The sequence below is a fragment of the Zingiber officinale genome, chromosome 7B (genome assembly GCF_018446385.1).
Source record: "Zingiber officinale cultivar Zhangliang chromosome 7B, Zo_v1.1, whole genome shotgun sequence".
Taxonomy (NCBI): Eukaryota; Viridiplantae; Streptophyta; class Magnoliopsida; order Zingiberales; family Zingiberaceae; genus Zingiber; species Zingiber officinale.
This window is the reverse complement of record NC_055999.1, coordinates 8,724,310-8,796,398: the sequence shown is the minus strand read 5'-3', so window position 1 is coordinate 8,796,398 and position 72,089 is coordinate 8,724,310. Positions and strand designations below refer to the sequence as shown.

Genomic DNA, 72,089 nt, shown 5'->3' with positions numbered 1-72,089 from the left:
TAAGTAGAAGTTTAGGCTGAGGTTTGGTTTCATTATTGAATTTATGAACCTCAAAACTTCTAATTTTGGATTTCCTAAAGGTTTAGGGACTCCAAGTCATTGTTGGTGCAATGACAGAAGTTTCGTACGTGTCTTTAGGGGGAGTTACTCTTTAAGGACATGAAAAATATTTTTCATACACCTTGGAAGGTGGTTAACCTTCTTTCGCGAAAATGCTCAAGGTTGAGCATTTGAAAATAATGGAGAGTGGATATCTTCGTTATTCAAGGGGTGTCTGCTCAAGGATGAGCATTTAATGATAGTGAAGGGTATGGGACCTTCATTATCGAGTTATGAACAACGTGTAACGACCCGCCTCCTACTAACTAGGTTGCGAGGCCGGACCGTCACATTATGCTGTGCTAACTATAAGGTGCGGAAACTGTGCTAATTAAAATCTTACTCTGCTAATGACCATCATAGTCTGTAAGACTAGGTTCAAAGACCTTTCCATTGACATGCATACACTAGGGAAGGAACCTGAACTTTCGATTTGATCAAAAGACTGAAATGAGACCCTCCCAGCTGAAATCAGACACTCCAATCGATCGGCTGATCGATTGGAGTCATCTGATCGATCCGCTGATCGATTCAGCGTGCTATTGTGCACGGACGAAATTCTGGATTGATCGGCTGATCGATCCGGCCTGACTAATCGATCCATTGATCGATTCAGCGTGCTACTGTGCGCGGGGGTAATATTCTGGATCGATCCAGACTTGCCAATCGATCCAGCGATCGATTCCAGGGCTTTCTGTTCGCAACAGAACGCGTCCGGATCGATCGGCGGATCGATCCTGGAGCTTACTATTCGCGGTACAAACTCCTCAATCGATCAGCTAATCGATCGAGAAGCCTCCAATCGATCGGCTTGAGCATCCCATGGTCCACTGGTGCCTGAGAAATTCTCCGGCTTGATCTTCTGCCACTGGATCAGATAGGCTTCCCTCATTGCCCCTGCTGTTAGGGCTACTGGTGCTGCAGGTTGGACTGGTGGAACCTCTATCACTACTGGGGTTGCTAAATTAGGTTCTGGAGTGACAGTGGGAGTGTTTTGCTGGTTAGCCCTTAAAGTGGCTATCTCTTGTTGCTGTTCAGCTAGTTGCTTCTGTAACTGAGCCACTACCTCTGTAAGGTCTGGAGGAGGCACTGAGCTGTCTGCCTCAAGCTGGTGATCAGTAGTTGGTGTCTTTCTAGCTGGGCGTCCTCGTACCATTTTCTAAAGACACAGAGGACATACATAACTAGTAGGATCATATTGCATAACCATTGTTATCATGTTAGGTACTATCATGCATATACAAGCATGCTTTAGTTATCTAGGAACATGAAAACAAACAAAACATAAATGAAGTGAGAGATGTTCTTACTTGGAAGCTGCAGGTTCAATGCTGATGTGTGTGTAGGAAGTATGAAACTTTGATCTGATACCACTCTGTAACGACCCGCCTCCTACTAACTAGGCTGCGAGGTCGGACCGTCACATTATGCTGTGCTAATTATAAGGTGCGGAAACAGTGCTAATTAAAATCTTACTCTGCTAATGACCATCACAGTCTGTAAGACTAGGTTCAAAGACCTTTCCATTGACATGCATACACTAGGGAAGGAACCTGAACTTTCGATTTGATCAAAAGACTGAAATGAGACCCTCCCAGTTGAAATCAGACACTCCAATCGATCGGCTGATCGATTGGAGTCATCTGATCGATCCGCTGATCGATTCAGCGTGCTACTGTGCACGGATGAAATTCTGGATCGATCGGCTGATCGATCTGGCCTGACTAATCGATCCATTGATCGATTCAGTGTGCTACTGTGCGCGGGGGTAATATTCTGGATCGATCCAAACTTGCCAATCGATCCAGCGATCGATTCCAGGGCTTTCTGTTCGCGACAGAACGCGTCCAGATCGATCGACGGATCGATCCCGGAGCTTACTGTTCACGGTACAAACTCCTCAATCGATCAGCTGATTGATTGAGAAGCCTCCAATCGATCGGCTGATCGATTGGGGTTTCTGATTTCATACCAGGAATCTGATTTCAGCACTGTTTCGTGCCCAAATCACATGTATCAACTCTATAAGCATAAAACCAAACTACTAGGCATGACATTACTCACAAAGTACTATCTAATAACAAACTTAATGCATACTACACAATTCATGCTACTCAAACATTCTACAATGTAGGAAAGTAACTAGAATCAGAAATACTAAGTGCATGTTTGCTAGATCCCAAGCATCTTTATTCCATGTTCCCATCCACACACATCTTCACTGCATTGACCTTCAGCCTCCGCTAGTCCATCTTTCCTTTACCTTTATCTGCAGTATAAGGGAAAGAAGTATCTGTAAGCTTACGCTTAGTAAGAAACCATCTACCTCACAAAATCATGCATACGATGCAATTTATGTTCTGAAAACATGCTATTTGTAAAATGTGTTGAACATGCTAAAACATGGAATTCTGACATACAAAATATAGAAAGTAAAAGCTGAGCATAGCAATATCTTCTGGTATCAACAGGATAGAACTAAACTGATACAACAGCTATCTAAATAAATGCTAAGCTGATATAAATCCTGAACTGAAATCACATAACTAAATTGTGAAGCTTTGGAAAACTATATATCATATATAGATGAAAATACATAATCATGCTGCTGATGGGCCCGGCAACTGTACTTGCTGTGCGCGCATCCCTAACTAAACCCGGGGTTGCAAGTCCCGAATCTAGTAGGGTTTACTAGGTTATCTAAACCTAGGGACGACTATGGGAGCCCAACCCAATGGACATCTAGTCCAGTACAGTGCCACCGAAAAGTAAAATACTGATTTGTAGCTAATATACCTTATCTTGCTCTTACTAGGTTATCTGAACATAGAACTAGGTTATCTGAATCTAGAGGCGACTATGGGAGCCCACCCATTGGACCGTAGTCCCATATAAGCTGGAGCAAGACTAAATATGCTATTTTAAATGCTTCTACTGCATTTACTGAGCTATTAAAATGCCTACTGTGGCATTTTACTGAGCTAAACATTTTATCAAACACTTGGTGTGCACTAGAACACACCCTACGTACTGAAAATCTGTATACGACTAACTAATGCATAAAAACATACGAATAGCTACTATACTGCAGTTGAGGGGTTTCTTACATCCTGCGCTAGTTTTCCTTACGATCTGATCGCTAGGTTTTCCGGAAAGATGATCTTCTCGACGATCCTCCTACGTCTATGTGTTCTTCTCACCGGGGGAAGCGTCCTCGTACCGGAGTCGTCGCCGGAAAGTGCTCCTATAGCCCTTGGGACGGAACCCTAACTCCTTTGGCTTGGTGCGCCGAGAGAAGAAGAGAAAGGAGAGGGGGCGGCGTGTAAGGGTTTGAGGGAAAGAATTGTCGTTAAAACAATTCTCCACTTAATAATTTTCCTATTTATATTAAGTGGGTAATTCGGCCCAACTCTAACATAAATATAATTGATTCCCTTTTCTTTTAGCACGACCCTGCTGGGTTCACTTGGTCACTAGAGTCATCACTAAAGCATAAGGTCTAGTAGGTCTCGGGTTCAATACCCGCGTAGGCTACTTTACGCTTCTATTTATTTTTGCTACTCCACTATTCTAAAAATTCCATAAAAATATCCTAAAATTCCAGAAAAATACTAGGATATTTATAAAAGTATTTTGAGAATTTTTGGGCATTACAATCCCCTATACCTTATAAAAAGTTCATCCTCGAACTTAGAATAATTCTGGGTACTTTTTGTTGGATTTTTCGGGCCGCGAAAACCGTATTTTCGCATCGCGGAAACCCCGAATCACCCATGCCACTAGATCTCGTGCGAAGAAAACTTTTGAAAATACGAGTATGAGTTTGAAGCTTCAATCTCCAGTAGATCTACAATGGAAGAAAACATTTTTATACCTTTGAATCGTGCCTTTCGCGTACCCCGCTCGTCCAAAATGTCGGATCTCTAGACCGTCAAGCGTACGGTCCTCTAGAAGTATCCACACGGACAACTTAGGTGGAGAAGACCTAAACAAAGGTGTGCTAGCACCTTGATAGGTCACGGCAAGAAGAGGAGAGGGAGAGAGCAAGAAGAACTCAAGGAAGAAGAAGGAATCAATATGCCTTGAATGAAAAATCAATTTCATTCACAATGATAAGTGGTCGGCCACATCTCCAAGGTGTAACCCCCATTCTCATTAAATGTAGCCATTAAAGAGAATGAAGTTGTAACTCCCATGAGGTGGCACACTTTGATGATGTGGCACATCATCATTGGTCCACATCTTGCCATCTCACTAATGATGTGGCAATTAGTCAAGTCAAACTTGACTCTTCCTCTTCCTCTTCCTCTTCCTCTTCCTCTCAAGTCAAGTCAAACTTGACCAAATCTCTTCCATGGTTGATCGAATCTAACCATTTGATTCAAGCCAACTTAATATAATAAATCTAATTCATTTAACTAAATTGATTCAATGAGTCATAATCTAAATTAGACTCATTGAACACATGAATCAACTTGAGTCCAACTCAAGTTAGCCCAATTAGGATTACTCTTAATCTAATTTGATTCATCAAATGAATCTAATCCTCTTGGTTCATCATATGAACTTAATCTCCATCTAATTGTCCTTAGTGTGTGACCCTATAGGTTCTTGTAACGTTGGCAATGCCCTAAACTCATTTAGGAGCATAAGTAATGAGAGGTATCTAGCAACACATCATTACTACCCAAGTTACAAGAATGTTGAGATCCAACATCACCTTGTGACTACTAATTGTGACTCCTCACAATATATGACAAATGTCCTTCTATCCTAGACATCTAGATTGGTCAATGTGAGGCATAGACCGTGTCATCCTCTGACCAATCTAAATCTTGAACTCCAAGTAGACTCACTAAATCAAATGAGCTCAATATCCTATATTGACTCATTTGGGCATGACCATGCACTTCGTGGTCTCACTCTATCAAGAATACCGATGTCTCTCCCGTCATATAGGAGGGATAGATCCCATCTACATCACTCACATCCCTCTGCATAATTTGTTATATACCCAGTAATCGCCTTTATAGTTCACATAGTTACGGGTGACGTTTGACGAAACCAAAGTACATAACTCCTTATGTAGGGATCTATGGTGACTTCAGGTCTAAAGACTAGTAGTCATACTAATAGCCACATGAGAAAGTATATGCCACTCATATAACGATCCATGATACTTTCTCATGGCGGGTCATTCAGTATACATTCTCTAATGTATACTCATGTGTCAACTTGATATCTCTATATCCATGACTTGTGAGATCAAGTCATCGAGTTGACCTACATGCTAGTCTTATTGCATTAACATTGTCCCTGAATGTTAATACTCGACTAGGAATGATTAAGAGTAGTGTTCCCTATATCATCTCACTATCAGTTCAACTAACCGATTGATATAGGTGAGAACCATCTACTCAAGGACATTATTATACTTAGTTTATTTGGCACCAATACAAGTAAGTATAATAACCAAAAATCCAAATGCCTTTACTTATATAGATAGAATATGATACAACAAGTCTAAAATACAATAATCAAATGATTGGCTCTAGGGCTCTAGCTAACACTTTTGTCTCATACTGGCCTCTGTCTCCCAATTTGCCTCCTCTGCTGTGTGACTTTGCCAAATAACTTTAACTAATGGTACTTCCTTGTTCCGCAATTTCTTAACTGCTCGGTCTATTATCTGAATAGGCCGACTATCATAGCTGAGGTCTTCGCGGACTTGTACCGACTGGTGCTCAATCACCTGAGTGACATCTGGGATATGCTTCTTCAGCATAGAGACATGAAATACTTTGTGAATAGCTGACATTTCCTGGGGTAGCTCTAGCTCATATGCTACCTTGCCAACTCTTCTAGTGATAAGGTAGGGTCCCACATATCTGGGAATTAATTTGCCCTTCTTCCCAAAACGCATTACTCCCTTCATGGGAGCCACTCTGAGGAATATTGTATCCCCAACTGAAAACTCTAGGGGTCTGCGCCGTGTATCAGCATAGCTTTTCTGGCGGCTCTGAGTTGTCTCTATCCTCTAGCGGATCTGTTGTATAGCTGCTGTGGCATCTGCTACTAGATTTGTCTGAAGTTCTAGTTCCTTCTGTTCACCACTCTCATACCAACAGATTGGAGATCTACACCTCCGCCCATAGAGAGCCTCGTAAGGTACCATACCGATAGTGGCCTGATAGCTATTGTTGTATGCAAATTCTGCTAAACTCAGATATTTGCACCAACTTCCCTTGAAGTCTAGGGCACATGCTTGGAGCATATCTTCGAGTACCTGATTTACTCGCTCCGTCTGACCATCTGTCTGAGGATGGAAGACTGTGCTAAATTTTAACTTGGTGCCCAACGCTGACTGTACACACTCCCAGAAGTATGATGTAAATCTACTGTCTCTGTCTAAAATGATGGTCCGTGGGACTCCATGTAGTCTGACAATCTCCTTGAGATATAACTGAGCTAGCTGCTCCATGGAGTAGGATATCCTGATAGCTAAGAAGTGGGCTGATTTAGTCAATCTGTCGACTATTACCCATATGACATCAAAACCAATCGTGGTTCTGGGTAGTCCCACTATGAAATCCATAGAAATATCCTCCCACTTCCACTCTAGAATCTGGATAGGTTGCAGAACTCCTCCTGGTCTCTGGTGTTCTGCCTTGACCCGCTGACAGGTCAAACAAGTACTGACACATCTAGCGATGTCTCTTTTCATCCCAGGCCACCAAAAACGTTTCTTTAGGTCTTGGTACATCTTGGTGGAGCCAGGATGCATCGCATAAGGAGTCCTGTGAGCCTCATCTAAGATCTTCCTGATGGATCTAAAGCGCTAGAGGGGGGGTGAATAGCGCTCGTGGCTATTTCATTTTTCGAAATCGTAAAAGCTTGTTCAGAAATAACGCAGCGGAAAGTAAATAAAGTGGTCACGAAGGATTTACTTCGTTCGGAGCCTGTGACGACTCCTACTCGAAGGCCCGCGATCCTTGATCGCTTCCGGTGGGCAACAACTATAATTCGTAAAAGCTATTACAAGCTAAGTACAATTTAAGCAGAAAAGAATATTGTACCGACAATAAAAAGACTAAAACTGAAGCTCCGGGTTGTCGTTGCAGCACTTCTGAGTCGAGACGTTAGCAGCTTGTCGCACGGAGAATGCTTAGAAGATTGTCTATTTAAAGCTGCACCTCAACCCTCCTTTTATATGAGGTTCCAGACGCCTGGGACCTTTCCGGGCGCTTGGAGTGTCGCGAAGTGGCGAAGTCGTGCAGGGGATAAAACTTGGTCCTGGGCGCCCGGATCCATCCCGGGCGCCCGGACCTCCTTTTTCCAGGAGCCGCTTCTCCTGCAAAACAAGGTTAGTCCGAGCAATTGCATACCCTGCAAGACAATGTTAGAATCTGATAATTCATAAGTGAAAAAGAGCTGACAGTCTTCGGACTGTCCGAGTCTGACTTCGGATTTCCAACCGGAAACCCTAGGTCGACCCGACGCCTACTGTTCCCTCTACGGGGAACGCGTCCTCACCTACTCCACTCAGGAGATTTACCTGATGCCAGTCCGGTCCTCCAGACCGACTGGACTTTTCGCCTAGGGTTACCCCCCCTAGGACCTAGGGTTACCGCCCCCTAGGGTTTTTCTCCACCTAGGGTTACCGCCCCCTAGGACCTAAGGTTACCGCCCCTTAGGGTTTTCCTCCACCTAGGGTTACCGCCCCCTAGGACCTAAGGTTACCACCCCTTAGGATTTTTCACCTGCCTAACCGCAGCTAGGACTTTCCTGAAACACTCATTCAAACATGTTAGATCACACACTAACTTAACTTTGAATCCTTTGCCATTATCAAAACTAAGGTTCGATCGTCGGATGCTTCTTCCCGCACCAACAATCTCCCCCTTTTTGATAATGGCAACCGAAATTCAATGTTAAGTAAAAAATATGCAGTTATGTATAAGCACAAGAAACAAGATAAGCGTGATAGCAAGATAGCTCCCCCTTAATATAAGTTATTCTCTTTGAATTTTTTACTAAATAGCCATAGCTCCCCCTTAATACAAGCTCCCTTTAAAATATTTTCTTTGAATTTCTCTACTCTCCCCCTTTGCCATATATCAAAAATGAGCTAGTTTTGAAAAACTTAACTTTTCAAGACAGAATTTAGCAGAAAACATTTTAACTTAGGCAAGGAGCAAGTGAAAGGCAACACCTTAGAATTGATTTTGCTTAAAGAGATATTGCAAAAAGGAGCTCTTTTTAACTTAGTGTATTTTGAGGAGTTTCCAAAAATTTTCACAGAAAAATTTTCAAAACACAATTTTCAACTTCAGAAATTTTCCGGAAAAATATTCAGGTTTTTTAAAGAAAAATTCCAAGGAAAATTTTCAACTTAAAGAAGTTAATTGCAGCTTAACAAAAATTTTCAAACTTTAAAGAATTTTCTAACTTAAGAAAAAAAATTTAACTTAACGAATTTTTGAAAATGTTTCAGCTTAAATAATTTTCTAACAAAATTCCAAAAAAAAATTTCAAAATAGAGGACACTTGAAAGTTTTAAATTTGGAGAAGTTTTTGAAAAGTTGTTTAAGGCATGTTTTTGAAATGAATTTCAAGAATACTTAAGGCAAAGGAGAAGCGATAACCTTAATGTTTAATAGCTTGCCATTTTGTTTTAGTAAGGTATCAGAGCCCTAAAAACCAAGCATGAGTCAAGATTTGTTTTGATCAGGTATCAGATCCCTTAAGTACAAGCATGCTTAATCTTAATATTTCCATTTCCTTTAGTTTGAGAGATACTTTTAGCTAAGATATGTTATTTTTGTCTTTAACAAGTAACTAAGCAAATGTTTGTGATATCACAACACTTTAATTTCTTAGTTTTTAAAGAGGGAGTTTAGCAGAAAAAAAATTTGATCAAGACTCAGTTTAGCTAAGAAAAATACTTTTATCAAAGACTTAGCTAAACTTATGAAGATAATAGTTTTGTTAAGTATTTAACCTTAAAAAGACTTAGTTTTAAAAAGACTTATGAAGATAATTGTTTTGATGAAATTTTGAGAATGCTTTAGAAAATACTTAACATTTTCAGCAAAACTTAGCATGTGAAAACAATTGCTTTGAGAGACACTTAGCTATTTTTTTTTTTTTTTAACCTAAAAAAAACTTAGCTAAATTTGAAAATACTTAGCTATATATTCAGCTTAAAAATGATTGCCTTGAGAAAACTTCTTGCCAAATAGCTAAGTTTAGAGTATAGTCTAACTAAGCTTAGTTAAAGAAGACTTGATTAAGTACTTAGCTTAAAGAGGTTTTACATAAAGGCTTAGCTTTGAAAACATTCTAGAAGAGTTATAATTTAAAAGTCAGGTCATAAATAATTTCAATTTTAAAGTTAAGTTAAGAATAACCTTAATTTTTGAAGATAAGTAAAAATTAGTTTTAAATTTTGAGGTCAAGTTAAAATTTTATTTTAACGAAAAACTAATTTTAAAACTAATTTAAAATCACTTGCCCTTAATAAATGCCTTAATAAATTCTTTGAGTTCAGGAGTCCAAGCATGAGAGGTTAAAAAACAATTTTCCTATCTTTCCATCTCACTCATTCTAGATAAACAAGCATGTTTAGCATATGAGTGAACGTGAGATGGAGTTAACATTTGCAATCATAATTTTATAATATGATTTGAGAATTAAAGATTTTTAAACCCTTTTAAATTAATTGAATAACATTCTGAAATTAATTAAATAATATTTTGAAATGAAAAAAAAAATTTACTGATTTTGAAATGCATTTTCAAAAGATTTTTGAAATGAATTTTCAAAATATTTTTCAAATAATTTTAAATGATTTTTAAAAGAGTTTTTTTTTAAAATAATTTTTAAAGGATTTTTAAAATTCGGTTTTAAAAGATTTTTAAATGATTTAAAAAGATTTTTCAAGAAATTTTGAAATTAAATTTTAAAAGATTTTTAAATAATTTTGAAAAGATTTTTAATGGAATTTTTTAAATGATTTTCAAAAATAATTTTTAAAGGAATTTTTAAAATGATTTTCAAAATAATTTTTAAAAGATTTTTTAAATGAATTTTAAAATGATTTTCAAAATAATTTTTAAAAGATTTTTTAAATGAATTTTAAAATTAAGTTTTGAAGTAATTTTGAGATTAATTTGAATTTAAATTAATTATCAGTTTGTTTTTAATTACTTAGTCATCTCACCCGATCTGAATTTTCAATCAAGAAATCCTATAATTTTTGTGAAATGAATTGAGGTTCAATTTAAGGGTCTGGTTTAACTTTGTGTTAGATTCAGGTTTAGCTTTGGATTCAACAAGTAAGCATTCTTTGGATAAACTTCTGGGCTATGGTGAGTCACAAGGAACTCATTAAAGTAACCATGCCTTCGAGGTTTTCCAAATAGTCCTACCCATTGAACTTAATACTAAACCTTGGTCTAACTAGTTAGGATCCATTTAAGGGTAGCTTCGGTCAGTTCCACTCGGCCAAATGCACCAGGTCGAAGCCATATCTTCCTAGACATGCGATGCCCAAGCTTTCTTAACTTACTATCATCCAAAAACTTCACAAGTACCGTGGGTCAAGTTAAACTTAACCTTAATTACTCTGCCAGGTAGTCTACTCTTGTTTACCCATTTCGGGTAGATTAAGTTCAGTTACCCAGTCGGGTAGTTTAGTTAGGGGTGCCAGTTATTCTGGATCCTTCTTCTAAATTTTTATTTGATTTAAATTGAATTTTTGAATTTTGATTTAAGTTCGAATTTTTAATTTAATTTAATTTTTAATTTTGAATTTTGAATTTTAATTTACTTTCAAATTTTGAGATTTAAATTTAATTTAATTTCGAATTTTTAATTTAATTTTGAATTTAATTTAATTTCATTTAATTTTAATGGTTTTTCTGTTAACTCCCCCTGGATCATAGCCTCGATATGGCCTATCGAGGTAGTATATTTGATCCTTCGGGATCCAATATTGACCAAGTCCAACTTGATTAATCAATTTGGACTTGGGGACCCATGCTTGAATTATGTTTCTATTATTTCTATTAACTAGAGACAGATATGATTTATATTTTGTTTTGGTCTTAAATCCAAGTCCGGATTTGTTGTAAATGGCTCGTTGTTTTCCAAGAATTAGATCCAAATTCTTGGAACCCAAGGTGAACCGTTCCAACGTGTCTTTGAGTTCTTTAATTTGAGTTTTCAAATTAGAATTTTCTTCCTCAAGTTGTTGGACTTGAGTCGAATTTCCAATTTGAAATGGCTCAGTTAAAGCACTCAAGTTAGTCGCTTCCTTAAGGGTTGTTACCTCCTTTTGGAGCGACTTAACCTGGACGTTGGATTTAGCCAACTTCTTTAATAAGTAAGGAATTAAATTTTCTGAATCATCTAAGCTAATACGTGAAATTAGAGCACTTACAGTGGTTTTGGGTCCTTCAGAAACGGATACGGATCTGTGGCTTCGCTCGGACTCGGTGTCTGATTCGCTCTCGGTTTCTGAATCGGGCTCGAACTCGGACTCGATTTGAGCAACATGTGCTAGTACTGGTAGAGCGAGAAGGCTCGCTTGCTCTTCTTCGTCTGATTCGGATTCATCTGATGACTCGGACCATGTTGCCTTCAGTGCTTTCTTCGTCTTGCTTGTTCTTGCAAATAACGCAACACCTTCCTCGGCCGACTAGTATTAGTCTGCTCAAATAATTTATTTATTAAAACATGCTTACCTATTTTTGTATCAGGAATACCTTCGTGTAACTCAATCAGATTCTCCCACAGCTCCTTGGCACTTGAGAATGGGCTGGCGCGATTCAATTCCTTATTCGTTAAGCCACACTGAAGTGTATACGTTGCTTTTGCGTTTGCTTCTACCTTTTTGATAAGGTTAGCGTCCCAGTTCTCATACGGTAGTGGCTTGCCGGCGCCGTTAGTTGGAAGTTGAAGCCCGGTTTTGACGATCATCCAGACTTCAAAGTGAGTCTGGAGATACGCCTCCATCCGACCCTTCCAATCTCCAAAATTATCTCCGGAGAAGAGCGGTGGGTGGGTAGTGTTGTAGCCTTCTTGATGGGTCATCTTAGAAAGACAACTCGCAAAATAAACACAATAAAACTTGTTCCAAGACTTAGTCTTGGATTAGTAATGCGGAAGAGAGATAAAAATAGTAATTCAAGAATTTTGAGAAAAAAATGATAAAAAATTATTAAAATATTATTAAAATAATATTAAAAAAATATTACTACAAATTTTTGAAAATGCAATATTTTGTTAATTCCAACCAATGGTGAAAAGATGAAAATTAATTTTTCAAAAATAGTTTTGGAGGGAAAAAACGAAAGGCGTAAGGTTATATTTTTAACCTATATAAACGACAAAGCCACGAAAAATGCTTGAATGGTGGTTGCACCAATTCAAAGCGACCCCGCTCTGATACCAATTGATGGATCGAAAGCGCTAGAGGGGGGGGGGGGGGGGGAATAGCGCTCGTGGCTATTTCATTTTTCGAAATCGTAAAAGCTTGTTCAGAAATAACGCAGCGGAAAGTAAATAAAGTGGTCACGAAGGATTTACTTCGTTCGGAGCCTGTGACGACTCCTACTCGAAAGCCCGCGATCCTTGATCGCTTCCGGTGGGCAACAACTATAATTCGTAAAAGCTATTACAAGCTAAGTACAATTTAAGCAGAAAAGAATATTGTACCGACAATAAAAAGACTAAAACTGAAGCTCCGGGTTGTCGTTGCAGCACTTCTGAGTCGAGACGCTAGCAGCTTGTCGCACGGAGAATGCTTAGAAGATTGTCTATTTAAAGCTGCACCTCAACCCTCCTTTTATATGAGGTTCCGGGCGCCTGGGACCTTTCCGGGCGCCTGGGACGGGGATAAAAGTTGGTCCCGGGCGCCCGGTCCTGTTCCCGGCGCCCGGACTTCCGGGCGCCCGGATCCATCCCAGGCGCCTGGACCTCCTTTTTCCAAGAGCCGCTTCTCCTGTAAAACAAGGTTAATCCGAGCAATTGCATACCCTGCAAGACAATGTTAGAATCTGATAATTCATAAGTGAAAAAGAGCTGACAGTCTTCGGACTGTCCGAGTCTGACTTCGGATTTCCAACCGGAAACCCTAGGTCAACCCGACGCCTACTGTTCCCTCTACGGGGAACGCGTCCTCACCTACTCCACTCCGGAGATTTACCTGATGCCAGTCCAGTCCTCCAGACCGACTGGACTTTTCGCCTAGGGTTACCCCCCCTAGGACCTAGGGTTATCGCCCCCTAGGATTTTTCTCTACCTAGGGTTACCGCCCCCTAGGACCTAAGGTTACCGCCCCTTAGGGTTTTCCTCCACCTAGGGTTACCGCCCCCTAGGACCTAAGGTTACAACCCCTTAGGGTTTTTCACCTGCCTAACCGCAGCTAGGACTTTCCTGAAACACTCATTCAAACATGTTAGATCACACACTAACTTAACTTTGAATTCTTTGCCATTATCAAAACTAAGGTTCGATCGTCGGATGCTTCCCGCACCAACACTTCCTCCGTAGTTCCTCCTGATCTGGAACACAAAGTCTGTCACCAAAATATAATGCCCCACTTTCGGACACTCTGAACTCTCCACTTTCTGATTCCGCTAACCCTTGCTTAATTTTCTGAATTTCAGGATCCTGTCCCTGAGCTGTCTGGATGTCACCAAGCAAGGTGGATTCTAACGTCATAGTAGAGAGCTGTCCCACTATAAGTTCAAGACTGAAACCTGTGATCTCCTTCTGTAGGGGCGGTGACATGGCTGCTAGGGATAGTAAGGTAGCACTGGACTTCCTGCTAAGTGCATCTGCCACCTTATTGACTTTTCCTTGATGGTAGAGGATGTCTACATCATAATCTTTGACCAGTTCGAGCCATCTACGCTGTCACATATTCAGATCCTTCTGAGTGAAGAAATACTTCAGACTCTGATGATCTGTATATACTCTACACTGAGCTCCATACAAGTAATGTCTCCAAATTTTGAGGGCGAAGACGACTGCTGCAAGCTCAAGGTCATGAGTAGGATAGTTCCTCTCATAGTCCTTGAGTTGTCTGGAGGCATAAGCGATCACCTTGCCATTTTGCATCAGTACTGCTCCTAGTCTCAACTTAGAGGCATCACTATAAATGTCAAAACTATCTGTGTTTTCTGATAGAGTCAGAATGGGTGCACTGGTCAGTCTTCTTTTGAGTTCCATAAAACTATTCTCATAGTCCTCTGTCCACTGAAATTTTCTGTTCTTCCTGGTAAGAGCTGTTAGTGGGGAGGCTATTCTGGAGAAATCCTCTACGAACTTTCTGTAATAACCTGCTAGTCCCAAAAAGCTTCTGATTTCACTGGCGTTCTTAGGTCTTTTCCAGTTACTCACAGCTTCTATCTTACTGGGGTCTACCATGATACCATCTTTGGAGATGATGTGACTCAGAAAAGACACCTGATCGAGCCAGAATTCACACTTTGTGAACTTGGCGTACAGCTGGTTCTGCTGAAGGGTCTGCAATACTATTTCCAGGTGCGCTGCATGTTCTTCCTGAGTCCTGGAGTAGATAAGAATATCATCGATGAACACGATAACAAACTTATCTAAGTATTCTCTGAATACCCTGTTCATGAGGTCCATGAAAGTAGCTGGAGCATTCGTCACACCAAAGGGCATGACTACGAACTCATAATGTCCGTATCTGGTCCTGAAAGCCGTCTTGGGTATATCACCTTCTTTAACTTTAACCTGGTGATATCCCGATCTGAGATATATCTTAGAGAACACTGCTGCTCCCTTTAGCTGATCAAACAGGTCATCTATTCTGGGAAAAGGATACCTGTTCTTAATCGTGACTTGGTTTAGTACTCTGTAATCTATACACAGGTGCATGCTCCCGTCCTTCTTCTTCACGAACAATACAGGCGCTCCCCAGGGTGAGTGACTAGGACGTATGAAGCCCTTGTCAAGAAGCTCCTGTAGTTGCTCATGAAGTTCCTTCAGTTCTGTTGGAGCCATGCGGTAGGGTGCTTTGGAGATGGGATTTGTACCGGGAGTGAGTTCTATCTCGAATTCAATCTCCCTGTCTGGTGCTAAGTCTGGTAACTCTTTAGGGAGACTGCTGGGTAGTCACATACAACTCGGACTTCTTCTAGCTTTTGGTCCTTGTTCTGACTGGTATTAACTACATGCGCTAAGAATCCCGTACATCCTGAACCTAGCAATTTCTGTGCTTTCAGAGCTGAGAGAAATTTCTTAGCTTTTCTCTTGGGTTCTCCGCTGTATTCAAATTGTACTCATGCTTCAGGTTGGAATATGACTTTCTGTTTACGGCACTCGATAGAGGCACCGTATCTGATAAGGAAGTCCATTCTAAAAATGACATCGTAATCAGTCATATCTAGCACTATCAGATCACAAAAAAGTTCTCTGTCTGCTATAATGACTGGCACTGCTCGGAGCCAGTGCGTGGATACCATGATTTCTCCCGAAGGTAGTGTTGTCAGAAACTGACCATTGAGTACTTCTGGAGGTATCGCTAACTTTTCGGCGAATGCCCTGGATATATAAGAATGGGTTGCCCCAGACCCCAGTATCGAATAAGACAGTTGTACTTTGCTGTAAAATACTGATCTGACCTGTAACAACTGTCGAGGCATTCGCTACGTCCTCTCTGGTGAGTGAGTAGATCCTCGCATTCATCGTGGCTGAGGGGGCTTCTAGTCTGCCCTGGCTGATGGATGGACCGTCTAAAGTAGCCTGCATCTGGTGTAACTGTTAGGATCTTGGATGGCTAGAGGGGGGTGAATAGCCTCTTCAAAAGCTAAAACTTAAAGATAAAACTCACACGAGTGGTTAGCGCAGCGGAAAACAAGTTAAGAACAGAATAAGAATAAGAGAAGAAACAAAGCAAACCACAGTGACTCAAGTGTTTACGAGGTTCGGGGATAACTTGCCCCTACTCCTCGGTGTCCGTAAGGTGGACAAGCCGATCTTCGGTAGATCAACCCCGGTGAACACCCGGCTATGAACTTTCTCCTTCTCGGTGGAGTGACCTCTCAACAAAATCTCAACAGGTATGTAGAATATAGCACAAGACTTACTGAGCTTGGTGACTTAGAAGAATGAAAATTAAGCTTACAGTCACGCGAAGGTCAGTGAAACAGAGAGCAAGTCGAGACAGCCGCTTCTCAGCCCCGAGCGTCAAAGCTTTTTCACCGATCGACAGAGAGTTTTTTTTTTCTTCCCAAAGAAACTTCTTATTAACCCTCTCTTCAACCAGCCTTTTATGTCTCTGCCATCTCTGCCTTTCGCCCGCAACGGATCCCTGCCAAACTGCAGCAAATCTCTGCATCCAGCCATAGCATCGCCAATCACGCTTCTTTCTCATCTGATCATCTGAGCTCACACCAATGGAATTCTGGTCTTCACTGGTGTCTCTGAGCTCCACCCAATCACCATGAGTTGAGCTGATCGATGCCAGATCACCGCCAGATCGCAGCCACGATTTTGCTGCTTTAACAGGTTTACAGTGGAACATAGCAAAAGTCTCTCTGGTATCCTCTACTAATGAAGCTCAATTTGAAATCAACCAATTGCAAATTACCAGTAACCTGCACCTCAAAATCTTGCAACAGATGGTTAGAAATATTTAGGCAAAAGCAACTTTGAATCAGAAAGAATCAGAGAAAGTGCATGCAAAACAGACTATAGTATGGATCGGTCCGCACCGATCCATACGCTCAAATCTCTTTTCGATCGTTCGATCGGTGCGGACCGATCAGAACTAACCTGATCGGTCCTCGACCGATCGGTGTCACAAGCCTGGCTGATCGGTCTCGGACCGATCGGGCATCAATCGACCGGCCCCGAGACCGGTCAAGATCGATCTGATAGCATACCGGTATTCGCAGATGCTCGAGTTTCACCGATCGGTCGGCGGACCGATCAAGAATATGCTATCGAGTGTTTCGATCGGTCCGTGGGACCGATCAGACACACTTAGTGTCCTGGATCGGTCTCCGACCGATCACCCGTGCCACTTGTGCCACTGGACCGATCCAAGGTTGTGATTTAAGAGGCAAGCTTCCAAGCTTGCTACCCTTAATCCGAGAGACCGAGCTACCGAGCTCTTCTCCGACTATACATGCCAAGTTTCCATACTTGGACTTCCCAACACCGGATGTCCGATCACCCTTGATCCATCTGGATTTTCCTGCTCGGCTTCACTCACGGGACTTTCCAATTGCGGCTTCACTCACGGACTTTCCAATTGCCGGCTTCACTCACCGGGACTTTCCAATTGCCGGCTTCACTCACCGGACTTTTCAATTGCCCGGCTTCACTCACCGTGACTTCCAATTGCCTCACCTCACCAGGACTTCTCCGTGCCAAGCTCCTTGCTCGGACTTTTCCCAATCAGATTAATCAGTCAACCAAGTCAACCCTGATTTGTCTGAGTTAATTCAATATCGATTGAAACTTAAATCGGTGTCAACATCAAAACAACATCCATGTCAGACTGTATCAACAATCTCCCCCTTTTTGTTGTTTGACAACACGATTTAAGTTTAGATCAGAAATGCTTTCATATCCATAATTTTAGGGAAATCGGGACCCTCCCCCTAAGACGGATATATCTCAAATATCTTCTCCCCCTTTTTCATATTGAGTTTACAATTCGTCTCTAAACTTCAAATACTCTCTCCCCCTTTGTCAAACACCGAAAAGGTATATATAAAAAAAATATGAGGACTGACAAACACCTCCCCCTTAAACCCATATCATAATCCACAAAAAGAAGTAAGATATGATAGAACTCAAGCAATGTCATATACATAGCATGAAAAAGATATCATAGGAGTACAAAACGCATGAAAATAAACATAATGTCTAAAATAGCAACCATCCAGGACAGGCAATCAACATCGTATCTAGAACAAAGTAGCACAATCAACAATCAATCACATAATCAAAATCAACTCGCATCCTCATCATGAGGAGCAGTGTCATCAGCAACAGGATAAGAGAATCCCTGAGGGGGTACGCCGCTGCCTGAAGATGGATCGTCTGTAGAAGGCTGAGGTGGTGGGTGGCTGGCCATCCATCCTAGAAATGCCTGATGTGTCGCCAACTGCTGTCTCTGTAGAGTATCGAAGCGCTGATCAATCTGGAGGCGCAGGCCATCGAACTCTGCAGCCACCATCTCCTCGTGGCGGTCAAACCGGCTCTCCAGCTCAGCGATCTGCCAGCGCAGATCTGGATCCTCCTCGCCATATGCAGCAGCAGGAGGACGAGCAACCTGTCGTGGAAGTGGTAGCTCACCCAGTGCCCTCCCATCCTTCCACCTAACCGTCCCATCCTGACTTAGGATTCCGGACTTGGAAAACGCACGTTTCCCAAGTCGACAATCCTGCCTGACCATCTTCACTATCCTCCCCCTAGAGACGTCAATACCCATGGACTCGAGCCAATCAGTAATTATATGCCCAAAAGGCATATAGATGTTGTCGCCGCTCGGTTCGCTATGGGAAATGATAGACATATAGACACTCGACATAATATCAAAATCTAGACGTCGACGTAACCCATAAAGCATCAGACAGTGATATGGTCGAATTTCTGCCAACGGTTTAGAGGTGATAGGTAGAAGACATTGTGTGACAATTTTGAAAAGAATGTAGTCAGGAGCAGAAAGTCTAAGGGCTGCAAATGTAGGAAAGTCGTCATCTAACTCATCTAAACCATCCAGTCTCGGATGACCAAAGAAGTACTCATAGATTGAGTCAGAAGAGACATTAAGAGGATGAGGTACGGGTTCAGGCAAAACAGGATAGATGGAGAACACCGTCCCCGAACACAAACGACAACCTAAATACCCAAAGAAGGCAATTATGTCGAGATCAATGTTTTGCTTAGCCACTCTTGTTCTATAACTACCATCAGGAGTCGGATGAAGGTTGTTATAGAATTCAGACAAGATCGAAGTTGATGTCCCTTTCTAGAAAAACCAAAGAATCGAGCTTGTAGTAGGCAATGGTTTCTAAAATAGAGGGACAAGATTCCTGCATGAACTTCTTATCAACAGATCGACAAGGGAGTAATTTGAAAGTCCTCTCCTTAAATGATTTTTCAAATTTTTGGTTGGGGAATCTCCCCGAACTAGCTGGTTGAGGTCGGGAGGTAGCAGGAGCTTTGGACTTGGATTTGGATTTCTCGGTTGGTTCCTTAGAGGTACCCTCACCACTAGTGGGTTTCTTCCTAAGGGGATTCAATGTGGTAAAAAGGAGCAATGAGTGAGCACCGGAGCCACCAACAAATAAGAACCGAGACAAACACAACAACAGAAGATGAGAAATGAAAACACAATGCCAAGTTCTATAGAGGTAGGAGTTACCTTGGAGCCATGGAACTCTCGGCTAGGGCTTCCGAGAGCTGGAGCTTCGGCGTGCAAGGAGAAGAGAAAGGGTGGGCTGTTGGGAAGAAGAAACGAGAGAAGCGGAGAGGTAGGGTTCGCGTGAGACGCCAAAGAATGGGAGATTTTAAGAGGGTAGGTGACCAACCCGATCGGACGGCCGTCCGATCAGGAGAAGGATTGAACGATCAGATCCTTGGATCGGAGATAGCGGGTCGGTCCCTGGACCGATCAGGCATCCTTCAGATCGGTCCCGGGACCGTTCAAAACGCGAACAGAACCTATCGAAATTTCCTGATCGGTCGGCAGACCGATCAGGAAACCTCCTGATCGGTCCGCAAACTCTCTGTTCGATATCTGAACGGTCTGCAGACCGTTCAGATATGATTGTCGCAAGAGAGCCCCTGACCGGACTGTGGACCGATCAGGGAGTCTCCTGACCGGTCCAGCGACCGATCAGTGTCTGATACTTCAGACTTCTGATATCTGAAACTCGTATCAAAAGTCCTAAATTTTGTTCCAACAACTTCCTAGGATCCTAGAAGCCCATAGATTATAGTTAGTGATATCAGATGGATAATTCCTAATGATTTGCTCTCAAGAATTGAACTCATTCAAGGCTTAGAAATTCAAAATTTAAACCTTCTCGATTCTTAGCTTCAAAATCAGTGAATCTCCACAAACTTAGGAAATTGCTGAAACTACAATCTGTAGTGAAGCAAAGTCCCAAAACTGACATAGGCTACCTATAACCTATTCCAAAATTCGTCCTCTCTATGATTAGTTTCAAGTTTGTCAAAATAAGTCTTAGTTCCTAATACTTCTTTATCAACTTGTCCTAACATCAATCAAAGTCATGAAATGTATCAAGCAGAAAGTATCAACCAAACACATTAACTATGTTAGACAATTTCTAGACAAAAGTCCAACCAAGATTCCTTGGTTGGAATGTATGAGTAAGATCTAGGAACCAAATACACATGAATTGTGTAATGGTGTTCCCCAAACTCAATTAATGTCTCTTCAACCTAATTATTCAAGGGATGCATGATGCATTTTGAATAATTTGGTTGATCCTAGCATCTCACCCCATTTCTAGCAAACAAAAACATTTTGTTAAACCTTATAGTGTATGTGAGATGTTCCCAAGTTGCCCAAATTTTTGTCCCAATTACTCTTGTCATTTTAATAGTCCTTATTGATCATGGTGAAACTCTAATGACCTAAGGAGCCAAACACATTCCCAACTCCCTCCTTAAATGACTAAATTCATTTTCCGGAAGGGGTTTGGTGAAAATATCAGCTAGGTTTGACTTTGACTCAACATATGTGAGTGCAATGTCTCCCTAGCTACATGATCTCTAATGAAGTGATGACGCACTTCAATGTGTTTTGTCCTTGAATGATGGACTGGATTTTTAGTTAGGTTAATCGTGCTAATGTTATCACATAGCACTTGTACACCCTTGTAAGAAAATCCATAATCCTCTAAGGTGTGTATCATCCACAACAATTGCGATACACTCTCTCCCATGGCAATATATTCAGCCTCGGTCGTGGAGAGAGCAACACAATGTTGCTTCCGACTTGACCAACTAACTAAAGATGACCCTAAAAATTGGCAACCCCCACTCGTACTTTTCCGATCCAATTTGCACCCAGCATAATCGGAATCGGTATAACCTATCAAGTCAAAAGACTCGGTACGAGGATACCAAAGACCTACTCTTATTGTGCCCTTAAGATATCTCAAAATTCTTTTAACTGCAATTAAATGAGATTCCTTTGCACAGACTTGATACCTAGCGCACATGCCCACAGCAAAAAGTATATCGGGTCTACTGGCTGTGAGATATAGAAGACTACCAATCATGCTTCTATATTGCGTTAGATCAACTGGTTTTCCACTCTCATCATTGTCAAGGCGAGTGTTTGTCGCCATTGGAGTGGACACTTCCTTAGAGTCACTCATATTGAATTTTCTGAGCATCTCTTGAGTGTATTTTGCTTGATGGACATAAATACCATCTCTAGTTTGTTTGATTTCGAGTCCAAGGAAGAAAGTCAATTCTCCCACTAGACTCATCTCAAACTCACTCTCCATGTGAGTGATGAACTCATTTAAATAGCCCTTGTTGTTTGAGCCACAAATTATGTCATCGACATATACTTGGGCTACAAAAATATTTTCACCATCTCTACGTAGAAATAGTGTTGGGTCTATTTGTCCTCTAACAAAGCCCTTCTCTAGTAGATATGTTGACAACCTTTCGTACCAAGCTCGTGGTGCTTGTTTAAGCCCATAAAGTGCTTTCTTGAGCTTGTACACGTGATTTGGAGATTCGGTATTCACAAATCCCGGTGGTTGTTCAACATAAACTTCTTCCTTAATGAGACCATTTAAGAAGGCCGATTTTACATCCATTTGATAGAGCTTGAAACCTCTATGTGCAGCAAAAGCTAGCATTAAGCGAATGGACTCTAATCGGGCCACTGGAGCATATGTCTCATCATAATCAAGGCCTTCAACTTGACTATAGCCCTTGGCTACAAGTCTTGCCTTGTTTCTAACTACCTCTCCCTTTTGGTTCAATTTGTTCTTGAAGACCCATTTGGTTCCAATAATGGTGGTCTTCTTAGGTCTGGGAACCAAGTCCCATACTTGGCTCCTTTCAAATTGACCTAATTCGTCTTGCATAGCTATGATCCACTCAGGATCATGCAATGCCTCATCAATTAATCTAGGTTCAATTTCTGAGATCAAAGCGACCTCATTGGACTCATTTCTAAAGAATGACCTAGTCCTAACCCCTTGATGGATGTCTCCCACAATCTGGTCTTGGGGGTGACTAGTGTCTAACCTAGACCGCCTTGGTGCTGATGGTGCCTCATGAGTGGTCTCACTTGGCACAGACAAGGACTCAATATCAGGCAATGGATCCACCTGAGTTCTTTGTTGTCCTTGCTCATCATTATCAGAGTCAATTTCGACTCTTTCGATGTTTTGGTCATTCAAACTTAGCCTTCTAAGTTCGAATTGAATTTGTTCTACATCCCTTGATTGATCATTTAAATTAGGGATTTCTTCAAAAGCTACATCAGAGGACTCTTCAATCAATTTAGTCCTCTTGTTGTAGACTCGATAGGCTTTGCTGGTAGTGAATACCCGACCAGTATCCCTTCATCAGCCTTAGCCGTGAACTTCCCAAGATGATCCTTTGTGTTTAAGATAAACACCTTACAACCAAACACCCTAAGATGTTTAATTGTAGGTGGTTTCCCAAACCAAAGTTCATGAGGGGTCTTTCCTAAAAATCTGTGTATTAGGACTCGATTTTGCACATAGCAAGCTGTACTCACAGCTTCGGCCCATAAGTAGCTCGGCAAAGAGTACTCATTGAGCATGCTTCGTGCAGCTTCCTGTAGGACTCGGTTCTTTCTCTCCACAACCCCATTTTGCTGTGGGGTCCTTGGAGTAGAGAACTCATGTCTATAACCCTTCTCTTGACAAAACTCTAAAAACCTATGGTTTTGGAATTCACCACCATGATCACTCCTAATGGTTTTAATTGTGGTTGATTTTTCATTTTCCGTTCTTCTACAAAAAGAAATGAAAATATCTATGGTTTGGTCCTTATGTTTCAAAAAGAAGGTCCAAGTATATCTAGTGAAATCATCAATAATCACAAGACAATATCTACTTCCATTCAAAGATATTACACTACTGCAATCAAATAGGTCCATGTGCAATAAGTCTAACGGAGTAGAAGTACTTACAATGCTTTTACCTTTATGAACCGCTTTTGTTTGCTTACCCTTTTGACATGCATCACATAGTTTGTTCTTTTGATATTTGATGCTTGGTAAGCCTCGCACTAATCCTTTGTTTGCTAGCTTCCGGATGTTCTTCATGTTTACATGTGCCAACCTTCTATGCCATAGCCAAGACTCTTCTTCTTTTGACATGAAACACTTAATCAAAGCATTAGTAGCACTTTTAAATGATACTTGATAAATATTGTCTACCCTTGTGCCTACTAGTACTGTGTCAAGTGTGTCAATGTTTTTAACCAAACATTGACTTGAATGAAATTCAATTGTGTAACCCGTATCACACAATTGACTGACACTTAGGAGATTAAAAGTCATTCCCTTGACTAGAAGGACATTCTTGATATGAAGGCATTCGGATATATGAATGTCTCCAACTCCTATTACCTTAAGACTACCATTGTTACCAAAAGACACATTACCTCTACTTTTGTTTTGAAGAGAAGCAAATAGAGATTTGTCCCCGGTCATGTGCTTGGAGCATCCACTATCAACAAACCAAGTTGATAGGTGCTCCCCCTCGATCAATGCCTACAAGATACGAAAGATAGATGTTTTAGGTACCCAAATCTTGGGACCTAATGCATCTACAAGAAGTGACCTAGGAACCCATGCTTTGGTCATACCCTTCCTAGTTCCATGAACCCTAGAATCATTTGATCTATGGTATTGGGTCCTAGACACTAATGAGATAAAACTCGATTCTTTGGGTTGATAACCTATCCCGGCTTTGTTGTAGACTGCCCTTTGGGCATTTAAGATCATGTCTAATGTCTTAGAGCTAGTTGAGAATTTCTCAAGCATTTTCTTGAGCTTCTCAACCTCACTCTTCAAAGCCTTGTTCTCATCTTCAAGAAGCTCTAGATGAAGGTCATCAACCTCATCTTCCCTAAGAGCCTTTAGCATTTCTACTTCTTCTTTTAACAATTTATTTTCTGTTTTCGACTTTTTAAGCAATGTAGATAAATGAGTAATAGTCTTATAACATTTTTCTACATGAGAAGAGGTTACCTCTTCATCATCCGAGGATGATGAGGCCGCGTTTGAAGCATCACTTGAGTTGCCATCGCTTCCGGAGTCCTCCCTTGCCATGAGTGCTAAATGGCGAGTGCTCTTCTCCTTCTTCTCTTCTTCCTCGGATGAGCTTGAAGATGACTCATCCCAAGTGGCCTTAAGGGCCTTCTTCTTTTTGCTTCTTTCTTCTTTCTTCTTGGCTCGTTCTTCCTTCTTCTTGGCTCGTTCTTCCTTCTTGAGCTTAGGACACTCACTTCGGTAGTGCCCTTTCTTACTACATTCATAGCACGTAACGTTAGATTTATCTATGTTCGGATCATTAGGTTTACCTTTGTATCTTCGGCTTCTTCTCATGATCCTCCTCACGAAATTCGCCATTTCGCTTGATGACGATGATTCGCCTTCGTCATCGGACTCGGAGGAAGAGGTGGATGAGGAGATCTCCTTTTCTTTCTTCTTTTCCTTCTTCCTTCTCCCATCCTTGCTCCTTTCTCCTGCAACAAGAGCAATACCTTTCTCCTTTTGGCCTTTGTTAGCAAGTTCATGTAATTCCATTTCACAGAAAAATTCATCTAACTTGACAATTGAAAGATCCTTGGATACCTTGTAGGCATCTACCATAGATGACCACAAGGCATTCCTAGGAAAAGCTTTAAGTGCATACCTTACAAGATCGCGGTTTTCTACATGTTCATCTATGGAATGGAGACCGTTAATGATCTCTTTAAACCTACCATGAAGTTCACTTACATTCTCATTTTCCTTCATGGTGAGGTTCTGGAGTTGGTTGAGGAACAAGTCTCTCTTGGCAATTCGAGAGTCCCGAGTCCCTTCTTGAAGCTCAATGAGCTTGTTCCATAGATCTCTTGCACTAGTAAAAGGACCTACCTTGACTAGTTGGTCCTTGGCGATTCCACATTGCAAGGTGACCATGGCCTTGGCATCGGCTTGTGCTTTGCGGAGTTGTTCGGTAGACCACCTTGACGATTCGAGCTCCTTACCTTCCTCATCTCTTGGTGGTGTGTAGCCTTCCTTGACTGAGAACCACATGGCAATGTCCGTCTTTAGGTAATACTCCATGCGTCCCTTCCAGTACTGGAAATCTGCCCCTTCAAAGTAAGGTGGTCGATTTGTGCTAAAACCTTCCCTCATGGCCATCTCTTTGCTCTTAGGTTGTTAAGCCGGATGAAGAGCTCCAAGCTCTGATACCACTTGTTAGGATCTTGGATGGCTAGAGGGGGTGAATAGCCTCTTCAAAAGCTAAATCTTAAAGATAAAACTCACACGAGTGGTTATCGCAGTGGAAAACAAGTTAAGATCTGAATAAGTATAAGAGAAGAAACAAAGCAAACCACAGTGACTCAAGTGTTTACGAGGTTCGGGGATAACTTGCCCCTACTCCTCGGTGTCCGTAAGGTGGACAAGCCGATCTTCGGTAGATCAACCCCGGTGAACACCCGGCTATGAACTTTCTCCTTCTCGGTGGAGTGACCTCTCAACAAAATCTCAACAGGTATGTAGAATATAGCACAAGACTTACTGAGCTTGGTGACTTAGAAGAATGAAAATTAAGCTTACAGTCACGCGAAGGTCAGTGAAACAGAGAGCAAGTCGAGACAGCCGCTTCTCAGCCCCGAGCGTCAAAGCTTTTTCACCGATCGACAGAGAGTTTTTTTTTTCTTCCCAAAGAAACTTCTTATTAACCCTCTCTTCAACCAGCCTTTTATGTCTCTGCCATCTCTGCCTTTCGCCCGCAACGGATCCCTGCCAAACTGCAGCAAATCTCTGCATCCAGCCATAGCATCGCCAATCACGCTTCTTTCTCATCTGATCATCTGAGCTCACACCAATGGAATTCTGGTCTTCACTGGTGTCTCTGAGCTCCACCCAATCACCATGAGTTGAGCTGATCGATGCCAGATCACCGCCAGATCGCAGCCACGATTTTGCTGCTTTAACAGGTTTACAGTGGAACATAGCAAAAGTCTCTCTGGTATCCTCTACTAATGAAGCTCAATTTGAAATCAACCAATTGCAAATTACCAGTAACCTGCACCTCAAAATCTTGCAGCAGATGGTTAGAAATATTTAGGCAAAAGCAACTTTGAATCAGAAAGAATCGGAGAAAGTGCATGCAAAACAGACTATAGTATGGATCGGTGCACCGATCCATACGCTCAAATCTCTTTTCGATCGTTCGATCGGTGCGGACCGATCAGAAAACTGATCGGTGGCCTTGCGTACCGGATTGATTTGATCGGTCTCCGGACCGATCAGCATCAATCGACCGGTCCCGAGACCGGTCGATATCGATCTGATAGCATCGAGTATTCGCGATGCTATCGAGTTCTCACCGATCGGTCGGCGGACCGATCAGTAACAACACAGTATGCTGTCCTGATCGGTCCGTAGACCGATCAGACTTCTCTTCTCTGCTAGTTCGCCACCGATCACCTTCTGATCGGTCACCAGACCGGGCTGTGATTTAAGAGGCAAGCTTCCAAGCTTGCTACCCTTAATCCCCGGTCCAGAGACCGAGCTACCGAGCTCTTCTCCGACTATACATGCCAAGTTTCCATACTTGGACTTCCCAACACCAGATGTCCGATCACCCTTGATCCATCTGGATTTTCCCTTGCCTGGCTTCACTCACCAGGACTTTCCAATTGCCTGGCTTCACTCACCAGGACTTTCCAATTGCCTGGCTTCACTCACCAGGACTTTCCAATTGCCTGGCTTCACTCACCAGGACTTTTCCAATTGCCTGGCTTCACTCACCAGGACTTCTCCAATTGCCTGGCTTCACTCACCAGGACTTCTCCCGTGCCAAGCTCCTTGCTCGGACTTTTCCCAATCAGATTAATCAGGTCAACCAAGTCAACCCTGATTTGTCTGAGTTAATTCAATATCTGATTGAAACTTAAATCAGTGTCAACATCAAAACAACATCCAGGTCAGACTGTATCAACAGTAACTGGGCTGGCTTGACTTCATATTGAATCGGCTGTGGTGGAGGCAAGCTGGTCTTGTTTGGGCATTGTTTAGCCATATGTCCCTCCTGGCCACATTTGAAACATCCTCGGGTGCCCTTGCGACAAACTCCTGGGTGGAATCTCCCACAAGTAGAACACTTGGGATAGTTGGGCTGTTTACTAGCTGGTCCTCCTTTTGGGTAACTCCCTGGTTTGCGTTTGTTGCTGGAGTTTCCTTTCCAATTAGAGTCGTGGGAGCTGTGGCCCTGGTGTTTCTGAGTACCTGAGCCTCTTTGGCCTTTCGACTCTGAGAGGACTTGCTTCTGCTGCTTGATACTATTCTGGTAATGCTCGGTGGTTAAAGCACTGCTCACTAGTTCTTCTGTAGTTTGCGGCCTACGGACACCGCTGGCCACATTCATTGCTATTTCTGGCCTTAACATCTTGAGCATCAACCTGACTCATTCCCTTTCAGTGCTGACTAGTTCTAGGCATAGACGAGCCAGTCTGTTGAATTTCCTCACAGCCTCCTCAACTGAAAGGTTGCCCTGACAAAACTTAGTGAACTCGTCGTAGTGGCGGTTTGTGACCCGCATGTGAAAGAACTCCTCGAAGAATTCATTTTCGAAGTCAGCCCATGTCATCTGATTCACTGGGCTTCGATTTAACTTTCTCCCACCACATACGTGCGTCTCCTGTCAGACAGAAAGAGGCGCACTTCACCTTCTCATGTTCTGGTCAGTCCAGAAGCTCCATTGTACTCTCTAGTGTTTTGAACCAAGCTTGAGCATCCCATGGTCCACTGGTGCCTGAGAAATTCTCCGGCTTGATCTTCTGCCACTGGATCAGATAGGCTTCCCTCATTGCCCCTGCTGTTAGGGCTACTGGTGCTGCAGGTTGGACTGGTGGAACCTCTATCACTACTGGGGTTGCTAAATTAGGTTCTGGAGTGACAGTGGGAGTGTTTTGCTGGTTAGCCCTTAAAGTGGCTATCTCTTGTTGCTGTTCAGCTAGTTGCTTCTGTAACTGAGCCACTACCTCTGTAAGGTCTGGAGGAGGCACTGAGCTGTCTGCCTCAAGCTGGTGATCAGTAGTTGGTGTCTTTCTAGCTGGGCGTCCTCGTACCATTTTCTAAAGACACAGAGGACATACATAACTAGTAGGATCATATTGCATAACCATTGTTATCATGTTAGGTACTATCATGCATATACAAGCATGCTTTAGTTATCTAGGAACATGAAAACAAACAAAACATAAATGAAGTGAGAGATGTTCTTACTTGGAAGCTGCAGGTTCAATGCTGATGTGTGTGTAGGAAGTATGAAACTTTGATCTGATACCACTCTGTAACGACCCGCCTCCTACTAACTAGGCTGCGAGGTCGGACCGTCACATTATGCTGTGCTAATTATAAGGTGCGGAAACAGTGCTAATTAAAATCTTACTCTGCTAATGACCATCACAGTCTGTAAGACTAGGTTCAAAGACCTTTCCATTGACATGCATACACTAGGGAAGGAACCTGAACTTTCGATTTGATCAAAAGACTGAAATGAGACCCTCCCAGTTGAAATCAGACACTCCAATCGATCGGCTGATCGATTGGAGTCATCTGATCGATTCAGCGATGCTACTGTGCACGGATGAAATTTGGATCGATCGGCTGATCGATCCGGCCCGACTAATCGATCCATTGATCGATTCAGTGTGCTACTGTGCGCGGGGGTAATATTCTGGATCGATCCAAACTTGCCAATCGATCCAGCGATCGATTCCAGGGCTTTCTGTTCGCGACAGAACGCGTCCAGATCGATCGACGGATCGATCCCGGAGCTTACTGTTCACGGTACAAACTCCTCAATCGATCAGCTGATTGATTGAGAAGCCTCCAATCGATCGGCTGATCGATTGGGGTTTCTGATTTCATACCAGGAATCTGATTTCAGCACTGTTTCGTGCCCAAATCACATGTATCAACTCTATAAGCATAAAACCAAACTACTAGGCATGACATTACTCACAAAGTACTATCTAATAACAAACTTAATGCATACTACACAATTCATGCTACTCAAACATTCTACAATGTAGGAAAGTAACTAGAATCAGAAATACTAAGTGCATGTTTGCTAGATCCCAAGCATCTTTATTCCATGTTCCCATCCACACACATCTTCACTGCATTGACCTTCAGCCTCCGCTAGTCCATCTTTCCTTTACCTTTATCTGCAGTATAAGGGAAAGAAGTATCTGTAAGCTTACGCTTAGTAAGAAACCATCTACCTCACAAAATCATGCATACGATGCAATTTATGTTCTGAAAACATGCTATTTGTAAAATGTGTTGAACATGCTAAAACATGGAATTTTGACATACAAAATATAGAAAGTAAAAGCTGAGCATGGCAATATCTTCTGGTATCAACAAGATAGAACTAAACTGATACAACAGCTATCTAAATAAATGCTAAGCTGATATAAATCCTGAACTGAAATCACATAACTAAATTGTGAAGCTTTGGAAAACTATATATCATATATAGATGAAAATACATAATCATGCTGTTGATGGGCCCGGCAACTGTACTTGCTGTGCGCGCATCCCTAACTAAACCCGGGGTTGCAAGTCCCGAATCTAGTAGGGTTTACTAGGTTATCTAAACCTAGGGACGACTATGGGAGCCCAACCCAATGGACATCTAGTCCAGTACAGTGCCACCGAAAAGTAAAATACTGATTTGTAGCTAATATACCTTATCTTGCTCTTACTAGGTTATCTGAATCTAGAGACGACTATGGGAGCCCACCCATTGGACCGTAGTCCCATATAAGCTGGAGCAAGACTAAATATGCTATTTTAAATGCTTCTACTGCATTTACTGAGCTATTAAAATGCCTACTGTGGCATTTTACTGAGCTAAACATTTTATCAAACACTTGGTGTGCACTAGAACACACCCTACGTACTGAAAATATGTATACGACTAACTAATGCATAAAAACATACGAATAGCTACTTATACTGCAGGTGAGGGGTTTCTTACATCCTGCGCTAGTTTTCCTTACGATCTGATCGCTAGGTTTTCCGAAAAGACGATCTTCTCGACGATCCTCCTACGTCTATGTGTTCTTCTCACCGAGGGAAGCGTCCTCATACCGGAGTCGTCGCCGGAAAGTGCTCCTATAGCCCTTGGGATGGAACCCTAACTCCTTTGGCTTGGTGCGCCGAGAGAAGAAGAGAAAGGAGAGGGGGTGGCGTGTAAGGGTTTGAGGGAAAGAATTGTCGTTAAAACAATTCTCCACTTAATAATTTTCCTATTTATATTAAGTGGGTAATTCGGCCCAACTCTAACATAAATATAATTGATTCCCTTTTCTTTCAGCACGACCCTGCTGGGTTCACTTGGTCACTAGAGTCATCGCTAAAGCATAAGGTCTAGTAGGTCTCGGGTTCAATACCCGCGTAGGCTACTTTACGCTTCTATTTGTTTTTGCTACTTCCGCTATTCTAAAAAATCCATAAAAATATCCTAAAATTCCAGAAAAAATTTAGGATATTTATAAAAGTATTTTGAGAATTTTTGGGTGTTACACAACGTTAGGTAACTCTTCAGGGGGAGAGTTTGCTTATTTTGATGTGTGCCAATAGGGGGAGAATGTGTGGTTAAGTTAGACCTTCATTACCTAAAGAGGAGTTTGCCCTCTAGAAAAAGGAGGAGAATGAAGGAAACCATTATTCTCATATTGGCATGAAGGAAGTTGAGACTATGAGATTAGTCTAACTTAAAAGAGGTATTGTCAAACATAAAAAAGGGGGAGATTGTTGGTGCAATATTCCCTAGATCAAGGTTGACCTGGTTGACTGAGCTTGAATTGTTTCAAGCTCAAGTCTTGATGTTTGGGTTTCGATGTTTGATAATACATGGAGACAAGACATGGAGATTGGAGGTGCAATCGTTCATGTGGTGAGATTGTGAAGGAGAGTCAAGTAGGTCAAGGTTGACTGGATACTTGACTGGAAAATCCTGGTGAGTGAAGCTAGGTGAAAGTCCCGGTGAGTGAAGCCGGGCAGCTGGAAAGTCCTGGTGAGTGAAGCCAGGCAGAATTGAAAATCCTAGTGAGTGAAGCTAGGTGAAAGTCCTTGTGAGTGAAGCCAGACAGAAAGAAAGTCTTGGTAAGTGAAGCCAGGCAGTATGAAAAGTCCTAGTGAGTGAAGCCAGGCAGATGGAAAATCCTAGTGAGTGAAGCCAGGTGAAAGACCTAGTAAGTGAAGCTAGGCAGTATTGAAAGTCCTGATGAGTGAAGCCAGGCATATTGGAAGTCCTGGTGAGTGAAGTCAGGCAGATTGAAAGTCCTGGTGAGTGAAGCCAGGCACAGGAAATCTAGATGGATCAAGTTTGATCAGACATCTAGTGTTAGGAAGTCTAAGTAGGTCAAAGGGATTGTCCGGATACTTGGCACGAAGAAAAGTCCAAGTGGGTCAAAGGGATTGACCGGACACTTGGTGAGCGAGTTCTAGCAGGTTAAGGGTGATCGGATGCTAGGCATGATGTACTAATAGGTCATAGGTAACCAGATGTTGGTTTAAGGGGCTTTGAGCTTGATTTTGGGCAAAATCAAGGAGCTGGATCAATCAGCCGATCGATTGGTTCATGCCCAATCGATCGACCGATCGATTTGGTGAGTCCTTGCGACAAGCTTCCTCCCAATCGATCGGTGGATCGATTGGGAGAGGCTTGCAATCGCACAGAACAGCGCTGGATCGATCAGCCGATCGATCTAGAGTTCCCAATCGATCAGGCGATCGATTAGGAGGTGCGATTCTGTGCAATAAGCCCTGGATCGATCGGTGGATCGATCCAGGCATTTCCCTAGAGCTCAGAGGCGCTCTGGATCAATCAACCGATCGATCCAAAGCCTCCTCGATCGATTGGGAGCAATCCAATCGATCGGGATCCGACCGTTGGCGCTGGATAAAGCCGTTGGCGTGCGATTCCTTCGACAGCTCTCGCACTGTTCACTCCCGATCTACACAGCGATCTTAGAGGGTTTTTCTCCAGAGCTCACCGCCAGTTCTTGAAGCTTCTTGGAGCAGCGTTTCCAAGGTCAAGAGGCATCCCAAGCAAGAGGAAGAAGGTAGCTAGGGTTTATTGTACACGATCTTGTAAGATTTACTTGTATTTGCTTCTTCTTCTCTTCTTGTTTGTTGTGTGAGTTTGTAAAAGCTTCTCCACCTTCGGTAGTTACCGTAAAGGAGTGTTTTCATAGTGGAGAGTGCTCGTGTGTGTGGATCCTTGGATTAGTCACCTCATCTTGAGGTGGATACCAAGTAAATCCTTTGTGTTAGCGTTGTATGTTTTGTTTCTTGTATTTCCGCTGCATATCATTGAAGAAACAAGCAACGAAGAGCACGAGGAGCGCGTCGAGCTATTCACCCCCCCCTCCCCCTCTAGCTACATATTTGGTCCCAACAATTCTTATCCCTTACAATATGATAATCACAACCTGAATCAATTTGCCAACTTTGAAAACTAAATATTTTAGAAAAGTTCGAGCAATTACCTTGATCATTTATAGATGTTTTTACTTGCTCGAGTGGTTTTGAGATGTCATTGATGGTGATTTCCAGAGTTGCAATCTTGGTTGAGTTGTGGGATGATTGATCCTTTTTCTTTAAATGATCAGACCCTAGGTGTGGATGAAGTCGCCAACATTTTTTCTTTGTGTGATTCGGCTTCTTATAGTATCCACACACAGCTTTGGATTCTTGAACTTTATTCGCCTTTTATTTTTCTAGGTCTACATTAAAGCCATGACCCTTTGATTGTGAGGCTTCAAGTCTCATGCTTACTACAACTCTTTGAATCATAGCCCTGACCTCTTGTTAGGGACGAACACTTTTCATCCTCAGAATCTCTTGACATAGAGAAGCGTATGTTTCTTCTAGCGACATAAGAAGGCCAAATATCATATCTTCCTCTCTTTGTTGTTGTAAAACTTTTAAGTCAGTTGTAATCGACCTCAAAGTATTATATTCATTCCATAGATCTTCGTAGTCACCAAATAGTTGGGAAAGAATCTTTTCTTCCTTTTTGATATCTGTAATTTTTCTTTTGATTTCAAAGATCCTTCCCAGATTTGATGCTTGTCGATACAGATTACTCATTTGCTCCTAGAGGACCTTCGATGTTGGGGCACAAGTGACCATTATTCTATGGGTTTTATCCATAGAATTTGATAGGAGAATAAATACTTCATCATCCTCAAGAGCATAGCCAGGTATAACCCTACCCGGGCTATAGCCCGGATGCCCGACGACGACGAGAAGAGAAAAACGTCGATTTTACCGTAAAAAAGGGGGAAACGGAAGAGAAAGCGGAGGCTAGCCCGGACGTTAGCGTCGACATCGACGTCGACGTGGCCCACAGCTTGGGTAGATCACCCGGGTTGGCTCCGCCATTGATCATCCTTCTCTTTCCAAGCTTTGAAAGAAAGGCCGGACTCTGCAGGAGAATCATTTGTAATATACTTCAAAATCTTCCTTGTGTTTACCAAGAGAAGTAATTAGATGAATTGAGAATCATCGATGAAAAGAAATAAGATTTTGTTGAACTTGCTTGCAAATCTCCCATATTTGTACAACGTATAAATGTTCGTTAAGGTTGATCGAACTAGTGCCCAGACAAAGCTTGAAACGTCCTATTAGAGCCAACCAACTTACTTTGATACCATGTTAAAAATTGACATGGTGTAAAGCACTGTTTTTAAAAACTCACTCTTGTATTCATAAGATACGTTACAAGCAGAACTTAGGGAAGACAGAGCCGAAATGGCCGTCCCTTCGATCTGCCGCCTTTCCCATAGCCGCCTCTGCAAAAGCGTCTCATCGGCACTTCCGACAGGCACCTTACGCCCATCGGCACCGGCGTTTTCCTCCCCCGAATCACCAACACCAAATTCGAGCCAAGGGAAAAGTCCGGTAAACGCACAGCACCACAATTGAATATCCTCCCCTTTCCGTTCCCAAGATATTCTCCCGTCTCTTAAAAATTGCAGCTTGTTCTACTGAATTAGTTCCTCAGTACATTTGCCAAGCTTCGAATCTGAATCTGAGTATAATCCCAGACGACGGTAACAATTTCTCCAATAATTTCGTGTTAATTTACATGTGCCATCTTCTTTCTAAATGGGAAAAATCCTGTTTTTTTCACAGACCTTATTACTCGACGAAATGCCATGCTATATACACATGAGAACAAGCGCCGCCACCTCCTCCTCCGAACTCGGCCTGCAACAACAGCTGCATCAGATGCCGCAGTTGCAGCGCATGAGTTTGGACTTGCCCGAGAGTGGACATACTGACTTCGACTTACTACAACAGCGCTCTCATTTCATTATGACCGATTGCTTCGCAATTAGTTACTGGTAGAGTAACTAGGGTACTTGATAATTGGATGCGGTGGTGCTGGGATAAGATCAATTTTCATCCTGTGCGAAATGCTTCGCGGCTCTGACCTACGGGACTAAATTCCACTTGATTTATTTCCCGGACAGTCTCTTAGGAGCCTTGAGAGTAGGATTATTATCTTTTCTCCGATATAGTAGTTTCCACATATTAGAGAGATAAATAAATCAAAAGCTTCGTGAAGGTAAGGAGAACAGAATTGGCACTTATCAAACGTAAATGAATCAATGATTGTTCTGGTACTCTAAATTTACTTTAGAAAACAAAAATATCAGTAGATGATACATGTTTGGAAGTTATATGTAATTAGGGTAATCAAACATTAAGTTAAATTGAATCAATCAATCATTTTTTAAAAAAATTTGATTATTTTTATATTTCGATTAATTCAGTTGATTTAATTTTTTTTATTCAGTTAAATTAAAATTAAAAAAATCAAATTGATATATTTTCGAGTTAATAAAATTTGATTTGATTAAATCTTTTTAAAAAAATTTGATTAATTCAATTTTTAATTGAATTAATTGATTTTTATCCGTTTAGTTTTTATTGAAAATTTTGCTGGGTTAGGTTAAAAAAAATAATTTATAACTAATTAAGTTCGATTTTAGGGGAGGTTAGGTAAATTTTAACTAAATTCTCTATGCCAAAAGATGCTAATATTTATTTCAAAATGATCATATCTAAAAGTTAAGAAAACGAAACTATTAATGTGATGTGATTGGAATACTGACTAAGTCATCATATCCCGAAAAGGAGGGTGTAATGAACTGTCTTCTATGTTGATCAAGTTCTCAGAAAATTTTTTGTCAACGCTACCTGTAGACAACGACTGGGTTGCCCTAGTACCTGACAACCCGATGCTCGAGACAGATCCCACGAATATATATGGAATATGATAATAGTAGAATAATAAAATGAGTACGGTGACGTACACTGATTTAGGGGCGTCCTTTGGCAGATCGGTGAGCTGGTCATGACGCTGATTGAATTGTTGTGACCTAGAAAACTAAATGAATGTGAGTCGGATAAAGAGTTGGATTTGACGACCCATAGGCGGACATGCAGGGGCGTAGATAGATTTAAAGTTACTTGGGGTTGATCGTCAGTATTGGTGTTCCGGCGACGATGGTTGTGGTCGAGTCGTGATGATAGGGCAGGGTCGAAGTCGCTTGTGGCAGGGAGAGCAGCAATGACAAAACTATCAATGGGGATAGCAATAAACATAATATTGTGGTGGCCAGAGAGGAAGGTAGCGAATGGCAGGGTCGCGGCTGTGGCTGTGACAATGTCCCACAGATATAGTACGCTAATAAAGAGAAGGTTTATCGCAGTTATGCTAATCAAGTCGCGGCTAAATGCATGCGAGGAATGACAAGAAAGGCAGCAACACCGATTGCTCATGATCGACAAATAGAGCAATATATGTAGGAAGATGAAGCAACAAATACGAAAAAATTTAGATTTAATTAAAATTTTTGACAATTCAATTGGGAGAAATAAGGATTAAGGACTAAAATGAAAATATTATAAATCATATGAATTAAAATAAAATGAGGATGGACTAAAATAAAATTTTACTTATAAATTTTTAAAAATAGGTAGGGTTGGAGCCGACCCTAGCCTAAGGGTATCTCCGCCCTTGTGGACACTACATGGACCCGAAGGGTGGCATGCAGTCAAAACACAATAGTGACTCATAAGTCGAGAGATAACGACACACAAGTTAGGACATCAGCTCGAAGGCCTAAACACAATATCGACTCAACGGTCGGATCAGCACAGAGCCGGAACAGGGACGAAGTCTGCGCCGGAACAAGGACGAAGTCTGCGCGTGGACTGCCGACATGTGAGTTGCCGGCCTGCGGAGACTGTCGACGAGGGGGGTTGTGATGCGTGGGACTTGCCGATGAGGGGGGTTGTGGCACATGGAGAGGGAGAAAGGGCTGCCAGCGCTAGGAAGGTGGCGGTGGCAGAAGGCATACGTCGACGAGGGCTGCCGACGAGAGCGTCGGCGGCTGCTGCCGGCGCCTGGCCGTGGCGCGAGAGGGGGCGCGATGGCGCGTGGCTGCCGGCGAGGGGGTGCGTGGTGCCGGCGCGGCTGCGCTGCGAGCGTGGAGGAGAAGGAGAAAGGGCTGCCGACGCTAGGAAGGTGGCAGTGGCGGCTTGAACGCTAGAGACGATGTCAGCGCTAGGCTACCGACAAGAGGAGCAGTCGACGAGAGAAGGAGTGGAGGCTACCTGCGTGTGGCGGCGTGCGTGAGAGGAGGTGGAGGTGATAGCATGGTCATCGACATGGAGAGGAGGAGATGATGTTGAGGAGAAGGCGTCACAGTATCTGTGGATGCCAAGATAGAGAGGGAGGCGTCGCCTGAGCTGCTGGTACGCCGAGGGAGGGAGAGAGGCACTGCGGCGACATCCCTATGCGTGGCTTTCCTGGTGACGGACCAGAACCTGAACCCCCATCGCATGAACAGTCCCCTTCACAAAACCCAAAATTCTCCTCATGTGAAAAGATTAAAATATCTCTCTTTTTTTTCCTTAATTCCTCTTGGATATCTAAACTACATCCGCATCAGGTGGTTTACTATTATCATCTCTCTAACTAAATATATCGATAGATAAATCAGCAGAGTTACTAACAAACACAAGTAAGAGCTTTCACCCTCGTTGAAAATATATTGCAGATTTAGCTACAATATGATTGCTTGAACCATCTGACCCAATCCGCAAAGAGTAATACTTTATTTTATTTTATTTTTTATAATTTTGGTATTCGTCTTCAAATAGCGCAGAGAATACTCACTAATGCTCGCAATCAATTCTTCAGGAAGAAAAGATATCTCTGTTTTTCATATTCGACTACGCATTATTTCGGTGGGTTGTTGACGTGTTTGCCTATTGCCGGCGGAGGTCAAATTTTCTGGATCGTAAATTACCACTCAGATGGACCATTTTATATGAAATTTCATGAACCTCATTTATTATATAGATAACGTCTATAGAATCCTATCTATTAGTAACCTCTTATCAGAAATAAATTAGAGGTTACATTCAGAGAATGTCGGTTGTTGCCGGCGAGGGTTCATGCGCTGGGCTGATGCCGGTGTTGTGTGGGCTTGCTCGTGGCGTGTAATGCTGGGCAAAAGATCCTTGATTTGTCCGCCTTGCAAAATTTTTTTTAAACATAGTGCAAAATTAACGTAAATATACAATTTATATTTTATGTAATTTTTTTTTTATCAATTATTCTATTTATTTTTTAAATTTAAATTAATAATAATTTAAATTTAATAAGATAAATAATTTACTCTAAATTTTAGAGATAATGTAATAAATCAATCAGTAGAATCCAAATTCCAGTAATTATTATCCCAGATTAAATTGGAAATATTTGAAAATGTAACTAGAATATAGATAGATTTCAAATTTAAACTTAACGTGATAACGTCAACATTGAATGCCTGATTCCGAACTCCAAGGACAAGTCTGAAGAGGAATACAAAGGCAGTGTCTTTCAATTACAGAATCAGATTATTGTGGATCTCCTGCACTTCCTTTTTATATTGTCATGCTCCAAAACCATCCAACGACAGCCTTCTCATTCGCACAGGCTCCAGGAGCTGCCCGATTATGAAAATGGTTGATCAACACGAACGATACTACAAAAGCAAGTGGATCCCATCAAGCTCATCTTCCAACGACCAACCAAGTCGTTCCTGGGTATTTCTGCCCAGGGAGGTACCCTCCTTCTGATTGGTTATCGTATCGTAGCTGTCGCGTTCTCTGGCGTTTGGGATTCAAATCACGGAGCGAAACACTGAGATGGTCGAGTCCTGAGGTGAAGCCTGAGGCGGAGGTTGAGAGAGAGACAGAGTGAATTATTTTGAAGTTCGAATCGATCTCACTTTGGCGACGAGACGAAGCAACCCTTCACTGTCGAGATCTGCGCGACTACCAGTTAGCTCGCCGACTTGCCGCCGAGCAATCGGGAATCCGACTCCCTTTTCACGGTTGATGGTTGGGAGGATATGATTAGGTTATGGTTCTCTCTTTCTGTTCGTTCGCGATTTACTATTTTTTAGCTGATTTATTTGGCGTGTGGATCTTGAGTCCTGATGCGATCGAGTTTCTTGGAAACAGTCGAGATTTTGGACTGGAGGGAATATAGTAGAGTTTCGAGTTCTCTTGTGTCGAAGGAAACATGAGTCAAGGCCTTAGGGCTGGGGTGATGGCGGCGCCAGCTCCGCGGCGGACCTTGACGAAAGAGGCGGACGAGGAACTAGCCCTATTCTTCGAGATGCGGAAGCTGGAGAAAGAGCGGAGCAACAAACCTCAACATAATGCTAGCGAAATCGATCTGCCATTGGGTAATACTGTCCTTGCTAATTACTTTCTTATGGGCATACCCATTTGACCATTCATTTCATACAAAGAAGAATATTTTCTTTGCGGCTAGTTCCTCACAGTGATTGCTTGCTAACAATGTGTTTGTTATTATTATTTTTGGTTCTGGTGCATAGGCCTCAAACCAGGGATTGCTCCCCTATTTAGGATCACCAAGGCTCGGATGGATGAATTCCTGAACTCCGACCGGGGAAAAAATGACTATGACTGGTACCATAATTTTTTCCCATCAATCATATCACTTACCATCTATGACATACTTCCATGATGAATGGTTTTGGAATTATATTTGCCTTACCAACTCCATTGTGTGATTGTTTTAGTGTTTGAATCAGTGGACGAATTTCCTATGCGCTAAATACATTTCTGCTTCCTTATGAATTTGGATAAACTAAATTCCTGTGTCCCCTGTGGGGTAGTTAGTAATCTTAGTAAGATAACCTGTAATAAAATCTAGTGCTTGCCCTTGGACGTGCAATTGAGAAGATCTGTTCCTTTCGCTGAAATGGGAAACTATTTTATTGGTTCACAAGGCTCAAATTCTAAATATCTAAAAGTCTGTATTCTTTCATTCACAGACGAAACACTATTTGTCATTCTATATTTTAGTTTCTATATTAGTTTCTCCTCTTCTGTCATGTAATTTCCTTGAGCTCGGTGACTGACTGCTTGATTATAATTTCAAATTTCCTTACTGTATCTTAATATGCAGTGCTACATTTTTTACAATATGTACTGAAATGAGAAGAAATATGGTTGGATACTTTTTGATGAGCTGCTCAAAACTAGGTGTCTAGTCATATTAACAGGAAAGAAAACTAGCTGCATGGATTTGCTGGAATTTGATGATGAGGAAGGCCATCAAAATATAAATTACAATTGCTTATTAGTTCATTTGTGATATTTTTGAATCATGGTAGTTTGCAGACAATTTGTAGTTCCCTATAACCATTATAATTTCTAAACATTTTGTGGTTCCCTATAATCACTCCAATTCATACACAATTTTACATTTTTAGCAACTGGTGCAAGTCTTCTATTTTTTATAATGGCATTATTCTCCTAATATATACATTTGATTAGAACAATCAATTTTATTGGAAGTCAGCAACCAATGATGACATTATGATACTAAAAATTTGATAAACCTGACAACCGTAGAGTTGTTTTATTGGCTAAGTATTACATATTCGCCTGGAATGAAGCAAAAAATTGTTATTTTCTATTTCAGGCTTCTTACACCACCAGGTACTCCACTTCTTCCATCTTCAGATACTGAATATAGAAGATCTCCTATCAGCAGTAATGGAACTCCAAAGGCTTGTCACACTATGCTGAGATCTAGGGTGAGTCTATACTATATCCTTGAATCTTTCATACCAGCAATAATGATTTACTATGCTGTTTACCTATGAAATAAACCATGCAATGACTTGCATATTAACACTGCCATATAGGAAAGTTAATTAGAGTGCAGTGAATCCATATAATGGCATGTTCTTTTATATTTTCTGGTTGAAGGTGTTTAAATTAACATGAAGGAGCAGGAAAAACAGCGTAACCTACATCTAGAGTTACTGTTTGATAGTTTTCCTGCAATTTAGTTCTAAATACTGTTTCTTTTTAAAATTTAAACGGCTCCTTTTGAAAAATTAGACTGGGATCCTATCCAACCAGTAGCTCCCTATTTCATGACAACTTATCATGACAGAGGAGTGGAAGTAGGAGGTGGGAATAGAGGCAAATATTGAGCGTGGGGGGTGGGAGAAGGATTGGGGGATCCTATCCAACCAGTAGTTCCCTATCTCATGACAACTTATCAGGACAGAGGAATGGAAGTAAGAGGTGGGACTAGAGGCAAATATTGAGCCTGGGGTGGGAGAAGGATTGTGGGAAAGAGGTGGGAAAAGAGCTAATAGTGTGGAAGGTTAGTTACCGCTAGAGGGCTTGTTGAAGAGGAAGAAGTGGGAGTATAGATGCTGAGAGAAAGGGGAGGACCCAACAAAATGAAGAGAGGGAAAAATTAAGGAGTTACCAAACCATTAACCTGCAACAGTTTGCAGTATTGACAACATGTTCAACACCGCCCATTGGATTCACAGTGGTTAATGATAGAAATATGTGAAGTAGCAATTAGGAATTACAATTGACTACATAATTCTTGTTATTATAATGAGATTGTATGGCATAAATGCTGGTAAAAGATTTGTAAATATAAGCGGCCACAATACTAAGAACAATTTTATTCTCCTTTTTTTTTTTTTTCATTCCCTTTTCTTTGTTCGCTCATATATAAGTGTTCTTGAGCAGCCTAATCCAACAGAATATATATAATTTCTGTAGCAGGAGCACTTAAATTTCTGCATTATTCGACTATCATGCATTATAGAAATAATAGTGATCCATGTTACACTAAATTTGGGGTCATCATAATATTCACAAATACTTGTGAGTGGATCAGTATGTATAGATGTGTTCTATGATGCACTTTTTGCTTCATTTACCTGTCTGAATAATAATTTTCCGCTCTTCATACTATTTCGCAGTTAGTGAATGCTCCAGATCCGTTAAGAGACACATTGTTGCCCAGATCTGCCTTGAACTCATCTGCCATGGGAATCCGGAGACCATCATCTGCTGGTGGCCGTAATAAACCAAGACCTGCTACTCCAACTGGACGTCCTACAATACCTGCTGCTCCAATAACTACCAGTAGACCTTCAACTCCAACCTCCAGAACTGCTTTACATGCAAAGTCACAAGCTCCATCAAGATCATCAACACCAGTCAGGTTTTCTACACCAACATCCAGACCATCAGTATTAGCAACAAGTAATCATGCATCAAGGTCAGCAACTCCTACAAGAAGGCCTTCAGCCCCATATAATACATCTACTGTTTCTGCTCCACCTAGTCAACCATCTTCTGTCGTAAGATATGCTTCAACAGCGTCCAAATGTTCAGCACCGTCACGAGGAAGTTCCCCAACGATAAAATCTGGACCATTAAAACCTTCAGACATCCCTGGATTTTCACTTGATGCACCTCCAAACTTAAGAACATCATTGTCTGATAGGCCCTCTTCAGCTTCGCGTGGCAGACCTGGAGCTCCCACGAGACGATCATCTTCCGTTGAACCTGGACCTGGTCGACCAAGGCGCCAATCTTGCTCTCCATCCAGAGGTAGGGCTCCAAATGGTAACATTCAAAAGGTAAATTCTGTGCAAACGGCAAACAAACTTCAGCAAAAGGGTGGTGATGTGAATCCTGTTGCAATTGGAAATACTATGGTTGAGCGAACAGTCAACATGAGAAGGCTCATGCCCCCAAAGCAAGACGACTGTCAATTCAGCTATAGTAATCTCTGTGCTAAATCTTCTCGTTCACCAGTGAGCACTGGTTTCGGGAGATCACTGTCAAAACAATCCTTGGATATGGCATTCAGACACATGGTATTTAAGTGTATTTAAGTTACTTTCTTTGGTCCTTTTGTGCTTCACGTTCCTCCAAATTCTGATTGATAGTTGTTGCAAAAACAGGATATCAGGCGGACCATTCCCAGCTATTTGAAGCCAGGCATGGCAAATGCTTCAGCATCATCGTCGGTTTATAGTGCGAGGTCAGTGCCCGCAAGAAGTAGGACTTTGAGCGTTTCAAACTCTCCTCTTGCCACAAGTAGCACCACCAGTTCTGAACGAAGCGTAAACAACAACCATACAGTCGGTGTTGATGGAAGTGAGGTTGAAGATGATATTATTAGTGAGAAAGGAAGCATTTGTTCCTCTACTATCTCCATTACCAGATGATCAAAAAGTAGAGTTCTTTTCTGTTTAAATAAGTGCTGCCTATTTGAGTACAAGAGGGAGGTCTCTTTTGGAATGATCTGATGATTTGTGTACTAGTTTGTTCTGGGACTGCTTGTTCCTTGTATTTACTGTTCTAAATGTTTATTTACATTACTATATTCCTTCGTAAAGCATTCGCATAATTGATCTGCTTGTTCATTCTTTCAATGTAATGCATTACGTACTACCAAATTACCTAATTTTGTTTGAGTTTTATATAAGATTTTAAATTCGGGCTGAAACCTAAAAGAAAGTATTATACATTCAAAAAAATAAAAAAGCTCTGATTCTATTAAAAGAACAATTACGAAACGCAAAATCTTGACTAGTTCTTTTTGTTTTTAATTCGAATCAAATATCTCGAATGTTTTTTCAACTCCTAATTAGATCTCTTAGACGGAGAACAAAATGTGCATGCCATGACTGAATTTCAACGCAAAGGAAAATGTTTTATTTTTCACATGTTTAATCCATGTATGTGGGGAAATGCACTGTCATTCAACAATTTCTTTATTTATAATTTATTATTTCTTAAAAATATTTTTCAAGGATAAGTTAGATAGCAGACCTTCATATATTAACTAGATTTTAACCTGTCGAAATGTTTTTTTTATCAATTGTTTCTTAAAAATATATGGCATGCCTTTAGTTGTTAAAATTTGCACATCTTTTATATACTTTACATATATGTAAATCAAAATCTACATATTATATTACTGCCTAGCAAGTAAATGAAGGAGCGATTAATCAATGTAATTTTTCATAAGTGCAATTATATTATGAGGTTCAATTAGAGTTTTTTATACACTTCGTATAGGGAATCAATGCGAGACAGTTTATAGCGTGCTGCTCAAGAGGTCTTCCGTTTCCAACTAAATAAATTTCAAATGACGTTGTGTAATGAATTCAATATTCTTGATTCCACACATTGGATGAATTGTGTTAACTTCTCCAACAATCACCCATCCACAAATAGGAGGAAAAAGGTTTCTTCTCGAAAGAGCACATGAGAGAGATTCTTTTGACTGACGTGAGAGAAACTCCCATCAAATTGACTTGGAGGAATTCATTCGACAGAACTTTCGCATGTCTACTTATTCTCCTAACCTTGTCAACAAAACCAAATCCATCACGCTTTTTTTTTAATCAATCTTAATCTTCCTTCTGTCAAACCACGTTATTCTATTAAAAAAGTATTCAAAGGTAAAATGTTTTTTTTTTATAAAAAAAATTAATAACAATAATAAAATTCGAAGGATATATGTTATGTAACATCAATCTAATTATCCATCTAGATCGCGCCCCGACCAAGACAGCTGGGCGAGCGAGGTCGGCCATGTGCCGCGCACTGCACGCGTTTGATGAGAGTCCGCACCGCGCGGCGGTCACCGCCTCCTCGCTTGGCGTCGCAACAATAACCACGCAACGCGCCATCATCCTTTACTCGTCCCCTCACACGCGCCTCGTGCTCGCCAGTCTTCATGCCGCCCACTTCGCGCTGTCCTCGGCCCGACAGCCAAACGTGCCGAGTCGGGCGAGACATTTCGTCGCACGGCGGTTGGTGGTCCATCCGCGAAAATCCATTCCGATCCGCGTAACAGCACTTGGTCAACATCTCTCGAATTTTTAAGAATTCGAAAAAAGGAACAAAGCGACGGTCAATTTCTAAACAGTGCCTCCTGTTCTTATCCGCAATGGATAGTTTCTCTCCGCCTAACTTCCAAATCTTCTTTCTTTAATGGAGAAAAAGCGACTCATCTGCTCGACGGGCGATGCCCACCTCGAGTTTTCTGCCGACCTGGCTAGATCGTCCTAGTCTAGCTGTAAAATAAATAAATAAACACAAGTAGATCGAAAACACTATTTTCCTCTTTAAGAAAGGCAGGTCTGTCAAAACCACGGGCATGGTTTTGATTTTGAACACAGTTGGTAGACAACCTAAAAAACTAAAAGCCGAATTCTGCTGGGATTGTCGGTTTCATCGAGGCCCCACCTGTTAGCTCCAATAGCGGAAAAGATAAAGACATGAGTATGTTTCATTTCAAGAACAAAATGGAATTAATAAACTTCTTTGGATAAGGTTTATTATTATTTTTAAAAACTGTCCATTTCATTTTTTAATATTTTTGTGGAGTTCGATTTCGTGGCTTCTTCATCGTTCCCACCGCTTTTATTTTTCCTTTTTTTTCCCTTTGTTTTTAATCTTTATCCTCTGCTTAGCTGTGTTTGGTGGGTTTATATATATACATATGTTCCGTCGTATCGATTTATTCTGTGAAAAAAAAAGAGTAAGAAAGTATAGTGCAGGTTATTCCAGCATTTCGTCGAACAGGCGGTGTTCAATCTGCAACCTTCCTCTGCATCTATCTTCTGGAATACCAAGATTTGATGGCGGCGTCGAAGATATCTGCGAAATCTCCGGCGGCATCCGATAATAATTCGTTCCCCTCGACGTCCTCCGCCTCTTCTCAATCGGGCCGCGACGCGTCCGCCACAGCCGCCTACGAACGATATTTCCGACTGCCTGAGCTCGCCAAGCTCGCCGGGTCTAGAGAGTTCCCTCAGTGGCGCAACGAGGCGGTTCTAAAGCCGGCCCTTCAAGGACTGGAGATCACCTTCCGGTTCGTTTCCCTTTCCCTTTCCGACCCCCGGCCGTACGCCAACCACCGCCAGTGGAAACGCCGGCTCGAGTCGCTCGCCTCCCGGGAGATCGAGCTTATCGCCGCTCTCTGCGAGGAGGGTGGTGGTGCCGGCGCACCCGTCGCTGATCTCAGCTTGTGCGCCGGGGTACTGTCTCGGAAATACAGTTCGCAGGAGGTGTGGAAGGCCCCCGGCGAGGCGGCGAGCGTGGTGGCACGCACGAGCGAGGCGAGCCTGCTGCCGCGGTTAGCGGCGTGGGAGAAGTCGGAGGATGTCGCCGCCAAGATCCTGTTCCAGATCGAGAGCCACATGCAAGGGTGCGCCTTCACTTTGGGGCTCGGCGAGCCCAACCTCGCCGGGAAGCCCACCCTCGAGTACGACCTCGTCGTCCGGCCTTTGGACCTCCATATCCTCAAGCGATGCTCCAAGGCTGACCAGGAGGACCAAGTCTTGTGCACGATCCATCAGATCCTCGAGTCCTGGCTAAGCGCTGCCCGCGAGCTCCTCGCCCGCGTGGAACAGAGGATCGAAGCAGAGGACTGGGCGGCTGCTGCGAGCGATTGCTGGCTCATGGAGCGCATATGGAAGCTTCTCTCCGATGTGGAAGACCTCCATCTTCTGATGGATCCGGACGACTTCCTCCGACTCAAGAGCCAACTGGTGATCAAAGCCGCTTCTGGCGGCGAAGAGGCGGTCTGCTTCCGGTCGGAGGCGCTGATGCACGTGACGGGTACGTTCAAGGAGCTCCGGCAGAGCGTACCGCGGATCCTTGGCGTGGAGGCAGATCCTAACGGTGGGCCGCGGGTGCAGAACGCCGCGATGAACCTGTTCCACAGCCGGCGGCGTGGGGAAGGGGAGGAGGCGGGGAAGGTGGAGCTGTTGCAGGCGATGCAGGCGGTGGAGGCAGCATTGAAGCGATTCTTCTTCGCGTACAGGCAGGTGGCGACAGCGGTGATGGGGAACCTGGAGGTGATCGGAAACCGAGCGGTGTACGTGCCTGCGGAATCACTGGATCCACTGACGCAGATGTTTCTAGAGCCACCTTACTACCCAAGCTTGGACGCAGCAAAAACCTTCTTGGGGGAGTACTGGCGACAGAGCGACCTCGGAGGCGTTCCGACCAAGGCAAAGTGGTAGAAGCCGACGAGCTGCAGATCCAAACTGAAACAAAACTAGGAATTATGCGAAAGAAGATAACATTTTTTTTCCTAAAAAAGGATTATAATATCATTATTTATTTAGTATATACGATGAATTGTTTGTACTGGTGGAGTGAATCCATTCTAATCTTACCAATCTATTTCTTTATTTTTAGAATATTGTTTTTTTTCATAATATTATATTTTAGCATAAAATAAAACAATGTCTTATTCGACAAGGTTTCTCTCCTTTGCTTCTGCCTGTTGATCGACGTTATTTAGATCGGGAAGACGTTTTTTACCTTCGATTTGGGGGAGAGTGAGAGATGGGTAAGACTAGAGGCCAAGATCTGCAGCGGGAAGTACTGCCAGGCTCAACATCCTCTCGTATTGGGAAGGATCGCCCTGATTTTCCTTTATCACTTGTGTTTTTTTCTTCTTCGTATCGCCTGATTGAGCTGACAAGCGCGTTCCTTCTCAAATAGGGAAGAAGAAGCCATAAGAGAGAAAGAGAGATAGGTTCAGCATGCCCTAATGAACTCTATCTCTTCCCTTTTATATTTGGCCCAACCTATGGGAACTATCCACCGTAAAAGTCCATTCATCATTAACAGTCCATCAATGTTAATGAACCGGGTTATTAGATCTATATATTAAATCTACATCCATTTCATTCAAACTCTTTTTATATGCATGAAACATTAAATAACTTAATTGAGTTTAGTTACTTTATTGGCAATTAGTTATATATGTATTAATAAATATGAGCCCAATCTTATGGAGATTAAGTCCACCCATGTGGACTCAATTGGATCTAGTTCACCCATGTGGACTTAATCCTACAATCTACCACTTGGGCTATACTTGATTTCTTATATATCACACAACCCCTAAGTTGAGCTCAATATGCCAAACTTTATAGGTTAAATATCTCTTTAAATAATCTGGTTTATTAAATCAATTAGTACAGGACTAAAGAAGTCATAGCCACTATAATCCTAACAAGATCCAACAGTAATCACAGGACTAATATCATTAATGATATAGATTAAATGTGGATGTGTAGTACAAAAATGACACGAAATGTGATATACAAGTGTTCATTCTCAATAAAGTCCTGTTTATCACCTAAACGGGTCAAAATCATATTTACCAAAACTTGATGCTAAACTGCAGTGGTAAATCATGATTCAACTTTATGACTCCAAGAAGAGTTCATATCATATTACAACAACCAAATACAAAAATTACAATAGTTGTTGGATCGTAAGCGTTTGATAGAGGGGGGGGGGGGTATCGATTAAAAGAAATTATCGAGAATACGCAGCGGAAAGAGTAAAGCAAAAAAGAAATGACACAAGTAATTTTTTACTTGGTTCGAAGCCTGTGTCAACTTCTACTCCAAGGTCCGTACACAAGGGTGTTTTCGATGGGCAATTCACTAATAATTCGAAATTGTTTACAACTTAAAGTACACAAAAGCTAATGAGAGAAAAACAATACTGACAACAAAAAGGAAAGAAAAGAGCAGAGCGTTGTCAGGCTGTCTTCGCAGCGTCGCAGAAGCACCAGAGAGCGAATCGTGAGTTGTGTTTTGAGCTTCAGCCTTAACCCTCCTTATATAGGAGGTTCGGGGCGCTTGGAACCTCCAGGGCGCCCTGAATATGACGTAGCCGAGCCAACCAGGCCGCTCCGCGTGGCGAGATGACGTTGTGGATAAAAGTTCACCTCCGGACTCCCGGATCCCTCCCGGGCGCCCGGAACCATCCCGGGCGCCAAGACCCTCAGTTTCCAGCAGATTCCTTCCTGCAAGAAAACGTTAGTCCGGAGGCAAATATAAGATATATCCTACAACACAGAGTATTAGCACAGTTTTAAAATTAAACAGAATATTAATTAGATTCCGTCTCTCCGAGACCGGAATCTAGTTAAGCTCTCGGCTTAGAGTTCCGAAATGGTTCTAAGTCTGATCGGTGCCTAAGTTCCCTTCCCGGGAACGTGTCCTCACAGTCGCTCCCCTCCAGTGATTTACCTTCACTTACCTGCCAGACGTCCGATAAGCCCTTCGACCCGTCTGGGCTTCGTGCCAGCTATCCGATCAGTCCGTCGACCTAGCTAGACTTCGTGCCAAACGTCCGGTCAGCCCGTCGACCCGTTTGGACTTCGTGCCAGCTATCCGGTTGGCCCGTCGACCTAGCTGGGCTTCGTGCCAAATATCAGGTCAGCCTGTCGACTTGTTTGGTCTTCTCCTGTACAATCGATCAGAGTATTAGATAACCACAAAACTAACTTAACCTATTTTGTCATTTATGAAAACTTGAGTTAGACCGTTAGCGCTAACCGCACCAACAATAGTAAATATTGTTAGTTAGAGCCCTAGAGCCAATCATTTGATGATTGTATGGACTCATTGTATCATATTCTTGTATATTAATAAAGGTATTTGTTTGGTTATTATACTTATTTGTATTAGTGCCAAATAGATTAAGTATAATAGCGTCCTTGAGTAGAAAGTTCATACCTATATCAATCGATTAGTTGAATCGATAGTGAGATGATATAGGGAACACTACTCTAAATCATTCATAGTCGAGTATTAACATTCAGGGACAATGTTAATGCAATAAAACTAGCATGTAGGTCAGCTCGATGACTTGATCTCAAGTCATGGATATGGAGATATCAAGCTGACACATGAGTATGCATTGGAGAATGTATACTGAATGACCCGCCATGAGAATGTATCATGGATCGTTATATGAGTGTCATATACTTTCTCATGTGGCTATTAGTATGACTACTAGTCCTTAGACCTGAAGTCACTATAGATCCCTACATAAGGAGTTATGTACTTTGGTTTCGTCAAACGTCACCCGTAACTGGGTGGACTATAAAGGCGATTACTGGGTATATAACAAATTATGCAGAGGGATGTGAGTGATGTAGATGAGATCTATCCCTCCTATATGACGGGAGAGACATCGGTATTCTTGATAGAGTGAGACCACGAAGTGCATGACCATGCCCAAATGAGTCAATATAGGATATTGAGATCATTTGATTTAGTGAGTCTACTTGGAGTTCAAGATTTAGATTGAACAGAGGATGACACGGTCTATGCCTCACATTGATCAATCTAAATGTCTAGGATAGAAGGACACTTGTCATATATTGTGAGGAGTCACAATTAGTAGTCACAAGATGATGTCGGATCTCGACATTCTTGTAACTTGGGTAGTAATGATGTATTGCTAGATACCGCTCATTACTTATGCTTCTAAATGAGTTTAGGGGTATTGCCAACGTTACAAGAACCTATTGGGTCACACACAAAGAACAAGTGGATGGAGAATAGGTTCATATGATGAACCAAAAAGGATTAGATTCATTTGATGAATCAAATTGGATTAAGAGTAATCCTAATTGGGCTAATTGAGTTGGACTCAATTTGATTCATGTGTTCAATGAGTCTAATTTAGATTATGATTCATTGAATCAATTTAATTAAATGAATTAGATTCATTATATTAAATTAGTTTGAATCATATGGTTGGATTAGATCAACCATTAGAGAGATTAAGTCAAGTTTGACTTGACTTGAGAGGAAGAGTAAGAGTCAAGTTTGACTTGACCCTTTTGCCACATCATTAGTGAGTTGGTAAGATGTGGACCAATCATAAAGTGCCACATCATCAAGAGAATGCCACCTAATGGAAGTTACATTCTCTCCTTTGCTTTAATGTGGTCGGCCACATTAATGAAGGGGGTTACATTTGGTGTGGCCGGCCACTAAGGGAGGAAATGAAATTGATTTTCATTGAATGTGAGAATTATTCCATCTTCTCCAAGTTCTCTTCCTCAAGCTCTCCCTCTCCTCTTCTCTGACCGAGAGTTTTCAAGCAAGAAAGAAGGAGAATGTGTTTGAGTTTCATGAAGAAAAGGTAGAGTGATTGTCACATAGAATTCTCTTATCTATCTTTTCTTTTCCCAAATCCTACCCGAGAGCCCTAGAAAGTGCTAGCACACTTGGGGCTCTCTTCTCCATCCTTTGAGTGTGAGAGACACTCCTTGTTCATGTGGATATCATTAGAGGAGTGTCTACGTTGACACTCTCGAGATCCGGCACCGTTTGGACGAGCGGGAACGCGAAGGGCTTCGCTACAAGGGTAAATTTCTTAACACATAGATCTAGGAGTAGATCTAAAGTTTTTGAAACTCGTACTTGTATTTCGTTCGGTTTTCTTTGCACGGATCAACGGCTTTGGGTGATTCGGGGTTTCCGCGACGCGAAAAGCGGTTTTCGCGGCCCGAAAAACCCAACAGTGGTATCAGAGCCACGTGCAAGACTTGTACGAGTTTAATTTTTGATTTTATGAAAACTAAAGTTTCTGTAATTTTCTGTAAAATTATGATTTTTGGGTTTTTATGAGTATTTTTCTCGAGTAATCGAAGCACAAGTGTTTAGACGCTTGTAGGCTTCGACTACCGGGAAGATTTTTCCAAAACGGTGATGTTTCGACCCAAATCCATTTGGGACAGCGAGCGAAGGCGCTGTAGGATCGCTTAGGAGCAACTCACGATTGTTAGATCGTGGGTAGGGGCACTCCCCCTAACCCCGCAAGGGGATTTGCTTCGCGATTACGCTCGAAATCGCTAATCGGGACCGCCGGGAAAATTCTTCTCAAAGGTTTCATCCCAAATTGTTTTGGGACAGCGAGTTTAGGCGCTGTTGGATCGCAAAGGAACCCTCACGATGGTTAGATCGCGGGTAGGGGCGCTGCCCCTGGCCCCGCAAGGGGATCAGTTCCGCTAAACGGGACCGCCGGGAAATTTTACTCGTAAAAATTGTAAAAATTAATTTTAAAATTATAGAAAATTATGAAAATATATAATTTTGAATTATATATTAATTTTGTGATAGTCATGGCCCAAAAACCCAATATGATTGGATTGTGTTGTAATTCATAATACGGCCTGCGTGCCGTTATGTGTTTGCGCGTGTTGTATGTTTTTATTTTTCCGCGACCTGCGCGTCGTGCCTTTCTCATATATTCTGGTTGTAAATTAGATTTAGACTCGAATGTAACTCGAGTTTCAAATTGTAATGTACAAATTGGAGCGGTGGAGGGTCTACACGAGACGGAGTTCCGAGGCGGGCACGAGCAACACAAGGTGGTCAAAGGGAGGAGCTTGGAGAAGCTGTTGACCCTAGGTTGACCATTCGATCTTCTCATTGGCTTGAGAAGATCATAGTGGGCCATAACTAAATCATAAATAGATTAATTACTTAATTGCTTATGTATATGATGCATGTTTAATAAGTAATTAATTAATTAGTGTCTTACGATTAGATTAGATCTAAGTCGTGCACATGATGCACCCTTGCGATTAGATTAGATCTAAGTCGTGCACAAGATGCATCCTTTTCGATTAGATTAGATCTCGATCGAACCAACTCTAAATGCCTAACCGTGCCGTGATACCTATCACTACCTCGATCACATGTATTGTTGAATCTGCCAAAGCAGAGCAATACATATTATCTTGGTAGGGTACGGAGGGACAATCTTGGTCCCGCCTATCAACGCATGGGTGAATACAAACTCAATTAGATTGAGTATTCCTAGTTACTCGGTTGGATCGAGTCAACTATAGGCATTATTCCAACGGTTGGAAAAGATAGGTCAAAATCACATCTATATTAACTCTCGGGCGTATTAGCCAAAGCTAACTCGAGTTTTAATATAAATGCGGATATTGATTCTATAAACAAGAGTTGCATAGAGATGTAATTGGTAATCATTACCTACCGATCATACTAAGCCTTGGGCGTATTAGCCAAAGCTAACTCAAGGGTTAGTATGATTTGGATCTTGTCCCACAAGAATTATAGAATTCAGTGGGAGCATCATTTAATTAAAGGCCTAATTAAATGATTTTAAAAGAATATGATATTTATTTCTGCAAATTTTTCTGTTGTAGATAATTATGACGTTGAACACGAATTCCTTCTCCCTGCGATCTATCCTTGAGAAGGACAAGCTTAACGGAGCGAATTTCCTGGACTGGTACAGGAACTTGAGAATAGTTCTCACCCAAGAACGTAAACTGTACGTTCTGGAGCAGCCCATTCCGGAGGCTCCTCCTGCCAATGCCCCGCGAGCCGACAAAGATGCTTATAAGAAGCATCAAGACGACGCATTAGATGTGCCCTGTCTAATGCTCGCGACCATGAACTCAGAGCTTCAGAAGCAACATGAGTTGATGGGCGCTTACGATATGGTTGAGCATATTCGCCAACTATATCAGGGACAAGCAAGGCATGAGAGATTTGAGATCTCGAAGGCACTGTTTCAGTGCAAGATGTCGAGATGAGGTCCTTATGTACTCAAGATGATTGGGTACATAGAGAACCTATAAAGGCTGGGGTTCCCACTTGGCCAAGAGCGGCCACCGACTTGATCTTGCGGTCCTTGTCGATAGCTATAGTCAATTCGTTCTCAACTATAACATGAACGAGATTGACAAGCCCCCGAGCTACTTAGTATGTTACTAACTCAGAGATTAACCTTAAGAAGGTTAAGCCCATTCGATGGTCCGAAGCACAAGGGCAAGGGCAAGCCCAAAGGTAAGGAAAGTCCCAAACCAAGGGCAAAGGCAAGGCTCTGAAGCCTAAAGGAGGGGTCGCCAAGGATGCCACCTGCTTCCACTGCGGTCATTGGAAGAGGAACTGCAAGGTATACTTGGAGGATCTTAAGAAGAAGTGAGGAGACTCAGGTATATATGTTATAGAAGTCAATCTATCTATTTCTACATCATGGGTATTAGATACTGGATGTGCTTCTCACATTTGTGCTGATGTGCAGACGCTGAGAAATAGCAGAGCATTGAAAAAGGGCGAGGTGGACCTACGAGTAGGCAATGGAGCACGGGTTGCTGCTGTTGCTGTAGGAACTTACCATCTATCTCTGCCCTCTGGGCTTATACTAGATTTAGACGATTGTTATTATGTGCCTACTCTTATTAAGAACATAGTTTCAGTTTCTTGTTTGGACAAGAAAGGTTACTCTTTTAATAAAAGACAAATGTTGTTCTGTTTATTTAAAAGATATGTTCTATTGTAGTGCACCTCTGATAAACGGACTCTATATTCTAGATCTAGAGAGCCCTATCTATAACGTTAGTACCAAGAGGTTCAAATCGAACGATATGAACCACACCTATCTCTGGCACTGTCGCTTAGGTCATATAAATGACAAGCGCTTATCCCAGCTCCATAAGGATGGTTTGCTGGACTCATTTGATTTTGAATCATATAAGATATGCGAGTCATGCCTACGAGGCAAGATGACCGAGACTCCCTTTAGTGGGCACAGCGAGAGAGCGACTGATTTGTTAGGACTCATACATAGTGATGTATGTGGCCCTTTTAATGTCGTTGCAAGAGGCGGTTATAGGTACTTCATCACATTTACTGATGACTTCAGTAGATATGATCATGTATACTTGATGACACATAAGTCCGAATCCTTTGAAAAGTTCAAAGAATTCAAGAATGAAGTACAGAACCAGCTTGGCAAGAGTATTAAAATACTTCGATCAGATCGAGGTGGTGAATACTTAAGCCATGAGTTTCGCGACTATTTAGCTGAGTGTGGGATTCTATCCCAACTCACTACTCCTGGAACACCACAGTGGAATGGTGTATCCGAAAGGAGGAATCGTACCTTATTAGATATGGTACGATCTATGATGAGTCACACAGATCTTCCGACATATTTTTGGGGCTATGCTCTAGACACGGCAGCTTTCATTCTCAACTGAGTTCCATCCAAGGCCGTGATAAAGACACCATATAGGATATGGACTGGGAGAGATGTCCAGGTGTCTTTTATGAGGATTTGGGGTTGTGAGGCTTACGTATGACGTCAAGTCTCAGACAAGTTAGGACCCAAATCCGACAAGTGCTACTTTATTGGATATCCCAAGGAAACTAAGGGATATTACTTCTACATTCCCAGTCAGCACAAGGTAGTTATGGCAAAGACTGGGGTCTTTCTAGAAAGAGACTTTGTTTCTAGAAAGACTAGTGGGAGCCCGTTTGATCTTGAAGAAGTTCAAGATGCGAACGATAGCACTGAAGCCTCGATGGGAGTTGAACTGGAACCACAAAGTATTGTGGATGATGTTGTTCCACAAGGAGTTGAGGAACAACAACCAGTTCAAGTAGACATACCTCTTCGCAGATCTGATAGGGTACGTTGTCAGCCAGAGAGATATTCATTTCTCTTGTCTGACCATGATGACATTGTGCTCATAGAGGATGAGCCTACCACCTATCAGGAAGCTGTGATGAGACCAGATTCCGAGATATGACAGGTGGATGTTAAAACCGTGTTTCTGAAAGGAAACTTGTTTTTTTCTAGATCCACAGCATACTAGTAGAGTATGCAAGCTGCATAGGTCCATTTATGGACTAAAGCAAGCTTCTCGGAGCTGAAATCTTCGATTCGATGATGCAATCAAACAGTTTGGTTTCATCAAGAATGAAGATGAACCTTGTGTCTACAAGAAGGTTGTAGGGGATATAGTTGTCTTTCTCATATTGTATGTGGATGACATACTACTCATTGGGAATGACATCCCTTTGCTTCAGTCTGTCAAGACCTGACTAGGGAGTTGCTTCTCAATGAAGGACTTAGGTGAGGCATCCCGCATTCTAGGGATACAGATCTATAGAGATAGATCTAAGAGATTGCTTGGCCTAAGTCAGAGTACATACATTGACAAGGTACTCCTTCGGTTTGCCATGCGGATCCAAGAAGGGATTTCTGGATGTCACATGGCGTGAGTCTTTCAAGACTCAAGGTCCCTCTTCTAGAGAGAGAGAGACCGCATGGATCATATCCCTTATGCCTCGACCATAGGATCGATTATGCGCCATGCTATGTACTCGACCGATGTCTCGTATGCTTTGAGCATGACGAGATGATACCGGTGAAAGTCATGGATAGCGGTCAAGAATATTCTTAAGTACTTAAGAAGGACTAAAGAATATTTCTTGATATATGGAGGCAATGATGAGCTAGGTGTAAAGGGTTACATGCTAGCTTCTAGACCGACCGGGATGACTATAGATCGCGATCGGGGTTTGTATTTTGCATTAATGGTGGTCTTGTCAGCGAAGAGTTCAAAGCGGGATCGATGGTGATTCTACAAGCCGAGTACATTGCTGCATCAGAGGCAGCAAAGGAGGCAGTTTGGATCCGCAAGTTCATCACTGAACTTGGGGTGGTTCCTAGCATAACTGACCCAGTTGAGCTCTATTGTGACAACAATGGAGCTATAGCACAGGCGAAGGAACCTCGCTCACACCAGCGGACCAAACACATACTACGGCGCTTCCATCTCATTCGAGAGATCATCGAGAGAGGAGATGTGAAGATTTGCAGAGTACCTACAGAGGCTAACATCGCAGATCCCTTGACCAAGGCTTTGGCACAGAGGAAGCATGATGGTCACACTAGGTCATTAGGCCTTAGAGCCTATACTGATTGGCACTAGTGCTAGTGGGAGATTGTTAGTTAGATCCCTAGAGCCAATCATTTGATGATTGTATGGACTCATTGTATCATATTCTTGTATATTAATAAAGGCATTTGTTTGGTTATTATACTTATTTGTATTAGTGCCAAATAGATTAAGTATAATAGCGTCCTTGAGTAGAAGGTTCATACCTATATCAATCGATTAGTTGAATCGATAGTGAGATGATATAGGGAACACTACTCTAAATCATTCATAGTCGAGTATTAACATTCAGAGACAATGTTAATGCAATAAGACTAGCATGTAGGTCAGCTCGATGACTTGATCTCACAAGTCATGGATATGGAGATATCAAGCTGACACATGGATATGCATTGGAGAATGTATACTGAATGACCCGCCATGAGAAAGTATCATGGATCGTTATATGAGTGTCATATACTTTCTCATGTGGCTATTAATATGACTACTAGTCCTTAGACCTGAAGTCACTATAGATCCCTACATAAGGAGTTATGTACTTTGGTTTCGTCAAACGTCACCCGTAACTGGGTGGACTATAAAGGCGATTACTGGGTATATAACAAATTATGCAGAGGGATGTGAGTGATATAGATGGGATCTATCCCTCCTATATGACGGGAGAGACATCGGTATTCTTGATAGAGTGAGACCACGAAGTGCATGGCCATGCCCAAATGAGTCAATATAGGATATTGAGCTCATTTGATTTAGTGAGTCTACTTGGAGTTCAAGATTTAGATTGGTCAGAGGATGACACGGTCTATGCCTCACATTGATCAATCTAGATGTCTAGGATAGAAGGACACTTGTCATATATTGTGAGGAGTCACAATTAGTAGTCACAAGGTGATGTCGGATCTCGACATTCTTGTAACTTGGGTAGTAATGATGTATTGCTAGATACCGCTCATTACTTATGCTTCTAAATGAGTTTAGGGGCATTGCCAACGTTACAAGAACCTATTGGGTCACACACAAAGAACAAGTGGATGGAGATTAGGTTCATATGATGAACCAAAAAGGATTAGATTCATTTGATGAATCAAATTGGATTAAGAGTAATCCTAATTGGGCTAATTGAGTTGGACTCAATTTGATTCATGTGTTCAATGAGTCTAATTTAGATTATGATTCATTGAATCAATTTAATTAAATGAATTAGATTCATTATATTAAATTGGTTTGAATCATATGGTTAGATTAGATCAACCATTAGAGAGATTAAGTCAAGTTTGACTTGACTTGAGAGGAAGAGTAAGAGTCAAGTTTGACTTGACCCTTTTGCCACATCATTAGTGAGTTGGTAAGATGTGGACCAATCATAAAGTGCCACATCATCAAGAGAATGCCACCTAATGGAAGTTACATTCTCTCCTTTGCTTTAATGTGGCCGGCCACATTAATGAAGGGGGTTACATTTGGTGTGGCCGGCCACTAAGGGAGGAAATGAAATTGATTTTCATTGAATGTGAGAATTATTCCATCTTCTCCAAGCTCTCTTCCTCAAGCTCTCCCTCTCCTCTTCTCTTGACCGAGAGTTTTCAAGCAAGAAAGAAGGAGAATGTGTTTGAGTTTCATGAAGAAAAGGTAGAGTAATTGTCACATAGAATTCTCTTATCTATCTTTTCTTTTCCCAAATCCTACCCGAGAGCCCTAGAAAGTGCTAGCACACTTGGGGCTCTCTTCTCCATCCTTTGAGTGTGAGAGACACTCCTTGTTCGTGTGGATATCATTAGAGGAGTGTCTACGTTGACACTCTCGAGATCCGACACCGTTTGGACGAGCGGGAACGCGAAGGGCTTCGCTACAAGGGTAAATTTCTTAACACATAGATCTAGGAGTAGATCTAAAGTTTTTGAAACTCGTACTTGTATTTCGTTCGATTTTCTTTGCACGGATCAACGGCTTTGGGTGATTAGGGGTTTCCGCGACGCGAAAAGCGGTTTTCGCGGCCCGAAAAACCCAACAAATATGACATTTACAAAATCATGCACACATATAAGAAAAACTGCAGTATATACAATGAGCAAAAATATGTGTTTATGAACATAGAGCATCATATAAAATACAGATTCCTACACAATAGGTATTTCATCAAAAGGAATAACCCCCATATTTAGTACATGCTGATGAAACACCTTGGGTGGCAAACCTTTGGTGAGTGGATCCGCTAACATAGAATCTATCCTTATATGTTTTATCATTATTTGACAATTCTGAACTCTTTCTTTAACCGCTAAAAACTTTATGTCGATGTGTTTAGATTTCAACGAATTATGGTTATTCTTGTAATATAATTCTGCAGCTTTGTTATCACAGTTGATCCTCAATGGCCTGCCAATGTCCCCAATGATCTGTAACCCTATGATAAGGTTCCGCATTCATATCCCGTGGTTGGAAGCTTCATAGTAGGCTATGAACTTTGCCTCCATAGTGGAAGTGGCTATTAGCGTCTGTTTGGTGCTTTTCCATGATATAGACCCTTCCGCTAACATGAAGATATAACCTGAAGTGGACCTCCTGCTATCCAAGCATCCAACAAAATTGGAGTCTGAATATCCAATGATCTCCAGATGACTCGATCTCTAATAAGTGAGCATGTAATCCTTCGTTCTTTGTAGATACTGCATAACCCTCTTTACGACTTTCCAATGCACTCGTCTAGGATTACTCAAATATTTACCCAACATCCCCATAATGTACGCAAGATCCGGATGCATACATACTTGAGCATACATCAAATTTCCTACTGCTAATGCATAGGGGAATTGCTGCATTTCCTTGATCTCAAGTTCATTACGTGGACATTGTTGCAAGCAAAGTCTATCACCCTTTGCCATCGGAGTATCGCTGGGAGCACAACTCTGTATACCATACCGAATGAGCACCTTTTCTATATAAGCCTTTTGTGATAGTCCAAGTGTGTACCTTGAACAATCATGAACAATCTATATGCCTAAGATAAAAGATGTTTCACCAAGATCCTTCATTTCAAATTTACCGGATAGAAATGACTTGGTTTCTAGCAGTAGACTCAAAACATTGCTTGTAATCAATATGTCATCCACGTAAAGAACAAGTATTATAAATTTGCTCCCATTGAACTTGATATATAAATATTGATCAATTGGATTCTCCTTGAAACTATATGAAAAAACCACTTGATTAAATTTCTGGTACCATTGACGAGATATCTGCTTTAAACCATAAATGGACTTCCTAGTTTACATACTAGATGCTTTGAGTCATCTGACTTAAAATTCTCTGGTTGCACCATGTATATAGTCTCTTCAATGTTTCCATTGAGAAACAGGCTTAACGTCCATTTGGTGTAGCTCTAGATCATAATGAGCTACAAATGCCATGATTATCCTAAGAGAGTCTTTCGTCGAAACCGGCGAAAAAGTCTCCTTGTAATTGATGTCCTACTTTTGAGTGAATCCCTTGGTGACTAGGCGTGCCTTATACTTTTCGACATTGCCATATGAATCTTATTTGGTTTTAAATATCCATTTACAACCAACGGGTTTCACATCTTCGGGCAATTCTACAAGTTCCCAAACGCCGTTGTCCGCCATAAGCTTCATCTCTTCCTTCATGGCATTGATCCATTTTTCCAGATGAGAGCATTGTTTGACTTCTTGAAATGATATGGGATCATCTTCCAACCCAATGTCAAATTCATGCTCTTGGAGATAAACATAATCATGAGACATCGTGGATCTCCTCTCTCTAATGGATCTTCTTAGTAACACTTGATCTTAAGGTGGTTGGGAGACATTCTCAACCATAGGAGGGAATTCCTCTTTTTGAGATGATATACCTTCCAAATGAATTGGAGGTGACATGGGAATATCATGGCCAACTACCTCTTCCAGTTGTGCAACTTCAACTATATATGGAATGATAACCATTTCACTATCAGTTGCATTAGTAGTTACCATATTAGGATCACTAATGTTCTCCTCAAATGATATTTTCATAACTTTATCACTCCCACCATCCTCAATAAATTTGACATTACCTACTCAAGAGGTTATAAAACTTGAAATCTCCTGAGTTTTTAGAGTATCCTACAAAATGACAACTAACAGTTCTTGAGTCCAATTTCCTTTCGTTAGCCCTATAGGGCCTAGCTTCAGCTGGACAACCCCGACATGTAGATACCTAAGACTAGGTGATCTACCTGTCCACAACTCGTTTGGGGGGTTTTGTTACCGCCTTACTAGGAACTCTGTTGTAAACCACAGTCTTGAGTGCTTCACCCTACAAGGACTCCGGTAGAGAGGAAAATGCAATCATACTTCTCACCATGTTCTTGAGGGTTCGATTTCGTCACATTGCTACACCATTCTGCTGAGGTGTCTCAGGCATAGTGTATTGTGCCACGATGCCACACTCAACAAGGTAATCTGCAAAAGACCCAAGATGTTGTTCACCTGATCCGTCAAACCTACCATAGTATTCACCACCACGGTCTGATCTTACGACCTTAATCTTCTTACCAAGTTGATTTTCAACTTCGGCTTTGAAGGTTTTGAACATGTCCATGGATTGTGACTTCTCATGAATAAAATACAAGTATCCATATCGAGAATAATCATCTATAAAGCTTATAAAGTATGATTGACCATTCCAAGAAGCCTTAGGGAATGATCCACATATATTCGTATGTATAAGCTCTAAGACTCCATTACTCCACATTGAGCTCTTATTACTTTTGTTAGTTGTTTTCCCCTTGATACACTCTATACAGATTCCAAAATCTGACATGTCAAGAGAATTGAGAATTCCTAGTGACATTAACCTTTTTAGACGTTGTTTAGAGATATGCCCTAAACGCCTATGCCATAACATAGATGAATTCTCATTTGTCACATCACGCTTCACACCTATACTATGCATCACAAGATTATCCGTATGAGTTTTAGTGTCCAATCTATATAGCTTGTCAATCAAGGAACCAGTATCACACAAAATAGAATTTTGAAAAATACTAAACTTTCTATTTCTAAATGAACAAGTGTATCCGAATTTGTCCAAACATGAAATAAAAATTAAGTTTCATTTAAAAGACGACACTACAAATGTATTTTCCAAATTTAAAAGTACATTGTTCCCCAAACAAACTCTAAAGACACCTATTGCCTCTACTTTTGCCTTCTTGTCCGTTCCGGTATAGATGAATCTTTCGGCATCAATTGACATTCAGATCATGAGGCAACACTGCATAGTTACACTTATGTGAGTAGTTACACCAGTATCTATCCACCAAGTGTTATTAGGTACTGTAGCTAGGTTGACTTCTGAACTAACAAAGTTGAGAAGTATACCTTTCTTGGCATGCAGTTGGCGTATCTAGGGCAATCCTTCTTCAAATGGCCTTTCTTTTTACAAAAGAAACAAGTTGGGTCCGGATCTTGTTGCTTTTGCACCTTATGTCCTGAAGCCCCAGTCACTGCAAGTTGTTTACCCTTATCCTTCTTCCTTTTCTTGTTCGAATACTGAGATGAGGATACATAGTGAGCACTTTGAGATGTGTCACCCCTTAATCTCTCTTCTTCTTGTACACATTGAGCTATGAGCTCATTTAGTGCTCATTTCTCCTTTTGAGTATTATAGCTAATCTTAAAAGGAGTGAACTGTGTAGGCAGAGAGATTAAGATGAGGTTCACAATGACACTTTTAGACATATCTAATTTTAGTATCTTAAGCCTTGTAACCAAGTTAGACATCTCCATGATGTACTCTCTAATGTTACCCTTCCTTGTGTACTGCATGGACACTAACTTCGTGAGAGGTGTAGTAGTCTCAACCTTTTCATTTGAGGTGAATCGGTTCGCTAATTCTTTAAGGAAGGTTTTATCATCCTCCTTCTCAATTATCGAACCCCTTACCCTCTGTTTGGATGGAGTGAGGGAATGTTCATTAACAGAAGGGGAAGGGAGGGAAAGGAAGGGGAAGTGAGGGGAAGTAAAGTATTTAACTTCTCCTTGTTTGGGAGGGAGGGAAGGTTCATTAACGTAACATGTGTTACTTTGTTTGGAAGGAAAGGAAGGGGAATGAAGGTTAAATAGATAAAGCTACAAAATATCTTTACTTTTTAAATTAGAAAATTTTCCTAATATTAATATTTATTTTATAAATATAAATTAGATATTTTAAATAATAAAATTAATATTTTTATATTATCATTTAAATTAGTTATTTTTTAATAAAAATTAATTTTTTATACTATTCAAAATAATGAATTACCGATAATCAAGTAATTAAATGAGAAATAATGAAAATAATGATTTTAGAAATCTTAAATAAAAAAATTTAAAAGATAACGCTAATAACGAGAATTTCTATTCTTTAAAAATTTATTAAATTTTGATGAAAAAATTAAAAAATAGTAGATATCATCTTAAATTTTGACGACAAAAATAGTTTCTCCCTTCAATTCAGTTAGAAGACATGTTGGATCCCCTCCTCTAATAATCTGGCAGCAAGCGAGCTGTGAAGAAGGCGAGGAAATTGAACTCCGGCGACATAGGAAAATTAGAAATTGAAACATTTCTTAAACTATTACGAACAGGGATAAAATTGGAATAATTTTTTTTTAGATTTCCCTTCCCCATCCTTACACCCCAATTCGGGGTGTAAGAAAATCTCTCTTTCCATGGGTAACAAAGGTTAAAACTTACCCTTCCTTACCTTTCCTTCCCTTTCCTCACTTCTTCCCAAACGAGGTTCAAAGTTTCCTTTCCCCTTATTTCCCCTTCCCTCACCTCCTCCCAAACAGACCATTAGTGATTCTGGAATTGACATTTTCATGATCATTAGACTCATGCGATTAGATCGCTCCCATTTGTCAACGTTCACCTTTTAATCTGCAGTTGAATCATCAATCAAAGGTGCAGGGCAATCATACCTAAAGGCATAGTCCAGATCCATGTAGCCCAATAAAACTGTAATATGCTCTTTCCATGATCCAAAGTTTATGCCAGTAAGCACGGGATGTTGTTCAGATTAGCATACATTGAGAATACTACATAAGCAAATGCAAAGAACATAGCTCAATTTAGTAAACAAGGCATGTATCTAGTGCAATAACAAAAGCAACAAATAAAACATGCATATATATGGGCATACATAGAGATATCTAGTGCAACATTACATTAAGTCTTTGGACAAAATTGTAACTTGCTATTGGTAGTTTCTAAATAACTTATGATCACCTTCGTCTGCCACATCGCTTTCCTTTGGGCCGACGTATCATGCACATGATACTTTATTCATGAGCTTCTTTATTTAGCTTATGTTTTCAAGCCACTCATAATACTTCCAATCGGCCACACAGTTCCCCTTCCTTTGGGCCGACACACCATACGCATGATCAAGAAGTTTAACTTCATTTGTGAGCTTCCTTAAATATATATCCGACATAAGAATGATTTTCCTTTGGGTCAATCACCATTAGCATGGACAAATATCCCTCTCCACTAATACTCCTAGCCTCCTCAATAGTTCTCGCTTTGGCGATATTATTGATTCGACTAGGTAGCAAGAGCGAAAAAGAATCCAAGAAGAAATTGTCAAAAACTGAACTAAATTCAGTTATCAATCGATTGATATTAGATATCAATTGATTGCCACCTTTTTAATCGATCAAGAATGGATGTGAATCGTCCTCTCGGATGGGTCTAGTGGCTAACGCATGAGGTGTTCCCACAATGAGGTTTGGGGTTCGAATCTCGGCAAAAGCCGAGGTAAATACCTCCTTTATGTGCTAGTCTGTAACGCCCGAAAATTCTCAAAACTATTTTAGAAATATTCTATGATTTTTTTGGAATTTTAGGATATTTTTACAGAATTTTTAGAGTAACGGAAGTAGCAAAAACAAATAGAAAACGAAAACGGCCTAAGCGGGAATTGAACTCGAGACCTACGGTTTACGGATAATGTTAGTAACCAGTTGAACCCAGCAGGGCCGTGCTGAAAGGAAAGGGAAACAATTTTATTTAAGTTGGAGTTGGGCCGGAATTATCACTTAATATAAATAGGAATTAATAAGTGGGGAGATAGAATTTTAATCGGCAACTTCTCTTTTCCTCACCCTAGCCACGCCGCAACCCTCCCTTCTCCTCTCTTTCTCTCGGCGCCAACCACAAGAACAAGCAAGGGTTCTGTTCCAAGGGTTCCAAGGGTAAATTCCGGTGACGACTTCGACACGAGGACGCTCCCCTCCGCGAGAGGAACGCATAGACGCGAGAAGATCGTCGAAAGAATCGTCTCCTCCGGAAATCCAGCGATTAGAATCGTAAGAAAATCCAAACAGGAGGTAAGAAACCCCTCACCTGCAGTATAAGTAGCTTCCGTGTGAATTCCATGTTTTAGCTTAGTAATATGTAGACTTTCGGCACAAGGATGCGAATTAGTGCATACTATGTGTTCGATTAAATTATTTAGCACAGAAAAATACAACTTAGGCATTTTAATAGCTCAGTAAATGCAATAGAAGCATTTAAATAGTTTAGTTAGCCTTGCCACAGCATATATGGGACTACGGTCTAATGGGTGGGCACCCACAGTCGCCTCTAGGTTCAGATAACCTAGTAAAAGCAAGGTAAATTAATTAGCTATGATTCAGTATTTTATTTTCAGTAGTGGCACTGTACAGGATTAGATATCCATTGGGCTGGGCTCCCATAGTCGGTCCCTAGGTTTAGATAACCTAGTAAACCTTGCTAAATTCGGGATTTGCAACCCCGGGTTTAGTTGAGGATGCGCACATAGCATGTACAGTTACCGGGCCCATTAGCAGTATGGTTATGTATTTTAATCTATTATATTATAGTTTTTCAAAACTCACAAAGATCAGTTATGTTAGTTGAGTTTGAATTCAGTTCCAAACTAGTTTAATTCATGTTCAGCTCAGTTTTCCTTATTGTTACACATGATAGTTATGGTTAGCTTTGTATGTCATGCTTTGGTGTTCATGTTCAGCTTTTATTACACATGTTTAGATGATAATATGTCATGACTAGCTTTGATTTCTATGTATGATAACATGCCATGTTTCAGTCTAATCAGTGCACTTTCAAACAGCATGTTTTAAAAGCATATTGCATCGAATGCATGTTTTAGTGAGGTAGATGGTTTCTTACTAAGCGAAAGCTTATAGATACTTTCTTTTCCTTATACTGCAGATAAAGGTAAAGGAAAGATGGACTAGCGGAGGCTGGAGGGCAATGCTACGAAGATGTGTGTGGGCAGGAACTTGGAAAGAAGATCTTAGGGAACTCTAGCAAGCTTTGTTTAAACATTAGTACTTTTTAGTGTTTTAGCAATTTGCACTTTAGTATGTTGATCGCTATGAATTAGTTAACCATGCACTCTATTATGCTTAGAACATTGTTCTTTATGATGTTAGAATGTTAGTTGTGGTTGTTAGAGTGTTTCCTAGCCATCTTAGAACATGTAATGTGATTGAGGCGCAAGCTGATCTTTGAAATCGGGGTTACGGTTGAAATCGAACCCGGATCGATCTGGATCGATCGAGTTGGGTGTGCCCTTTGGATCGGTCGGTGGCCGATCGATGTAACAGAGTTAGCGTCGGTTATGGATCGGTCGGCCGACCGACCCAGGCACGAACAGAGAGTTAGCTCAGCGATCGGTCAGTACCGAAGCTCACTGATCGATCTCGACCGATCGGTGTACTCCTGGATCGGTCGGTAGACCGATCCAGCCGCATCTGAGCGATGTAGCTTATGGATCGGTCAACCGACCGATCCGGAGTCTTCTTCTAAGCGCTGGATCGATCCATGGATTGATCAGAGCTTGATCGATTCATGGATCGATTGAAATGTCTGATTACGACTAGCGGGACATCCAAGAGGCATAGATTATCTTCCTAGCATGTGTACAACTCCTAGGTACACCTAGAATATTAAGTTCAGATTTTACATGTCGGTTTAGTAAAATTTTAATCAATCCAGATTTCGCAATAGTAATTTAGCACGGCATAATGTAGCGATCGGCCTCACAGCCTAGTCAAGAAGGCGGGGTCGTTCAGAGTGGTATCAGAGCCGTTTCCATACTTCCTACACACACATCGACATTGTACCTGCGACTTCCAAGTAAGAATACCTTTCACTTTGTATGTTTATTGCTTTTCTATTATAGATAACTAAAGCATGCTTGTTTATGATAGTAGTTAACATGATAACAATAGTTTCTCTATTATGCTTGTGTTAGTCATGTATGTCTGCATGTCTTTAGAAATGGCACGAGGGCCTTGACTAGAAGGGCACCACCATGAGCCCTAGCATGAGGCAGTTTGCCTCCCCTAGTGGCTCGATGAGCGACGAAATAGCCACCTTAAAGGCTAGTCGTGAACACTCCCACTGTCACCGGGCCTAACCCGACACGGTGGTTTAGAGTTCCACCAGTCCGACTTACGGCACAGAGTAGCCCAGCAGGAGCAGAGAAGCCTATCTCGATCCGTGGCGAGAGTCATGCGAGAATTTCTCGGTAGCAATGAACCATGGGATGCTCGGGCATGGTTCAAAACTCTGGAAAGTACGATGGAGCTTGGACTGGCCGAACATGAGAAGGTGAAGTGCGCCTCCTTCGTCGACAGGAGATGCACATGTGGTGAGAGAGAATTCGAGCGAAGCGCCCGGTGAACCGGATGACATGGGCTGACTTGAGAAGGAATTCTTTGAGGAGTTCTTTCACGTGCGGGTCACCAACCGTCACTACGACGAGTTCACTGAGTTTCGTCGGGGCAACCTATCGGTTGAGGAAGCCGTGAAGAAATTCAACAGGTTGGCTCGTCTATACCCAGATTAGTCAGCACAGAGAGGGAGCGAATCCGGTTGATGCTCAAGATCTTGAGGTTGGAAATAGCAATGAGCGTGGCTGGTGGCGTTCATAGGCCACAAACCACGAAGAATTAGTGGCGGTGCTCTAATCATTGAGCATTACGAATAGCATCAAGCGTGAAGCAAGTCCTCTCGAAGCTAAAGGTCAAGGAGGCTCGGGCACTCGAAACAGCAGGGCCACGGCTCCTCGGAAGGGAACTCCGGCAACAAGCGCAAACCAGGAGTTACCCAAAGGAGCCAGCAAGCAGCCCAGTTATCCAAAGTGTGCTACTTGTGGGAAATTCCATCCTGGAGTTTGTCGTAAGGGCACATGAGGATGCTTTGAATGCGGACAGGAAGGGCATATGGCCAAGCAGTATCCAAACAAGATCAGTCTTCCTCAGCCACAGCTGATTCAGTATGGAGGCCAGCCAGCTCAGTTACATCAGATGCAGGCCGCTTTAGATGGTCCACATATCAGCCAGGGCAGATTAGAAGCCCCTCCAGCTACGACCAATGCGAGGATCTACTCACTCACTAGAGAGGACGCAAATGCCTCGACAGTTGTTACATGTCGATTAGTATTTTACAGAAAGTACAACTGTCTTATTCGATACTGGGGCAACCCATTCATACATATCCGGGGCATTTCTGAGAAGTTAGCAATACCTCCGGAGGTACTCGTAGCAGTTTCTTACGACGTTACCCTCGGGAGAAATCATGGCGTCCACGCACTGGCTCGAGCAGTGCCGGTCACTATAGCAGACAGAGAGCTCTTTTGCGATCCGATAGTGATTAATATAACCGACTACGACATCATCTTTGGGATGGACTACGGTGCCTCCATCGAGTGCCGTAAGCAGAAAGTCATATTCCAACCTGGAGCGGAAGCACAGTTCGAATTCGTCGGAGAACCCGGGAGAAAGGCCAAGAAGTTTCTCTCAGCTATGAAGGCACAGAGGTTAATGGATTCAAGATGTACGGGATTTTTAGCACACGTAGTCAGTACCAGTCAGGACAAGGACCAACAGCTAGCAGAGGTCCGAGTCGTACGTGACTACCCAGCAGTCTTCCCTGAAGAGTTACCAGGATTAGCACCAGACAGGGAAATTGAATTTGAGATAGAGCTCATTCCCGGTACAAATCCTATCTCCAAAGCACCTTACCGCATGGCTCCAGCAGAACTGAAGGAACTTCATGAGCAACTACAGGAGCTGCTTGACAAGGGCTTCATCCGTCCTAGTCACTCACCATGGGGAGCGCCTGTATTGTTCGTGAAGAAGAAAGACGGGAGCATGTGCCTGTGTATAGACTACCGGGCACTGAACCAAGTCACAATCAAGAACAGGTATCCTCTTCCCAAAATAGATGACCTGTTTGATCAGCTAAAGGGAGCAGCAGTGTTCTCTAAAATAGACCTCAGATCAGGTTATCATCAGGTGAAGGTTAAAGAAGGGGACATACCCAAGACATCATTCAGGACTAGATACGGACATTACGAGTTCATAGTCATGCCCTTTGGCGTGACAAATGCTCCAGCTACTTTCATGGACCTCATGAACAGGGTATTCAGAGAATACTTAGATAAGTTCGTTATCGTGTTCATCGATGACATTCTTATCTATTCAAGAACTCAGGAAGAACACGTAGAGCACCTGAAAATAGTATTGCAGACCCTTCAGCAGAATCAGCTGTACGCCAAGTTCACCAAATGTGAATTTTGGCTAGATCAGGTGTCCTTTCTAGGTCACATCATCTCAAAGGATGGTATCATGGTAGACCCCAGTAAGATAGAAGCTGTGAGCAACTGGAAAAGACCCAAGAACGTCAGTGAGGTCAGAAGCTTTCTGGGATTAGCAGGTTATTACAGAAAGTTCGTAGAGAACTTCTCCAGGATAGCCTCCCCACTGACAGCTCTTACCAGAAAGAACAGAAAATTTCAGTGGACAGAGGACTGTGAGAACAGTTTCAGCGAGCTGAAAAGGAGATTGACCAGTGCACCTATTCTGACTCTACCAGAGAACGCAGATAGCTTTGACATATATAGTGATGCCTCGAAGTTGGGACTAGGAGCAGTGCTGATGCAAGATGGCAAGGTGATCGCCAATGCCTCTAGACAACTTAAGGATTATGAGAAGAACTATCCTACTCATGACCTTGAGCTTGCAGCAGTGGTGTTCGCTCTCAAGATTTGGAGACATTACTTGTATGGAGCTCAGTGCAGAGTGTATACAGATCATCAGAGTCTGAAGAAATTCTTCACTCAGAAGGATCTGAATATGCGACAGTGCAGATGGCTAGAACTGGTCAAAGACTACGACATAGATATCCTCTACCACCCAGGAAAAGCGAATAGGGTAGCAGACGCCCTCAGCAGGAAGTCCAGCGCTACCCTATTATCTCTAGCAGCTATGTCACCGCCCCTACGGAAGGAGATCTCAGATTTCGGTCTCGAACTCATAGTCGGACAGCTCTCTACTATGACATTAGAGTCTACCTTGCTCGGTGACATCCAGACAGCTCAGGAGCAGGATACTGAAATTTAGAGAATCAAGCAAGGTTTAGCAGAATCAGAAGGTGGAGAGTTCAGAATATCAGATAGCGGGGTGTTGTATTTTGGTGACAGGCTATGTGTTTCGGATCAGGAGGAACTACAGAGGAAAATCCTAGACGAGGCTCACAAGACTCCCTATGCGATGCATCCTGGCTCCACCAAAATGTACCAGGACATGAAGAAACGTTTTTGGTGGCCTAGGATGAAGAGAGACATCGCTCGATATGTCAGCACCTGCCTAACCTGTCAGAGGGTTAAGGCAGAACATCAGAGACCAGGGGGAGTTTTGCAGCCCATACAGATACCAGAATGGAAGTGGGAAGACATTTCTATGGATTTTATAGTGGGATTACCCAGAATCACGAATGGTTTTGATACCATCTGGGTAATAGTCGACAGATTGACTAAATCAGCCCACTTCTTAGCTATCAGGATATCCTACTCCATGGAACAGCTAGCTCAGTTGTATCTCAAGGAGATCGTTAGATTACATGGAGTCCCACGAACCATTATTTCAGACAGAGACAGCAGGTTCACGTCACACTTCTGGGAGTGTGTACAGACAGCTTTGGGCACGAAGTTAAAGTTTAGCACAGCCTTCCATCCGCAGACAGATGGACAGACGGAGTGAGTAAATCAGGTACTCGAGGATATGCTTCGAGCATGTACCCTAGATTTCAAAGGAAGTTGGTGCAAATACCTGAGTCTAGCAGAATTTGCATACAACAACAGCTATCAGGCCACTATCGGTATGGCACCTTATGAGGCTCTTTATGGGCGGAGGTGTAGATTGTAGGTCCCTTTGGAGGCCGGCAAGAGGGGAGGGGTGAATTGCCCTACAAAATAAAACAAAAACCCTTCTCGGATATTCAACTAACTTAAAAGAACTTGTAATTAAAAAAGCAGAGACTAATTAAAACAGAAAATAGACACAGAGGAATTACTTGGTTTGCAATCAGAGGATTGCTAATCCAAGGCAAAGAAAGCGCACTATCTGATTCTCCTCTGGGCGGAGTAGCCTCTTACAGCGTTGAACGTACAAGAAGAAGAGTAAAGCACACAGAAGTTGATTACAAGTTCGTTGTTCTGATTAATTCATTTGCTTCTGGACCAAGGCTATATTTATAGCCTTGGTCGGGGCGCCTGGAAGGGTTCCGGGCGCCCTGGGGGGATAAAACTTTATCCCCCAACGTTCAGATCGAGTTTGACTCGATCTGGTCAAAAACCATATTCCGGGCGCCCCGGATGGTTCCGGGCGCCCCGGACCCCAAAAGTCAACTCTGGTTGACTTTTTCCGTCCGGTCGCTCTGCTTCGGTTCAGCTCGTCTCGGTCCGGATCTTCTGTTCCGGCTCCACTAGCTTGGGTGATCTTGGCCATCCGGAATAGGGCTCACCCGAACCCATGTTCCGGCCTTCTCCTCGAGCAGCCTTCCTTCCCGGTTTCTCGTCCCTCGAACGCCGCGCACGTTCTTCTCGTCCACCGGTGTACTCTTCCGCGGACACCTCGTCCCTCGGACGCACCGAGCCCGTCGGCTCTCTCCCGTGCCGTCCTTCTCGCTAGCCGCGTCTTCCGCTCGACTTCCTGTGTTCCTAAGTTCCTGCACACTTAGACACAAGGGTTAAACAACGCAGGACCTAACTTAACTTGTTTGATCACATCAAAACACCTCGGGGTTCCAACAATCTCCCCCTTTTTGATGTGAGCAACCCAAGTTAAGCTAGGGAAAAACAGATGCAATAAAAACAATTTATTTGTAATTAAGTCCAAAGATATTTCATAAAAAAAAGTTTATATACCTCCCCCTAGACTTAACATTCTTCTCCCCCTTTGATCACATTAAAAATAGGGGTTCTTTAAACAAGTCTAAGGTAAAAAAATTTAAGTGAATTTTCATAAAACTTTTTTAAGGCAATTAATATTAATTTCTAAGGCAATGTTTCAAAAAATTTAACGTGAATTTTTATAAAAGATTTCTAAGGCAATTTTCAAAGAGAAATGTCTAAGACAGTATTCATAGAAAAATTCCTAAGTTTAAAAAAAATATCTAAGTTAATTTAAAAAGATTTAAGTCAATTTCCAAAAAGAATTTCTAAGTCAATTTTCAGAAAATTTCTAAGTCAATAATTTTCAGAAATTTTCTAAGTCAAAAAAAATTTAATTTTTTTAAAAAAAAATTATTATAGATTATATAAATTGAATAACTCTTTTAAAGCATTAGGTAAATTAAATTAATGCTTTTTCAGTTAGTCAATTAAACTTTT

At 41.8% G+C, this 72,089-nt stretch overlaps 2 protein-coding genes across 2 annotated transcripts; both read left to right on the top strand.

The window, feature by feature from the left end:
• Window positions 1–38,622: 38,622 nt before the first annotated feature.
• Window positions 38,623–43,202, top strand: LOC122005261 (mucin-5AC-like). Its single transcript, XM_042560239.1, has 6 exons — window positions 38,623–38,858; window positions 38,963–39,189; window positions 39,343–39,436; window positions 40,458–40,572; window positions 41,773–42,678; window positions 42,766–43,202. The coding sequence occupies exons 2-6, from the start codon at window positions 39,024–39,026 to the stop codon at window positions 43,030–43,032; spliced, it is 1,548 nt and encodes a 515-aa protein (XP_042416173.1). The 5' UTR covers window positions 38,623–38,858; window positions 38,963–39,023; the 3' UTR covers window positions 43,033–43,202.
• A 2,127-nt stretch (window positions 43,203–45,329) lies between these two features.
• On the top strand, window positions 45,330–47,025 carry LOC122005260 (nematode resistance protein-like HSPRO1). Its single transcript, XM_042560238.1, has one exon. The coding sequence runs from the start codon at window positions 45,460–45,462 to the stop codon at window positions 46,846–46,848; it is 1,389 nt and encodes a 462-aa protein (XP_042416172.1). The 5' UTR covers window positions 45,330–45,459; the 3' UTR covers window positions 46,849–47,025.
• The last annotated feature ends 25,064 nt before the right edge of the window (window positions 47,026–72,089 follow it).

Coding starts and splice junctions, on each gene's coding strand:
- LOC122005261 (XM_042560239.1), top strand. CDS start 39,024: ATGAGTCAAGGCCTTAGGGCTGGGGTGATGGCGGCGCCAGCTCCGCGG. Junction 39,437..40,457: donor GGAAAAAATGACTATGACTG/GTACCATAATTT, acceptor TTTCTATTTCAG/GCTTCTTACACCACCAGGTA. Junction 42,679..42,765: donor ATATGGCATTCAGACACATG/GTATTTAAGTGT, acceptor TTGCAAAAACAG/GATATCAGGCGGACCATTCC.
- LOC122005260 (XM_042560238.1), top strand. CDS start 45,460: ATGGCGGCGTCGAAGATATCTGCGAAATCTCCGGCGGCATCCGATAAT.